The 72,089-nt window shown below is 44.2% G+C and overlaps 1 long non-coding RNA gene across 1 annotated transcript; it reads left to right on the top strand.

The window, feature by feature from the left end:
- The first annotated feature begins 22,854 nt into the window (after nt 1–22,854).
- On the top strand, nt 22,855–36,395 carry LOC306912569. The gene is made up of 3 exons (XR_013788399.1): nt 22,855–23,012; nt 23,383–23,506; nt 36,108–36,395. It is a non-coding gene; the product is annotated as an uncharacterized lncRNA (long non-coding RNA).
- Nucleotides 36,396–72,089: the final 35,694 nt, after the last annotated feature.

The raw sequence follows: 72,089 nt of genomic DNA, 5'->3' as shown, positions 1-72,089 counted from the left end.
GTCCACAGAATGAGAGGTCTGCTCTGGTCATTAAGGTCCACAGAATGAGAGGTCTCCTCTGGTCATTAAGGTCCACAGAATGAGAGGTCTCCTCTGGTCATTAAGGTCCACAGAATGAGAGGTCTGCTCTGGTCATTAAGGTCCACAGAATGAGAGCTCTGCCCTTCCGGAAACGGCATGACATCACAGGTCCTGTCCAATTTTGGGCCTGTGGCTCCCCGGCTATATTATGTGTGTGTGTGTGTGTGTGTGTGTGTGTGTGTGTGTGTGTGTGTGTGTGTGTGTGTGTGTGTGTGTGTGTGTGTGTGTGTGTGTGTGTGTGTGTGTGTGTGTGTGTGTGTGTGTGTGTGTGTGTGTGTGTGTGTGTGTGTGTGTGTGTGTGTTCCAGCAGACAAGACAGCATCACCACTAGGGGTCAGTGTTGCCAGATATAAGCAACCACAGAAGTATAGGTCCACAAAACCAAGCCCTAAAGAAAGTGAGTAAATTATGCATTTATCTAGCGCTTTTACATTCACCCATTCACACACAGACACATTCACACACCGATGGAGGAGGAAACCATGCAAGGCGCCAATCGGGAGCAATTAGGCATGAGTCTTGCTCAGGGACACTTCGACACTAACTCTGGGGGAGCCCACAGGGATCGAACTGGGAACATTGTGGTTCCAATGCGGTCACCCTCATAGATATATATATATATAAACTCTAGATAGCTCACCCGCACTGTTGGCCAATGGAGAGCGACGTCGTTACGTGGCGGCCATCTTACCTCGGGCCACATAACATTGTGTCTATGGGGCATGTACTCTTAAATGACCATAACTTGCTCAATTTTCAACCGATTTTCAAACGGTTTGGTTTGTTATAAACGTCAGACGTCCGCATACTTATATGCTTTTATACGATGTTCATATACAAAAAAATGTAAGCAGATAATGAATCATAGCCACGTTGACAACGTTTGTAATAAACCAACCCGTTTGTAAATCCGTCAAGATTTGAGCGAGTTATGACTTTGAGCTGCCATTGAACATACTGTACTGTAGCCCCGAAGTAAGATGGCTGCCGGGTGAACGACGTCAGAAACTCCGCCTTGAGCCATCTAGAGTTTATATATATCTATGGTCACCCTACCCTGCCCTGAGCCACTGCGCTCCCCTTATGACTGTGTGGAGTCCAGAGAAAAGCCAGACTGTAGCTTCTGTTACGCAGCGGAGTGGAAATCACACTCATTTAGTGAGGAACGCCACAGTATGGCATTCTGAGGCTGATTAATGGTGACATGTTATTATGACAGACCGCCAGGGTATGTCTTCAAACACTTAAGTGCAGGTTAGGCAAGTGTGTGTGCGTGTGTGCGCGCGCGCGTGCGTGCGTGCGTGCGTGCGTGCGATTACGTACAGTATGTGCTTGTGACCGTGTCTAAGTTGAGCAGCCACAAAGCACATGCAGAGTGCAAAACTGTTGAGGCTGTATTTTTCTGTTTGTCTGTATTACTTCACCCCCTTCTTTATTTTGTAGGAAGGCTTTTTTTTGCAGTAGTTTTTCCTGTTTCCCTTTTATTGTTCCAGCTACTTGTCTTGTTTCGCTCCGCGCTTTGATTACTTAATTACGTTCTCCACCTGTGTCCTCTCAGTCCGTCAGTCCCTTAGCCAATCGATGTTTTAATTGTCCAATCGAGTTCCACCTGTGTCCAGTTAGTCCCGGAGTTAACCACCTTGTGTTTACTTCACTTCCAGTTTGGTATTATGTTGTCTTGTGTTTACTATTCACTGCCAGTTTGGTATTATGTTGTCTTTATGTGTTTACTATTCACTTCCAGTTTGGTATTATGTTGTCTTGTGTTCTTGTGTTTTCTGTTCACTGCACATTTTGTTATCATGTTGTGGTTTGTGAGTAAGGCCTCATTCACACCTAAAAGACACTTGTGTCCTGTGTCTTCTGTGTGTCATGGCCGCCTCAATGCAATTCCAACGGGAGTCACATGGTTTGAAGACACAACCGTGTTGCATGGGGGGAGGGCAGAAGACAAGGTTGTGTCATGAAACCATGTGACTCCCATTGGAAATGCATTGACACAAAGAGGACACAGGACACAAGTGTGTCTTAGGTGTGAATGAGGCCTTAGTCAATGTTTGTGCTGGATTCCCTGTATTCATATAGTGAGTTTATTTCCTAGTTTGTTCATCTCTTCTTATCTGGCAGATCCATCCATCCAAATTACCCCTCATCTCTCTCCTCTGTACACAACAGACCATCTCAACCTCGCCTCGCTCTTGTTTTATCCCCCAAACCTTCTAGCCTGGGCATAATATCCTCTAATGTCAATGCTAATCTTTTCACAGATTGTCACTCCTAATGAGAATTGTAGCGTCCTTCATTTCTGTATCTTTGTTTTCCCCTTCATACTATTATTTACTTTTTTTGAGGGGCACTAGCCCGGCCGCCCAATTAAAGATCACGTCATATGGCAGCATTGTTTATGACGTAAATCCTTTGCCAGCCAAGTCTATGTAAACCGTTCGGGACCAACGGTTGTCCAGAACCGCTCCAAAAAATTCCTCTGGATAGGGCCCCTGCCCTGCAGGCTCCATATATGGAGATGGTCTGTTCTGACATCAGAGCTACAAGCTCGTAGCGCACCACTCGGTGGCGCGCTATGAGCTTGTAGATCTGCTATTTTTCAATAGCTAAAGTATAACATAATGCTTAGTTAAAACACCAAAAGGGGTTCCCGTTCAGAACCCCAGGACCAACTAGTCAAACTTCAAGCATGTCTTAAAGACATGATGAACATGATGGATGACCCGTAATTACCTACTCCTCAACTCTGACAAAACGGAAGTTATCGTTATTGGCCCTAAGCCCCTAAGAGACAAACTATCCGACGAGAACTTTTCCCTAGATGGCATTACCTTGGCCTCCAAGGCCACTGTAAAGAATCTGGGAGTTACCTTTGATCAAGATATGTCCTTCAAATCTCACATCAAACAAATCTCAAAGACTGCATTTTTTCACCTGCGTAATATTGCAAAGGTTAGGCAAATCCTGTCCAAAAATGACGCAGAACAACTTGTCCACGCATTTGTTACCTCAAGGCTGGACTACTGCAACTCGCTATTGTCAGGCTGCCCAAGTAAGTCTCTGAAAAGCCTACAGCTAGTTCAAAATGCTGCGGCGCGTGTGCTGACAGGTACCAGAAGAAGAGACCATATCACTCCTTCACTGGCCTCTCTACACTGGCTCCCGGTTAAATACAGAATAGAGTTCAAAATTCTTCTCCTCACCTACAAAGCTCTCAATGGTCAGGCACCACAATATCTCAAAGAACTCATCGATCCCTACAAACCAAATAGAACACCAGTGCGTTTACATGCAAAAATGCTTACTGTCCCAAAAATATCAAAAGTTACAATAGGAGGCAGGGCGTTTAGGTCCCAGGCACCACAGCTGTGGAACCTTCTCCCGGCTTCGGTCCGTGGGGCTGACACGCTCTGCACATTCAAAACTAGGTTAAAAACCTTTTTTCTCTACGACAAAGCCTATAGCTAGACTTGTCTCCAGTACTCGCTCACCCGATAGTCATAAGGGTGAGAACTGAGTAAGGGGAACCTCCCACCAAACGCCGCACCTGTGTTGTGTGTCTGCTAAATACCATAACTGTACATTGTTTGTGTGGGTTTGTCTCCCATCAGTGCTTGCAATATACACTGTATAGGCTCCAGTAAGGCCTGCCACTAACCCAACATCCGGGGAATCCCTCCCCGGAGTCTCTTTTCGTCCTCCACTTCACAGTTCCGTGGACCTCTAATATTAACTCCCAACTGACTGCTGAGTGTGACCGTGGACCAGGCCACTTCATGGAGCCCACCAGAAGTGTCTCCCAGCAGTGCTTGTAATATACACTGTATAGGCTCCAGTAAGGCCTGCCACTAACCCAACATCCGGGGAATCCCTCCCCGGAGTCTCTTTTCGTCCTCCACTTCGCACCTCTAATATTAACCCCCAACTGACTGCCGAGTGTGACCGTGGACCAGGCCACTTCATGGAGCCCACCAGAAGTGTGACCGTGGACCCGGCCTCACAGTGCACGACCTGGACCAGATGTGGACCAGGCCCCTCCATGGAGCCCACCCTGTCTATCTCTCTTCTATTCTTTCTTCCTATTCCCCCGTCCTATAACCCGTCGGTTGGTTTCCCTAGGACGTGTACACACGTCATTGCAACCCGTCGGTTGGTTTTCCTAGGACGTGTGGGCACGTCATTGCAACCCGTCAGTTGGTTTCCCTAGGACGTGTACACACGTCATTGCAACCCGTCAGTTGGTTTCCCTAGGACGTGTACACACGTCATAGCAACCCCGTCGGTTGGTTTCCCTAGGACGTGTACACAGGTCATTGCAACCCGTCGGTTGGTTTCCCTAGGACGTGTACACACTTCATAGCAACCCGTCGGTTGGTTTCCCTAGGACGTGTACACACGTCATTGCAACCCGTCGGTTGGTTTCCCTAGGACGTGTGGGCACGTCGGACGGACGGAACCTGTTAACCCATTTTGGGCGGGAACCCCTTTTGGTGTTTTAAAGCATTATGTTTTACTTTAGCTATTGAAAAATAGCAGATCTACAAGCTCATAGCGCGGCACCTAGTGCCGCGCTACGAGCTTGTAGGTCTGCTATTTTTGAAACACCGTGAAAATGCGACACAAATCTTGAATATAGTCTTTCAGAGCGAACGCTTTTTTTTTTTTTTAAATATATTCTTTTGCGGCTTACGCCTTTTATTGGTTTTTGAAGGGACAGACAGTAGGTTGACAGGAAACGGGAGAGAGATGGGGGAAGACATGCAGTAAAGGCCGTGTCGGGCTCGGGAGTCGAACCCGCGGCACACTGCGACTGGATTACCAGTCGGGTGCCCAGACGGTTACGCCACCGCCTGGGCCTGAGCGAACGTTTTTTAACTCAAATCTTTGCTTCTGCATGGGAGATCCCTGGAACTACATATTTTCAGATGGGGCTCGGTGATTTTTGGGGTCCTTGACATGGAATATTGAGCACCACTGATACAGAAACATGAGGTATTTCAGAAGACTGTCCTAATTTAGAAGACAATTTTTTAATTTCGATGTCAGGCCTAAATGGACAAATAGAACAAAATGAACAAATAGAAAGAAGAAGGAGACGGAACAAAAAGGCTGCATGTGAACCTGACGCCCTCCTAACTCAACCAGCTCTGGCTCTTTGAGGAATGTAGTACCGCATCCTGTGATAATAAACTGTAGTTCACCTGAGAGGGAGGCAGTGTATATAGGAGAGTCAGACGGCTGGGGAGCTGGCAGGGATTGATCGGAAAAGTTTCCGAAACCGCCTACAAACTTGAGAGAGAGAGAGAGAGAGAGAGAGAGAGACCGTGAATGCAACTCTCAACAGGGACCCACGTGGTGGTCCTGCACTCAAGACGGCTGGGGAGTTGGCAGGGGGGATCAATTCAAGAAAGTTTCCGAAAACCGACGTACAACTTTGAAAAGACAGAGTGAACGTGAATGCAAAGCTATTGTTATAGGGCCCCATGTGGTCCTGTGAAGGAAGCGTGGGTCATGATGACAGCTAAACGGAGCTAGGTGGGGAGAGGGTATGGATGGACTGGTATTGACCGACACTGCTAGGAAACAAGACGAGGTTACAATCCATTATTACCCGTGGGTCTGTCTGAGGCTGTTGCTAGCAACAGAGCAGCTGCAGGATTGATTGATTGATTGATCGATTGATCGATTGATTGATTGATTGATTGATTGATTGATTGTGTTTATAAAGTTCACTGGAGCCAACAAACCACCAGGAAACAGGGATTTCAATTATCCAGTTTTATTTGCAGGATAATGAATAAAGGTTCACATGATGGTTCTATAAATAAACAAGGAAAAATGAGCGAGTTATAATATATTTCTATATAAACATTATTAAATTATAAAGTATGGCCTTTAGATCATATTATACATTTCATATTGCATATTATTCAAATAATAATTAGCCACATATCTAGTATAGGTTCATAATATAAATCAAAATATCAATACAATTCTTAAAGATAGTCCATCATTGGAGGTGACTTACATTGAAACTATAGTTCAAAAGACGCATAGGCATTAGGCAAACATCGGCATCATGCACACAGCAAACAGGGGTGGCTGTGTCATGTGGTTGGGGATAAAGGGACAAGTGAGCATCCAGGCAAAGAGATTCTATATAAAGAGGCGACACACCCCCCCCCACCGCCCACCCCTTTTTTTTCCCTCACTGTATATGTTTCTTTTCCCTTTTTCCCTCCTTTATGATGAATTCCTGTTCTGTCTATATAGAAGTGTCTATTTGTACGTCTATTTGTACGTCTCTAAATGTTTTTGATGATTTGAACATGGTGGACCCTATTGGAAACAAGTGTAATGCTTAATTGGGTCGTCCACTCACAGTTAACAGCCTTTGTATTGAGTTTGTGCTTGAAATGTACTGTAATTCTGCAAACTGTTAATAAATTCTTCAATCAATCAATCAATCACTCCTCAAATACTTGGAATCACCACTAGATGGCGCAGCGGTAGTGCTTTGACGTCATCACACCAAGATGGCGGCACCTTGCCGCTCCCGCCATCTAGTGGTAATTCAGACTGTAGTGTCATAGAAATTTAGACTGCAAACATATAATAATACCCCTTTATTGCACTCTGATGTTATCTTATCTGTGACACCCCTGTGGTGCTGGTTGGTTACTTTGTTACTGCACCAAATTCCTTTGGGCTATGTTGGGGGATGTCTCTTGTGGGAGTGGAGACTATAAAGGCTGTGGCCTTATGTTTACTCAGAGAGTCAGACTGGGGTCTTCCGATGCATTGAATTGGTCATGTAAGTTCCTGACTCCTTACTCGAGTAAAATCCTAATACTTCCAAACTATGAATCCTTGTGTTGCCTCATTATTATGTCTTCCTGAGCATGTGTCCCACAGATTGCCATAACATTTTGGAGGTTTCCTACCGAGATGGTGTGCGGTATGCTGGACTTGGCGGTCGTCGGCTTGGTGAGTAAGTTCATTCTTTCGGGCTGGGCCGACGACGCGCGCAAGTGAGGTGTCTGTTTGGATGTTCAGAAAATGAGGTATTGCTTTTATTCGGGGTTTTAAGGTATTAGTGATGAAATTTGGTTGTGATCACGATAGGCATTTTTTGATGGCCTATTTAAAAGAGGGAAACGGAAGTTTTGCCTTTCATGTGCATGCCATGAGAGACGGAGGAACAGTGTTTGGTTGGTTGAATGACTCAAGATGGTTAGACAAGGAGGTCTGACAAATGGTACCAGTGTACGTTGGAAAAAAAAGAATAGTCTATTCAATAAATCACTCATTACGTTGCCTGCTGTCTAAAAAGGGGGACTAGATCCTGCCTTAGGGTATCCTTGTTGTTTTATGAAGCAACAAAAATTGGCTAGCCAGAGTGTGTGTGTGTGTATTGTCCTAAGTGTATGTCCAGAGTGTTAAATGTATGGCCAAAAAGGGAGACAAGTTGTCTTGCCTAAACTTCGTAGCTACTGAGAAGGGGGGTTGATCCTCGCCTTATACTAGGGTACCTTTGCTAACAGAAGCATAAAACAATTGTGAAGCGCTATGTATGGATATATCATTTGAAAATGAATGTGAATGGTCTGTCACGAAAACTGATTGAGTGTAGAATGGAGTGTTCTGCCTGTATGTGAGTGTGTGAGAGAGAGGCAGACAGTGTGAGACAGAAAAGAAGTGTGAGAGGAAATTGTGAAAAAGGGATGTTAAATAGTTAACAGCCTAGAATGAAAATGAAGATATGAGAATTGATATAGAGATATATTAAGGTAAAGTAATACGTTTTAAATCATATGATGTCATATGATTCTCGAGACGAGAAAATGGAAATAGTTCCAAATAGGGATAAAAATAAGGAAGTGAATACAGTATGTGTATGGAGTACATATGTCTCAATGTATACTGTTTGAAAGCGTGAGTGTACACATGTGTATGAGTGAAAATGCTCAAACTTGTGAAGAACATTTTTAGGGCCTGGAGAAGATATTTAGGTGCATTATGTACAGTTTCTGTGTCGAAATGTGGGCTAGAGTAGTTAACAGGTGAAATGGTAGTCAAAATAGTTTAATCTATTACCTCACTCAGTTATCCTGAGTGTGGGGCTAAAGTAGCCTTGATGAAAGAGTAGCATCGATGACTGGTTTACTAGTTATCACTTCATTTTGATCAAGTGACTGTCTAATATAGACTTATTTATCCTTAACATGGCATGATAGCTAGCCCCTGAGGGCTATTACGGTTCCTTTTAAGGGGAGTTGTCGTGAAATTTAAAATTGTTTTATGTAGAAAGAATTTAATCTAAATTCCCCAGGCAGGCCATGCCCTGATTGATATTAAAAGTTAGTTTAAGTGTTTAAAATTAAGTGGCTCTTTAGTTCCTAGAGAAGTGAGCCTTGCTAAGCCATGCACCATACAGTATAGGAGGCTATCGCCTGTTTTCTGTAATATACGCAGCTTGATGTATAAGTATGCCCCTGGATATTCATGTTGTAAATCGCTCTGAATTAAGAGCGTCTGCTCAATAGTAAATTGGACAGTGTGACAGTTAGTGGAGTGAGATTGAGATAAAGATTACTTGAGACTGAAAGAAAGTTTTTTTAAAATGACAGATCTACTGCGTGCGCGCAAACCTAGTTATTATAAGCATGTTGTTTAAAATATAGTCTGATTAGTAGTGAGAAGGTAGGAATAGTGTTGATTAAAGAGCCCTAAGCTAGCTAAAACCAGCTGTGTTTGTTAAACTATTCTTAACCCTTGGTTATCAGTTTAGCCGGGGGGTGGGTCAAGCTGTTTTGTGAGATAATTACCCCCCTGTTGTAATGAGTTTTATTACAGGCAGGAGAGGAGAAAAGTGAACCACAGCATGTGGCAGGATTTAAGAAAGAAAAGACAGGAAAGCCCATTCGGCTTGAGATAGATAGACATTGACCAAGCCATTAGTAAATTGTAAATTAGGTATTTGGTTTTTAATAAGGGAACATCTGTAAGTATGTGTTCCCTAATGAGAATGTAAAGGGTTACTTCCCAAGATAGTTACGTTTTGTAACTGTCATTTGTAAAGGTCTACAGATTATCAGCTCCAAGCAACCATTTGTTGAGTTTGCACCCCTGTGGTTTATTGAAGGAGATTGACTTGGCTAAGCCCACGGCCAACACCTAGAAGGCAAAAGTTAGTTTTGTGGTATCTGAGCCAGAGACCTGATCATGTACTGTACTGTATGTCTTAAAGTGCATGACAAGTGCACAAAAAAGATATCTGCCTGATACAAGTGATTGCATTTATCGAGGATAACATGTTAGCCTTTAAGAACCTTCTTTAGGCCTAACACAGGCTAACAAGCAGTCACTGTTTGGCAAATAGGAATAGTGTGACGATGTTCGATTTGGTGACATCTTTTGCGAGGATCTGAGAACCCGGTTTGTGTTTGGGTTGTAATCTACAGTATGTCTTTAAGTGTAATATACAGATTTGTAATTTTAGGCCTATGACTTAAAGTATATACAGATTTGTAATTTTGAAAGTCCAAATAAGGCATAAAATAAAATGAGTATGCCCACATGCTGATAGCTTGTGACGGTGATTGATTTGATGACATTATTTGAAGGACAGGAACCCAAAAGTTAAATATGGAATAGAATATAGCAGCTATAATTGCAAACTTTAGTGTACAGTGGATTGCAATATTATGCAAAAATAAATGTACGGGCCAATGTACGGCTGTCGACAACACCTCATCCTGTTCCGTTGGAAAGAGGGTACCACATGGACGGGTCCAAACTACTGGTTTTGTTTTTTCCAGTATGAGGGGGCAACTCTGTGTCAGGGTTGAGAAGAGAACGAACTGAACATTGGACATTGGTCACTAGCATTGGACATTGATGCACTGACATTGCAAACAGTGATGGGGGATCACTGGACAATGATACGATCGGAATCTGAAGGAAACAAAGATTCTTGAATCGGAATCCCGACATGAAGGAGTACGCGTTGGTGACAACTGAATGCGAAAAAAGCTGTGCTATTTTTGTGGCTGATTGTGTTTCTCTCTGCAGTATGGTGGAGGGGTGAGGTGAAGCTGACAGGTGTACATTGGGATCGAATGATAGTGAGTAGCTACAGAGTTGCATTTGTTCCACTTATGGCTGCTATAAAACAAAAATAGGTTGTATTTACTAAAATATAGTAGTGATAAATACTGTGATCTCACTGACAACTGGCAAACTCTTAAAAGCAGAGTTTGACTTTTTGTGTCCCATGCAGGCCGTAAAATTATCTTATCAGTAAACAAAGGGATTTCCAGCTGTTTCAGGGCACTTATCTAAGTTCCTGTGACATATGGTCAATAGCAGAGATAATAAAACCCCCTTCTGGAGATAGACGTTTAAGTGCTGCCAAGAGGCTTCATTCGGCTAAAATTCAGACCAAGGTATAGTGAAAGTACAAGTTAATTTAGTTAATTAGTGGTGCCGGAGTTATGAGTAGTTTTAGCAAAAAGGTCTATTGATTACATGGCTGTTATTGATGTATTGGCTGTATGAGTTAAATTTAAGACATACTGTACTGATGTAACCTGTTTACATGATCAGATTGTGATCAAGCTTTAGGAGTAGCCTATTGTCAAGGAATTTGGGTTGACCTGGTTGAACTTTCCAAGAAGCCCCAGGGCAGCTGTGTTTCTTATCTCTATGATGGTAGGCCAGCTGTGTTTTGATTAGCCTGGGGAGGGTGATGCTATTTGCTGGCCTAGTGCTATTTGAATGTTTATGACTTTGCAACATGGGCAAGGCACAAAAAAAAAAAAAACCCTTGTCCTTCTGTACACAGAAGTTTAGTGCAGAGCAAAGAGGAGATCTCATTAGCCGTATGGCTGAATGTAAAGGCATACTATGATCAGCTGCTCAGGGCAGATACTACAATACTAAATAAATTAGTGGAGTTCAATAGTATAGTACTAGATAAGTGAGATAGATCATTGAATCACTTCAGCATGTGTGTGCAGTAATTACGCTCACTCAAATAAGAAGGACAGTTAAGATAGAATAATTCTTAAAGAATGTCCTGTAGTCATGAAGGTCATGATCAAGGTAAAATCTTAGAAGTTGAAACGGTGTAAAATCAGTCAATCTCTACGTTATGTTGGTTAGAGAATTAAATTAGGATGCAAGACTTGCAAGTTCAGTATATTGCAGGCATAGTTTTGTTAAATAACAATTGATTTGAGCAGTATTTGTAATGATGCATGACAGTTTGGTTGACGCTATATTGTGCTATACTCTTGTCTTCAAGACCGGTTTAAAGTACAGCGGAAAGTATTTTCGCATCTCACCAATAGTGCGAACATATCAGTAGAAGGATACATTAATAAGTAGGCTACAGTAGTAAGAGCAGGTATGAGCTGAATAAGGATTTGGGCAGGAAGAGAAGAACCCATTGACAAAATAGGTCATATTGTGATCTATTTTTTGGACACCCCAAGGTGGAGTATCATATGAGAAATAGAAGTATATGGTGTATATGAAATAGGACAAGGTATGTGTTTCACTGTAAACATTATTCATATACGTGTGATAAAAGGGGTTTGTTTCGAGGGACGCCTTGAAACAAACAAAAGTATGTAAGAGTGTACTAAGATTGTTATGTTTCCTGTATGAATATTCTGATCCAAGTTTTCTTAGGTTCATGTGGAGGCGATCCAGATGGATGTGACATGAGATTGATTTCTCTCATATGTTTGTGGCATGGTGTTACTAACGAAATTGACTAAAGTGCATGTGTTGAAATTGTGCATGTACGCCGAATGTTATCTTGCTGTATTTGCAGGAAAAAGTATCAAAATCTGTGAGTATTACGTGGGTAAGTTATGCAACAACTTGATGTTTCCTGGTGGAATAATTGAGCATAGGAGGATGTTCTAAATCATGTTCTGTTGCAGTTATGCGATTAGTTCTGAACAACGGTATTGTTTGATGATGCCATACTAAAGAGACATATAAGAATGTGTTCAGAGATAAGATATCTACGCAATAGATAGTTGCACAAACACACATATGCTTACTGAGAGTTAGAGTTGTACGGTGGAGCTGAGCATAGCCTGGTTGAGTCAGAAAGGGCATTGAGAAGTGGTGGACTAGCAGTAAATAAAATTCGATAATACATGTTTATTGCTGCTGTAGCTACGTAGTATTGAGTCCACCATCAACATTGAAATTAGTAGTAATGTGACTGTATCTGAGCTGGAGATGACATAGCGAAGGAAATGTGATCCAGGTAGAGTAGGGTTTTTCAATGGTGTTGTAGTTTTTTTCTTTCAGCTCCATAATAATGAGAAGAGTCGTGTTGGAATAACATGACGAATGATGAAGTGGATCTGATGACATGGCTAAGTATCGTTTGGGGATGATATGGAATATGTATTATGAGAAGTTGTCAATTAAGTCAACTAACTAAGGTCCACTTAGATGCGGAGTCGGGTTGAATGAATGATAGTATGTATAGACTAGTTTATGAATGAATAGTTAATTCCGTGTTTAAAAGACAGTTGTGTTACATGATAACTGAGAAGGTGTAGGCTGAAGCCAAAGCTTGCTTGTTATGCCTACTCTTGTACCTGTAGTTTTTGGAAATCCTAGTATGAATACGGTTGGTTAATACATGTTAAATTCCAGATCCAGCTTAGGCATTGCCAAGATGGACCAATAGAAGAGTTGTTTTTCTGTGACTGCTCCTGCGGACCAGAACCCATGGTTATGCCCGGCTCCGTTTAGATTGGTTAATGACATATATTTTGTTTGTAAATTGTTGGGTTACTCACACTGGTTTTATTTTATTTTTCAGATATATGATGATGTACGCTGATGTCCCTATGGGGGATCAAGTGCTGTTAGCACTCTGGACTCTGAATCCTGCGATCATGTGCTCGGGAGCCGTTTCTGAATGATGTTGCATCACCTGTGCGGTGACAATTTCTGGTCTTTTGGAAGGCTGTGACGTGTGCAGTTCTGTCAAATGGCCGATCTGCAGGCTCACGACATGTCTGGAGCTTGTGGATGTAATGCACATTGGTGCTTTGAGCTCTGTGAAAGAGCTACTTCCGGTTTGGATTGCTCTGTGCGGTGTGGACCACATGGCACCTGCAGTACACTGTCTGTGATGTGTGCAAGTGGACAGTTCTGAACGGACGCTTTCTGGTGCTGAGATGTTTTTTGGTCTGAGGGCTACGACGTTTTGCTGTATGTTTAATTTGGCTTTGCCTTGTTTTGTTTGTTTTGTTTGAAACTATTGTACCACTGTGTATCGTAGGCCTTGTGTGCGGTCGCTCTATGATGAGGGCCATGTAGGAATTTTCCCTGTTTGTCTAACCCATTGGGTTCCAGGTTTTTTGCCTACATCTGCGATGTACTGATAAGTGGTGTTTAGGGGTTTTTAAATGTTTAAAAGTGGGGTAATGTCATAGAAATTTAGACTGCAAACATATAATAATACCCCTTTATTGCACTCTGATGTTATCTTATCTGTGACACCCCTGTGGTGCTGGTTGGTTACTTTGTTACTGCACCAAATTCCTTTGGGCTATGTTGGGGGATGTCTCTTGTGGGAGTGGAGACTATAAAGGCTGTGGCCTTATGTTTACTCAGAGAGTCAGACTGGGGTCTTCCGATGCATTGAATTGGTCATGTAAGTTCCTGACTCCTTACTCGAGTAAAATCCTAATACTTCCAAACTATGAATCCTTGTGTTGCCTCATTATTATGTCTTCCTGAGCATGTGTCCCACAGATTGCCATAACAGTAGTCAGAACGCTACTTATCCAGTGATAACTGGATCATATAGTTATATATGGCTCTGCTTATATAACTATATGCTCTGCTGTCTGCTCTAAATGAATCAAAAATAATTGAGCAAAGTGAGCACATGATCACTTATAGCTGTTTAGGCTGGCCTGGCTTGATCACCCAGATAATGCTACACAGTGAAAATCACCATTGCTGTTACATATTATCATAGACTGCATACAGTATCATGTTGGTCATGACCCATTGGAAAGCACTTTGGCTTAACTGTTGTTTTTAAATGTGCCACATGAATAAAGATGACTTGATGTTCTGACTGTCTGGGGAGAAAGGTTTCATGTAGGCTATATCAAACAATAATGCTTTATAATGGTTGTAGTTATATCTTTTCCTTTCCATTGCACTAAAATCTGAATTCAATTTTGGACGCACGTTTACACGCATAGGCCACGCCCATGCACGTTCACGCACATAGGCCTACTTATATTCTGAATGAATATGTTACTAAAGTAATATCAGCTTTGATCCATTCATAAATATGATAAATTATGAGTAAATAATTAAGTAGCATGCATATTTATAATACCTTTTCGCTGTTCAACACAGACCAGTCCTGTAGAAGGATAATATTAGAAGTAGAATAGAATGAAAAGGACTTTTTAATGTTTTTTAGAGCAACCGGAAGTTGCGTCATCACACCAATATGGCGGAGGCACTGGGCGCTGGTTGTTACTATGGGACTTAATGGGAGTGTCGCCTCTTTATATAGAATCTCTTTGATCCAGGCCAGCTTTATTGGGAAGAAGTGAGAGGGAGGCAGTGAGGGAGGCAGTGAGGCACTGCCACAGGTACTTCCTAAACCACTGTGGAGTCTCCTTGTGGAGCGGAGGGGAAATTAACCTTGCAGTTTGTGACAGCCTGATTGATTGATTTTTCTTTTTTAAATGTCATGTTTCCAAGGAAACCCAACCCATATGGACTTACAGCGGCGGCGGTGGCTCAGGGGTAGAGTGGCTGGATGGTAACCGCAAGGTCGCCAGTTCGAACCCTGTGGGCTCCCCCAGAGTTAGTGTCGAAGTGTCCTTGAGCAAGACTCTGAACCCCTAATTGCTCCCGATGTGCAGGTTGGTGCCTTGCATTGTTTCCTTTGTCATCGGTGTATGAATGTGTGTATGAATGTGTGAATGCACAATCTATGTAAAGGTGTGTGAATGTAATGCACTATATAAATGCACCATTTACAGGACACTTTTACTTACATTAGAATGATAGACATTGACAATGAACCGACATGACAGTTCACAAACAATGGATCAAATGAATAACCAACTAAAACACCTAAGCTTCTTACATAGCAGATTACATCATTATAATTATACCACATTATAAATACACCATTGGGCCTGTAACAGGAGACCGGACATGGCTACATTATACCGTCTCTGTCCGGTCGATTAACAATAGTCTAGATGACTACAAAACAATGACTACAACATGACGTAGCGATATCATCCACTCCCGACCGGATCGTAAACCCGAAAAGGAATGCTGCCCAGGCTATCTATTATTTTATTTCTCATTCTACACAACCTCTATGCTACTCTATCTGATAACTATTGACTAGAGAGCCCTTAATGGCCCGTAATGGATTGTATAATGAACTTAATGATGATGAAACATCCTTATCTTTCAGGAAACAAAGGGGAAACAAAGGACCTGCGTTCCACTTATTATCCTCTCTCGTTGCCAAGCAGCTCCGGTGGGTCCGTGACCCACACAATGGGACAGCGAACAACCCCGTAGTCTGAGAAGCACAGGTGTAATCAACTGAAAGCAATCATGTTCCGTCATTATTATAGATGCCCCCCCTGCTCTCTACCGTCTATTGTGCTGTGCTGCTGTTAACCCATTTAAGCCTGATTTAAAAAATGTCTTCAAATCATCGACAGTTTTCTGAAAAACCCTATGTTTCTATGTCAGTGGTGCTCAAACTATATCATGTCAAGGACCCCAGAAATTATCTGTATTTGGCCACTGACCCCCCATCTGTAAATATGAAGTTCCAGGGACCTCTCAGAAGCTAATATTTGAGTTCAAAACGTTCGCTCCGAAAGAATATTATATTCAAAGATTTGCGCCACATTTTCACGATTTTTCAAAAATAGCAGACCTACAAGCTCGTAGCACGCCACTCGGTGCCGCGCTATGAGCTTGTAGATCTGCTATTGTTCAATAGCTAAAGTATAACATAATGCTTTAAAACACCAAATGGGGTTCCCGCCCCAAAATGGGTTAACACAATCTATGCCAGATTCGAGATTTCTCGTATATAGAGCTTAAACCTGGCATGTGCCAAGACGAGAATTCTCGGCTTGTATTGATTTATATTCATCCAGAATGAATACTGTTATATTTACCGCGTTTTACCTTACACATCGCAAACCCTTGCTTCCTATGGTGTGACGTCATCGGAATTCCAAAACTCATGCACATACATTTTTTCTCAGAATTGAGGCTCAGATTGAGGATTGAGGACGATGATAGGAGCTCAATAAAAAAAATATTGCGACGTCCCGGTTAGCATATTAATTAGCGCTTCTGACGCTAGCGAAGGTGATTGGCGATGGCTCGAAAATGGCCGATTTGTACTTCCGGGTCACGGGGCCGGTTCACGGGGTCTTCTTCGCGGCCTTCTTCGTGCATTCTGTTGGCACCGCTGCCTCAGCAACGCAGTCAACGGTGGCATGTGATCGGTTAACACATTTTGACCTGAGAACAGATTCTATAAAATGTCTTCAAAATCTAAAAACTTTTCTGAAAGTTGGTCAGTGGTTCTCAAACTATGTCAAGTCAAGGACCCCAAAAATGATATGTAATTCGTCGACCCCCCATCTGAAAATATGTTGTTCCAGGGACCGCCCCAGAAGCAAAGATTTGAGTTAAAAACGTTCGCTCTGAAAGAATATAAATTCAAAGATGTGCACCACATTTTCACAATAAATACATTAAAAAAATAACAGATCTACAAGGTCGTAGCGCGGCACTCGGTGCCGCGCTACGACCTTGTAGATCTGTTATGTTTGTATAGATCTGCTATTTTCCAATAGCTTAAAGTATAACATAATCCCTAGAAACACCGAAAGAGGATTCCCGTCCCGAATGGCTTAACAGCAGTGAAAACAACACAGCGGCCCAGACCCAGAGCCTCGTCAACACACGGGCCACGCAGGATAAGACAAAAGAGAGAGCTTGTTGTTGTTCTGCTCCCTCATTGTGTCCTGCCTTATCTGCTCGTCTCGTCTCATGTGCCGTGCAAGGCAGGGAGGGAGGCCCGGGTCTATACGAGATAAAAACCATGTCTCCTCTCCTACACGCAGAGGCGAGGGGAAGAAAATGAGCTTGTTTGTGTTGAACACTTGCCAATAACACTCTGTCTGTGTGTCTGTGCACCTTCAGATGATTGAATATCATTGAGGATGCTATTTGTTTTCCTCCACACTGCTTCGGTAAATTAACCCATTTTGGGCGGGAACCCCTTTTGGTGTTTTAAATATTATGTTATAATTCAGCTATTGAAAAATAGCAGATCTACAAGCTCATAGCGCGCCACCGAGTGGCGCGCTACGAGCTTGTAGGTCTGCTATTTTTGAAAAATCAGTCAAAATGTGGCGCAAATCTTTGAATATATATTTTTTTCAGAGCCAACGTTTTTAACTCAAATCTTTGCTTCTGTGGGGTTCCTGGAACAACATATTTTCAGATGGGGGGTCGGCGGCCAATTACATGTCATTTTTGGGGTCCTTGACATGAAATATGGAGAACCACTGATATAGAAACATGGGTATTTCAGAAAACTGTCAGGATTTAGAAGACGTACATTTCTAAGTCAGGCCTAAATGCGTTAAACCCTCGCTGTTTACCAACGATGGTTTAATTAAAAGTGATGTTGGAGCATCACAGCTAGATTTGTATTTAATCTCTCAATTAATGTAAGCTTATATATACCCTAGTCAGCTCTTTTAAAATGTGAATGTGCATGTTTAAAAAATGCTTCTTTCTTTCTTTCTTTCTTTCTTTCTTTCTTTCTTTCTTTCTTTCTTTCTTTCTTTCTTTCTTTCTTTAAGGTATATTCAGTGATTTCACTTAATTCAAATATCACTTATTTTTTCTTATTTTTTGGATAACCCTCCCTACTATAGAGCGTCGCAGTCCCGCCTCCTACCCTGGACCAGGAAATGAAATCCAATGCATTATTCTCATAGACATTTCTTAAAGTATTTATTTAAAGACGGTTACGCCGCGGACAAAGCCAACTCGAGTCGTGACAACTCATGACAACACAAACAATATTTTGGACCAAACAAATAATTACAAAGAAGAAAAACAACAAAAAAAAAGTGTTGTAACCTGCCGTTTCTTTCTTCTTTGTAATTATTTGTTTGGTCCAAAATATTGTTTGTGTTGTCATGAGTTGTCACGACTCGAGTTGGCTTTGTCCGCGGCGTAACCGTCTTTAAATAAATACTTTAAGAAATGTCTATGAGAATAATGCATTGGATTTCATTTCCTGGTCCAGGGTAGGAGGCGGGACTGCGACGCTCTATAAAGTGTGCTGACCATATAAGGAGTTCCTCCCTGTCCCCAGTGAGCCCCTGGGGTCAAAAAACCCTAGTTTCGGTTTGGGCTTTGGGTGGCAAAGCCTTCATCATCCAATCAGGATGAGAGGGGCCTTCCTCCAATCATGATCGAGTGTGGCTGGCATTGGTGCACATGCTGTTGGTCTGTTGTACTTCCCCCACTGTAGAGCGTGTGCATGTGCACATCTTGTTACCGGGTGGACCAGGTATTTTTCCAAATCACCCAAATCACTGAATGCTCCTATAGACCCTTACAGATCAATTTAGTTTCATTTTACGCTCCGAAGAGTTAAATTATTAAACATCTGCATTATCTTATCCAATGAAAACTAAATATTCTAAGTTTTGGGTCTGAGAGGCTATATCTCATGACATGGTGGTCCGTGGCTCAAATGCAGAGTCAAAGATAAAGTGCCCCTCGGGGCACAGGTCTCCACCAGGGCAGGTCAGGTTGTGGCCTCCTGGTGGCGCTATAATAGGACAGGTCTCCACCAGGGCAGGTCAGGTTGTGGCCTCCTGGTGGCGCTATAATAGGACAGGTCTCCACCAGGGCAGGTCAGGTTGTGGCCTCCTGGTGGCACTATAATAGGACAGGTCTCCACCAGGGCAGGTCAGGTTGTGGCCTCCTGGTGGCGTTATAATAGGACAGGTCTCCACCAGGGCAGGTCAGGTTGTGGCCTCCTGGTGGCGCTATAATAGGACAGGTCTCCACCAGGGCAGGTCAGGTTGTGGCCTCCTGGTGGCGCTATAATAGGACAGGTCTCCACCAGGGCAGGTCAGGTTGTGGCCTCCTGGTGGCGTTATAAAAGGACAGGTCTCCACCAGGGCAGGTCAGGTTGTGGCCTCCTGGTGGCGCTATAATAGGACAGGTCTCCACCAGGGCAGGTCAGGTTGTGGCCTCCTGGTGGCGCTATAATAGGACAGGTCTCCACCAGGGCAGGTCAGGTTGTGGCCTCCTGGTGGCGCTATAACAGGACAGGTCTCCACCAGGCCAGGTCAGGTTGTGGCCTCCTGGTGGCGCTATAATAGGACAGGTCTCCACCAGGGCAGGTCAGGTTGTGGCCTCCTGGTGGCGCTATAATAGGACAGGTCTCCACCAGGGCAGGTCAGGTTGTGGCCTCCTGGTGGCGCTATAATAGGACAGGTCTCCACCAGGGCAGGTCAGGTTGTGGCCTCCTGGTGGCGCTATAATAGGACAGGTCTCCACCAGGGCAGGTCAGGTTGTGGCCTCCTGGTGGCGCTATAATAGGACAGGTCTCCACCAGGGCAGGTCAGGTTGTGGCCTCCTGGTGGCGCTATAATAGGACAGGTCTCCACCAGGGCAGTGTGTATAGGCCAATGTGAAAAGGGTGCCATTTCTTCTTATGCCTTGGATGGAAATTGAATGATTTCAAAAAAAATGTTTTGCAAAAATCCACCTGTACTGTCGGTGGCGCTATAACAGGCCAATGTGAAAAGGGTGGGATATATTCCTCAGCCTAGTAGGAAAGTCCATGAAAGATTTCACGTAAATTGCATGCTGCGTTCATGATTTGAGGCTTTTTGTTCAAAACGGGCCAATCCTGCCAACTTTGAAAGCCAATGTTAGCCAATTAGGATGGAATATGAAATATTCGTATATATAATATACGAAATATACTAAATTTGGCATTGACCGGGTTAACGGTGCCGGAGATTAGCTGTACACAGACGGACGGACACGCACGCACGCACGCACGCACGCACGCACGCACGCACGCACGCACGCACGCACGCACGCACGCACGCACACACACACACGGACGGAGTGTAAAACATACTCTCTTCCCATCCCTTCCGCCTGGCAATAATGGAAAAGGGTTGAAAACCACTGTCCTATTATAGACCCTGAAGCCTGCTCCAAAGAACTCCTTGTTTGTGTTGAACACTTGGCTGATACTCTGCACCCTAATCTCATGCACTCTCAACGCACAATAATGAATTGCATTTTTATAGCGCTTTTCCAAGTGCTCAAGGCGGCGGCGCTTTACAATGGTTAATTCATTCATACATTGGGAGGTGAAGCGGCGAACAGTCGACGCCAGCGTCCTCACTTCCCACATTCACACACCAACGGTGGCGAGCTCACACCGACCGACTCATCGGAGGCAATGTAGGGTTCAGTGTCTTGCCCAAGGACACTTCGACATGTGGACAGGAGGAGCCGGGATTCGAACCTCCGACCCAGGGATCATTGGACCACCTGCTCTACCTCCTGAGCCACAGCCGCCCAAGTCATGAACAGTATAGCAGCTTCTATATGCTTGTGCACATTATTTTTTTTATCATGTACATAATTAATGTTTGGAACTTTGGATGGATATGTTGTGTGTATTTAAATGTGCCTTCATCCCCCCCTCCCCCCACCCTTCTTTGTTTTATTTTGTCTTTTTCTGGGAAACAATAACAAAATAATTTCACTGACAATGTGTACTAGAAGAGGCCCTATTGATCGGCTTATGTTTACTTATTGCCCCACAGCCACTGACCACCTGTCATCCTGGACAAAAACATGTTGTTGCAAAAGTCAGCAGAACTGGAGATATCTTATCTTCAGTATACCGTTACATAAGGCCTTTGAAGGCTGGCACTGGGAACATGTGGCGCACATACAGTACACACACACACGCACCCGCTTTTCTGCGTGCACTCCCAGAACCGCAATCAGCCGACTCAGAACTTTGTTGATAAATGGTTCAGCTAAGGTCTCCCCGTCTAGCTGTACCCCTCTGAATACACATTCAGCGCATTTCGGGGGAGTCAGAGACCACGGGAAATGACATCCCCACAGATGCAAAACCTCCAAGGCCGACACCAAAGATTAGATTCAAACTCAAAAGGGATGTAGTGAATGCTTCAAATGTGACAATGAAGATGATTCTGGTTGTTCGAGGTGAGATTTGAAAAGCCATACCAAGTATATAAGGCAATAGTACAATATGAGTAGTAGTAGTGGTGTATACTGTATCCTTGGGGCATCAGGAAGCCGTGCTGGTAGGTTGCAGTGAAATGTAACTTTGGGTGAACACTATATTCATGATTCATTGTGAGGTACGCTGAAGTGTGACAGCCTGACAGAGTTATTGAGACGCGAAGCATCCAAGCACAGATAGAAGCCTTTTCCTCTTCTCTTTTATCCATATACTGTATGTGAAAATATAACTCTCTCCAGGGCTAAATGAGATTGTATATGGAGAGGAAAGGATCATATTTTATTCCGTGAGGTTTATGCCGGTATATTCTAGACATATCTTAGACATAATTCCTGACTAAAATAATCACACACACACAGTTGTGTAAAGTAAGGAAGTAGGCTACATTTACTTTTTAGCATTTACAATTTACAATACCGTGTGTGTGTGTGTGTGTGTGTGTGTGTGTGTGTGTGTGTGTGTGTGTGTGTGTGTGTGTGTGTGTGTGTGTGTGTGTGTGTGTGTGTGTGTGTGTGTGTGTGTGTGTGTGTGTGTGTGTGTGTGTGTGTGTGTGAATGGGTGAATATGCATAATCTATGTGAAGTGGCTTTGGATAGAAAGCACTAAATAAATGCACCATTTACTAGTACTACTTACTAATTAGTTACTTTCAATATCCTTACAAAACACACTGACCACTTCAGCCCTAATAGCCGATCTACAAGCTCGCAACTGTAGATCTGCTACTTGTGGGTCTCAGGGTTACTACGTAAACATTAGTTTTCTAATTTATGGAATGTATTTTCTTTGATGCAAAATTACTGTGGAAAAAAATATAATCATTGAATTTTGTTTTTAATTCATGAACATTTCTCCTTTTTTTGGGAATGTTTCTTTTGATTATCTTTTGAAATATTAGTAGCCTACTACAGGGGTTCTCAACGTTTATGGCCGGGTACCCCCGGAAATGCTTTGGCAATGTCTCGGGACCCCCGCCCCCTCCCGACCCCCAATATAAATTGACTGCTACAATAACCTTAAACCATTTTGGGCGGGAACCCCTTTTGATGTTTTAAGCATTGTTATAATTTAGCTGTTGAAAAATAGCAGATCTACAAGCTCATAGCGCGCCACCGAGTGGCGCGCTACGAGCTTGTAGGTCTGCTATTTTTGAAAAATCGTGAAAATAAAATTTAAAAATAAATTTGGCGACCCCCCGAGGGGTCGCGACCCACGGGTTGAGAACCCCAGGCCTACTAGAAGGAAACACGTTATTGCCACACGCTCCCTAAGGAGACCTTTAAATCCACCTGTTTCCCCGGCCCCTGCCCCTATAGCCTACCTGCTTCAGACAGACAGACAGTTTGACACAGCTCTGTTATGTTTGGAAGAAAACCAGTGAAATCAAACTATTAACGTAGGATTCAACCACATGGAAGTTGAGTGCAGTTGTCACCCAGTGTGTTATCAGGGAGTGAAAGCTGCAAAAAAAAAGACAATGTGTGACTGACAGTTGAAAAGAGAACCTAATTAGCTTCATGACCAGGTGAGTTAGCCATGCTACTGTTAGCATTAACATTCAGCTTTATTGCATTGTAGGCCGCAATAGAGCTGAATTGTGTGAATACATGTTTATTGAGCTGTGTTGCAGAAGGCCTAGTAAAGCACATAATGTGTGGTTTAAAAATATAGCCGCAATTTGCAACTCTAGATTCATCCCATTATAAAAAAACATCTAGAGTTGCAAATTGCGGCTATAGTTTAAATAAGCAAGCTTTAGAACCTATTTACTATTGAATCTCTAAATTAATTTAGGCATACACAAATACCTATAGTCACAGTTCTAGGTGTAGCTCTTTTATAATGTAAAACTCTTTCTTTTTCTGTCTGTCTGTCTGTCTGTCTGTCTGTGGCAGGGACATGGAGGACTCATCGGAACTAGAGAGAGGGAGAGGCTCTGTCTCTCTATCCATGACGGCTTCCACAGTTTGACCCTGGACTTAACTTCCACAACTGATGAAGTCAAGTAGAACACAGAAGGTTGGAACCTTTTTTATATTCTGCTGCTGCTGCTTGTGTTGTATGCTGTGTGTATACTAATGTGATTCCAGCTGTCAATGTTTGGGACAGTGTGGCGATGACAAATGTTCAGTGACTGCATGGTTCCGGCTCTGGATTTGAAGGTTTACGCGACTATAGAGAGCTTGTGTATTGCGTGGCGTTGTGTCTGACTGACAGACAATAAGGGCCTTTCTCGGCCCCACCCTTCTCACATTGTTTATATTGTGTTTAGTTTCCAAGATGGCCGCAGCACCAGGAGGGGGTGGGGCGGAGGGGAGCGGGCGGGGTCGACATATGCCCTTACTGAGCTGCATTAAAAACACTTGCCTTGTGTCTGACACCTGACTTGTGTCTGAACACAGCTTTGATGGATGTGTTCTGCTCCCCTCCCCTCCCCCTCTCCCCTCCCCTCTCAGCCCCCCCTCTCCCCTCCCCTCTCAGCCCCCCCTCTCCCCTCCCCTTCCCTCTCCCCTCCCATCCCCTCCCCTCCTCCCCTTGACGTACTGTAACACTACTGTACTGTAACAGTACTGTACTGTTACAGCCATCATTTAAAAATAGTCCATTTAGAAACGGAAGACTGATGTGGGTCTACTGTGCGTCTGTTGTGTTGTGGCTTGTTCGGCACAATTAATTAAAACAGAAAAACATTGTGATCTAGATTCAGACACCTGTGCGATCTAATTTCTTTAAATTTGAGAAAGAATTGTGCAGCACTAGTTGGCTGTCCAATTCATTTTAGAGAGAGACTTTAGGTCAAGAGAGGTTTAGGTCAAGCACTTTGATGTTGTCTGTAGTAGCTGCCACAGTTTGAAAGTATTAATGTTCAGCAACTACAGACTAAATACCATACATATTTATATATAATGAATGTAGTAATGTTCAGCAACTACAGACTAAAGAGCATACATATTTATATATAATGAATGTAGTAATGTTCAGCAACTACAGACTAAAGGCCATACATATTTATATATAATGAATGTAGTAATGTTCAGCAACTACAGACTAAAGGCCATACAGTACATATTTTCATGAGAAAATGAGAATCGTGATCTCAGTTCTTGTGGAGGAAAAATTGATATTCACATTTTGAGCAAGATCGTGTGGCAGTTGTGGCTCTTGGTTCATCACTGGCCTTCAGGTGGCAACACCTATTTTCATGGTGGGTGCGTGCGTGCGTGCGTGCGTGCGTGCGTGCGTGCGTGCGTGCGTGCGTCTATCTTTGCTCTCCCAGTGCAACGGCTTTGAGCAGCAGGATAATTTATTACTGCACAAATGAGACGCACACACGCGCACACACAAACTAATGGTGTCTACAGCCATTGTCTGGCAGACAGGAGTAGACTTTAGCGAGAAACACAAACCGATACATAATATTACTGTGTGTGCGCACGCACGCACACGAATGGCACACACATGCACACATCTGTTCTATTCTCCGCTGTGTCCATACCTGAGCGCCAGACCATTGTTAGCAGGCCTCTGGCTTCATGACTAAAGCCTCATCACGGATTAGTTTAGCCTTTTAGCCGTCTGGCCAGGATTTGGATGAATGTAGGGCAGAAATCCAGCGGTTTTGATGAATGTGGGGCCGGTAGCCAGAGGTAAGAAATATGATTAACCCGTTTAGACCTGAGGACCATTCTACAAATTCCTTCTAAATCCTGACAGTTTTCTGAAAAATCCAGTCGTTCTAAAACATTTTCATGTCAAGGACCCCCAAAAACATATGTATTTGGCCGCCGAGCCCCATCTGTAAATATGTAATTTCAGGGACCCTCCCCCCCAGAAGCAAAGATTTGAGTTAAAAACGTTCGCTCTGAAAGAATATATATTCAAAGATTTGCGCCACATTTTCACACATTTTCTAAAATAGCAGACCTACAAGCCTACGAGCTTGTAGATCTGCTATTTTTCAATAGCTAAAGTACAACATGATGCTTGAAACACCAAAAGGGGTTCCCGCCCAGAATGGGTTAACCCCCCCCCCCCCCCCACCCACCCCCCGCTCACTCAGATCAGCCAACACAGGGAAGCTGGCAGAACTTTCACAAAAAAACATCCGGGCGACAAACACTCCACATCCCAGACTCGTCTCCCTTCTGGCTCCGAAACTGTGGAACGAACTCCCCGTTGCAAGTAGAACTGCAGACTCACTCCCAATCTTAACAATTTGCAATTCTGGCATTTAGAAGACGCTCTTAATCCAGAGCGATTTAGAGTAAGAAGAACAAAAAAACATGCATGGTAATACAACAAATACAAAAAACATAGTGAAAAGTATTATTCCATGCCATTTATCCTGCTTGTACTTCACTGCTTCCTGTGTTCCGACTTCCTAGTAGCTCCCTGTTCAGTGTTTATCTTGTGCGTGCGTGCGTGCGTGCGTGCGTGCGTGCGTGCGTGCGTGCGTGCGTGCGTGCGTGCGTGCGTTCGCAATGCAAGATCTGTATAAACTAGACACATAATAACTACTCGTTATGGATAAAGGTGACAGTATTGTCTCCGTATAAAATGATAAAGGCATTATACGATACTTGTTTTGCCCTTCTTTTAGCCAGTCTTACAATCTGTGTGGCACGTACACACGCACACACGCACGCACACACACACGCACGCACGCACACACGCACGCACGCACGCACGCACGCACACACACACGTCTAATGGACATGCCCTCTGAGCTGCCAAATATCAAAGCAATTGTTGCATAATTATACCCAACACACGCAGAGAAGAGATGCCATGTCGTTGGCATTTCATTTTTCTACAACTCAAGCAAGCATCCATGGACATGTCGGAACACACACACACACACACACACACACACACACACACACACACACACACACACACACACACACACACACACACACACACACGCCCTGTCTGTCAGCATGAAGCATAATTAAGCATTATTTCGTGGCGGTCGGTGCAGAAACCTCATGGGTCTATTTCCGTCCATGCTAAACCCCTTATCCCTAAACCACACCCCTTATCCCTAAACCACACCCCTTATCCCTAAACCACACCCCTTATCCCTAAACCACACCCCTTATCCCTAAACCACACCCCTTATCCCTAAACTAAACCCCTTATCCCTAAACCACACCCCTTATCCCTAAACCACACCCCTTATCCCTAAACTAAACCCCTTATCCCTAAACTAAACCCCTTATCCCTAAACTAAACCCCTTATCCCTAAACCACACCCCTTATCCCTAAACCACACCCCTTATCCCTAAACCACACCCCTTATCCCTAAACTAAACCCCTTATCCCTAAACTAAACCCCTTATCCCTAAACTAAACCCCTTATCCCTAAACTAAACCCCTTATCCCTAAACTAAACCCCTTATCCCTAAACTAAACCCCTTATCCCTAAACTAAACCCCTTATCCCTAAACTAAACCCCTTATCCCTAAACTAAACCCCTTATCCCTAAACTAAACCCCTTATCCCTAAACTAAACCCCTTATCCCTAAACTAAACCCCTTATCCCTAAACTAAACCCCTTATCCCTAAACTAAACCCCTTATCCCTAAACTAAACCCCTTATCCCTAAACTAAACCCCTTATCCCTAAACTAAACCCCTTATCCCTAAACTAAACCCCTTATCCCTAAACTAAACCCCTTATCCCTAAACTAAACCCCTTATCCCTAAACTAAACCCCTTATCCCTAAACTAAACCCCTTATCCCTAAACTAAACCCCTTATCCCTAAACTAAACCCCTTATCCCTAAACTAAACCCCTTATCCCTAAACTAAACCCCTTATCCCTAAACTAAACCCCTTATCCCTAAACTAAACCCCTTATCCCTAAACTAAACCCCTTATCCCTAAACTAAACCCCTTATCCCTAAACTAAACCCCTTATCCCTAAACTTATCCCTAAACTAAACCCCTTATCCCTAAACTAAACCCCTTATCCCTAAACTAAACCCCTTATCCCTAAACTAAACCCCTTATCCCTAAACTAAACCCCTTATCCCTAAACTAAACCCCTTATCCCTAAACTAAACCCCTTATCCCTAAACTAAACCCCTTATCCCTAAACTAAACCCCTTATCCCTAAACTAAACCCCTTATCCCTAAACTAAACCCCTTATCCCTAAACTAAACCCCTTATCCCTAAACTAAACCCCTTATCCCTAAACTAAACCCCTTATCCCTAAACTAAACCCCTTATCCCTAAACTAAACCCCTTATCCCTAAACTAAACCCCTTATCCCTAAACTAAACCCCTTATCCCTAAACTAAACCCCTTATCCCTAAACTAAACCCCTTATCCCTAAACTAAACCCCTTATCCCTAAACTAAACCCCTTATCCCTAAACTAAACCCCTTATCCCTAAACTAAACCCCTTATCCCTAAACTAAACCCCTTATCCCTAAACTAAACCCCTTATCCCTAAACTAAACCCCTTATCCCTAAACTAAACCCCTTATCCCTAAACTAAACCCCTTATCCCTAAACTAAACCCCTTATCCCTAAACTAAACCCCTTATCCCTAAACTAAACCCCTTATCCCTAAACTAAACCCCTTATCCCTAAACTAAACCCCTTATCCCTAAACTAAACCCCTTATCCCTAAACTAAACCCCTTATCCCTAAACTAAACCCCTTATCCCTAAACTAAACCCCTTATCCCTAAACTAAACCCCTTATCCCTAAACTAAACCCCTTATCCCTAAACTAAACCCCTTATCCCTAAACTAAACCCCTTATCCCTAAACTAAACCCCTTATCCCTAAACTAAACCCCTTATCCCTAAACTAAACCCCTTATCCCTAAACTAAACCCCTTATCCCTAAACTAAACCCCTTATCCCTAAACTAAACCCCTTATCCCTAAACTAAACCCCTTATCCCTAAACTAAACCCCTTATCCCTAAACTAAACCCCTTATCCCTAAACTAAACCCCTTATCCCTAAACTAAACCCCTTATCCCTAAACTAAACCCCTTATCCCTAAACTAAACCCCTTATCCCTAAACTAAACCCCTTATCCCTAAACTAAACCCCTTATCCCTAAACTAAACCCCTTTATCCCTAAACTAAACCCCTTATCCCTAAACTAAACCCCTTATCCCTAAACTAAACCCCTTATCCCTAAACTAAACCCTTTATCCCTAAACTAAACCCCTTATCCCTAAACTAAACCCCTTATCCCTAAACTAAACCCCTTATCCCTAAACTAAACCCCTTATCCCTAAACTAAACCCCTTATCCCTAAACTAAACCCCTTATCCCTAAACTAAACCCCTTATCCCTAAACTAAACCCCTTATCCCTAAACTAAACTAAACCCCTTATCCCTAAACTAAACTAAACCCCTTATCCCTAAACTAAACCCCTTATCCCTAAACTAAACCCCTTATCCCTAAACTAAACCCCTTATCCCTAAACTAAACCCCTTATCCCTAAACTAAACCCCTTATCCCTAACTAAACCCCTTATCCCTAACTAAACCCCTTATCCCTAAACTAAACCCCTTATCCCTAAACTAAACCCCTTATCCCTAAACTAAACCCCTTATCCCTAAACTAAACCCCTTATCCCTAAACTAAACCCCTTATCCCTAAACTAAACCCCTTATCCCTAAACTAAACCCCTTATCCCTAAACTAAACCCCTTATCCCTAAACTAAACCCCTTATCCCTAAACTAAACCCCTTATCCCTAAACTAAACCCCTTATCCCTAACTAAACCCCTTATCCCTAACTAAACCCCTTATCCCTAACTAAACCCCTTATCCCTAAACTAAACCCCTTATCCCTAAACTAAACCCCTTATCCCTAAACTAAACCCCTTATCCCTAAACTAAACCCCTTATCCCTAAACTAAACCCCTTATCCCTAAACTAAACCCCTTATCCCTAAACTAAACCCCTTATCCCTAAACTAAACCCCTTATCCCTAAACTAAACCCCTTATCCCTAAACTAAACCCCTTGTCCCTAAACTAAACCCCTTGTCCCTAAACTAAACCCCTTGTCCCTAAACTAAACCCCTTGTCCCTAAACTAAACCCCTTGTCCCTAAACTAAACCCCTTGTCCCTAAACTAAACCCCTTGTCCCTAAACTAAACCCCTTGTCCCTAAACTAAACCCCTTGTCCCTAAACTAAACCCCTTGTCCCTAAACTAAACCCCTTGTCCCTAAACTAAACCCCTTGTCCCTAAACTAAACCCCTTGTCCCTAAACTAAACCCCTTGTCCCTAAACTAAACCCCTTGTCCCTAAACTAAACCCCTTGTCCCTAAACTAAACCCCTTGTCCCTAAACTAAACCCCTTGTCCCTAAACTAAACCCCTTGTCCCTAAACTAAACCCCTTGTCCCTAAACTAAACCCCTTATCCCTAAACTAAACCCCTTATCCCTAAACTAAACCCCTTATCCCTAAACTAAACCCCTTATCCCTAACTAAACCCCTTATCCCTAACTAAACCCCTTATCCCTAACTAAACCCCTTATCCCTAAACTAAACCCCTTATCCCTAAACTAAACCCCTTATCCCTAAACTAAACCCCTTATCCCTAAACTAAACCCCTTATCCCTAAACTAAACCCCTTATCCCTAAACTAAACCCCTTATCCCTAAACTAAACCCCTTATCCCTAAACTAAACCCCTTATCCCTAAACTAAACCCCTTATCCCTAAACTAAACCCCTTATCCCTAAACTAAACCCCTTATCCCTAAACTAAACCCCTTATCCCTAAACTAAACCCCTTATCCCTAAACTAAACCCCTTGTCCCTAAACTAAACCCCTTGTCCCTAAACTAAACCCCTTGTCCCTAAACTAAACCCCTTGTCCCTAAACTAAACCCCTTGTCCCTAAACTAAACCCCTTGTCCCTAAACTAAACCCCTTGTCCCTAAACTAAACCCCTTGTCCCTAAACTAAACCCCTTGTCCCTAAACTAAACCCCTTGTCCCTAAACTAAACCCCTTGTCCCTAAACTAAACCCCTTGTCCCTAAACTAAACCCCTTGTCCCTAAACTAAACCCCTTGTCCCTAAACTAAACCCCTTGTCCCTAAACTAAACCCCTTGTCCCTAAACTAAACCCCTTGTCCCTAAACTAAACCCCTTGTCCCTAAACTAAACCCCTTGTCCCTAAACTAAACCCCTTGTCCCTAAACTAAACCCCTTATCCCTAAACTAAACCCCTTATCCCTAAACTAAACCCCTTATCCCTAAACTAAACCCCTTGCCTTTAAAAAAAAAGGCAATTCCTTGCCTGTGAGCTTGTAGATTGGCCATTTTAACTATTCATTTTTTTTTCTTAAAGTGTAAAAAATACAGGCAAAGAAGTTACGGTATAAGGGGTTTATCTTGCAGGACGGAAATGTTGCCCTTTGTGTTTTCCCTACTTGATCACTCTACAGCTATAGGGTCACACAAAAGCAGATCTACAAGCTCAAAACACATTGCGAGCTTGTAGATCTGCCACCTTTGCTGCTTTTTTAACGTGAATCCTGATGAGTAACGGTTGGTTTTGGACGTTATGAGGTTTCCACCCGACAGACGCTTCACACGACGTGTCACGGCTGTCGTTCCCAATTCCGCTGCTCAGCATCTTAACCCATTTTGACCTGGGAACGATTCTACAAAATGTCTTCTAAATCATGACGGTGTTCAGAAAAACCTGTGTTTCTTTATCAGTGGTGATCAAACTAAAGGACCCCAGAAATTATATGAAATTGACCGCCAACCCCCATTTCAAAATATTTTGTTCCAGGGACCTCCCCAGAAGCAAAGATTTGAGTAAAAAAGAAAGAATATAATATTGAAAGATTTGCACTATTTTCACGATTTAAAAAAAATAGCAGACCTACAAGCTACGAGCTTGTAGATCTGTTATTTTTCAATAGCTAAAATGCTTAAAACACCAAAAGGGGTTCCCGCCCAAAATGGGTTAATAAAGCAAACGAGCACTGAATCGTCTGATCAAAGAAGAGTGCGTGCGTGCGTGCGTGCGTGCGTGCGTGCGTGCGTGCGTGCGTGCGTGCGTGCGTGCGTGCGTGTGTGCGTGCGTGCGTATTGCCGAGGAGTCAGGGAATCTGAAAACGAGCTAGTCACGCATACATCTGGGCCAAAGAAGAGAGAGAGAAAAAAATGCAAGTATAAAATGCATCATCTTTGCACAAATAGCTTATAAGTGTTCGTGCCAACAATCATCTACAGTATTTTGAATACTTGTGGAACATCATGTTCACAGATTAAACGGAGCTTTGGATCCATGCATGATGTCTGCAGAGAAAATAAAGAAAGACAAATATGGGTGGCTGGGTGCTTGGAGCCTGAAGGAATGCTTCCAGTGTTGCCATGTCTGCTTGGAGCCTGAAGGAATGCTTCCAGTGTTGCCATGTCTGCTTATTACAAGCAGTGTGTGTGTTGGCAGACACTTTAAAACGAGTAATTCACTGTCTGGATGTCATCTTGAATTAAAAACGGAGTAGTTCTGTAATCAAAACCACCTGTGTTTGGAGGACGACGCAGCAATGGGAATCAAACGGGGGGGGGAATTGAATCAAGATTCATTAACATGCATGTGAGCCTCGACACGTCATCACGACACGCAGCACGTTTTCATTCAAGGGAAGTCATTCAGATTAGATTGTTAGATTAGACTTCGCCTGATGTGCTGGTTGGTGCCTTGCATGGTTTCCTCCGGCATCGGTGTGTGAATGTGTGAACGCAATGCACAATCTATGTAAAGGTGTATGAATGTGTGTGTGAATGGGTGAACGCAATGCACAATCTATGTAAAGGTGTGTGAATGGGTGAACGCAATGCACAATCTATGTAAAGGTGTATGAGTTTGTGTGTGAATGGGTGAACGCAATGCACAATCTATGTAAAGGTGTGTGAATGGGTGAATGTAATGCACAATCTATGTAAAGGTGTATGAGTTTGTGTGTGAATGGGTGAACGTAATGCACAATCTATGTAAAGGTGTGTGAATGGGTGAACGTAATGCACAATCTATGTAAAGGTGTATGAGTTTGTGTGTGAATGGGTGAACGCAATGCACAATCTATGTAAAGGTGTATGAGTTTGTGTATGAATGGGTGAACGTAATGCACAATCTATGTAAAGGTGTATGAGTGTGAGTGTGTGTGTGTGAATGGGTGAATGTAATGCACAATCTCTGTAAAGGTGTGTGAATGTGTGTGTGAATGGGTGAACGTAATGTACAATCTATGTAAAGGTGTATGAGTGTGTGAGTGTGTGTGTGAATGGGTGAATGTAATGCACAATCTCTGTAAAGGTGTGTGAATGTGTGTGTGAATGGGTGAACGTAATGTACAATCTATGTAAAGGTGTGTGAATGTGTGTGTGAATGGGTGAATGTAATGCACAATCTGTGTAAAGGTGTGTGAATGTGTGTGTGAATGGGTGAATGTAATGCACAATCTATGTAAAGCGCCTTGGATAAAGGCACTATATAAATGCACCATTTACCGTTTACCAGCGGGCTGGTGCCAAGGAACGTAATGAAATGAAGGGACGTGAGTCACGTGACTGGAGGCTCATGTCCATATAAGTCTACTTCCGCCCTCGGTGCGATACACGTCGCTGCAATTCATTGGCGCGACGTGTAAATGAGGCGTCTACCTTTTTACTGTATGGTCGTAGCTGTGGGCAGGTGGTAATGAACATAGATATATATAAACACTAGATGGCTCAAGGCGGAGTTTCTGACGTCGTTCACCCGGCAGCCATCTTACTTCGGGGCTACAGTACAGTATGTTCAATGGCAGCTCAAACAGAAACAGTCATAACTCGCTCAAATCTTGACGGATTTACAAACGGGTTGGTTTATTACAAACGTTGTCAACGTGGCTATGATTCAGGACACTTATCTGCTTAATTTATTTTTTTATATGAACGTCGTATAAAAGCATATAAGTATGCGGACGTCTCTGACGTTTATAACAAACCAAACCGTTTGAAAATCGGTTGAAAATTGAGCAAGTTATGGTCATTTAAGAGTACATGCCCCATAGACACAATGTTATGTGTCCCGAGGTAAGATGGCCGACACGTAACGACGTCACTCTCCATTGGCCAACAGCGCGGGTGAGCTATCTAGAGTTTATATATATCTATGGTAATGAAGACCAAACACTGCGCAAAAAGCATGTGTATATTACAGCAAACTCCCGATAAACTTTCCAACAAACTCCGGTTAACTCATATTGTACCATCACACCTGTATATTACCATATATTACTGTATATGTCTGCTACACTTGAGGTTAACGGGCAAATCTAGTGCCCATAATTGCCCGTTAACTCCTCTTGTCACGCAGTGAGAGTTCATTTGGATCAGCGGGTCGGCCCAAACTATAGTGTGACAAAACAACAGAAGCGGAAGCTATTATGGACACTCAAAAAGACTGCAATGAATTATGGGAACACGCATGACACCGCACGCACGCCACGCACGCGTGCACACACACACACACACACACACACACACACACACACACACACACACACACACACACACACACACACACACACACACACACACACACACACACACACACACACAGCGCCACCTTTGCTGCTTTTTAACGTGAATCCTGATGAGCAGAGGAACGGTTTTGTACACGTGATGTATGTCACGGCTGTCGTTCCCAATAATACCGCTGTTCAGCATCCTAATGAAGCAAACGAGCACTGCATCGTGTGATCAAAGAAGAGTGTGCATGCGTGCGTGCGTGCGCGCGCGCGCGTGCGTGCGTGCGTGCGTGCGCGCGCTGCCGAGGAGACAGGGAACCTGAAACGAGCCAGTCATGCATACGTCTGGGCAAAGAAGAGAACAAAACAAATGAATAAAGGCATCGTTTCACAAATAGCTCATACTGTAAGTGTTGGTGCCAACAATCATCTACAGTAATTCTTACTGATGAAACAGATCGTTGATGTCTGAAGAGAACGTTGGAAAATCCAAATACGGTACAGTCTTAGTCCCCGATTATAATACGACCCCGTGGTTTAGGATATTTCCAAAACAATCAGAATAAAATAGAACGGCGCACATCCTCCGGTCTTGGTGCTGAGCCAAGCGGTTAAACTAACAGATATCATGAAGAAAAGCCAAGGCTCGCAACTCACTTTTGTAATATAATGCTCCAAGCATTTATACACAATGCTGTCCTGCCTGCTGTCAATGTGAATAAATACTTGGAGCATTATATTACAAAAGTGAGTTGCGAGCCTTTGCAAAACAAAACATAGTCTTTATATACAGCACAATAGGGGGTAGTTGTTGTTTATTTTTTGTTAGGATAAGCCCTTTGAGATGCATCGTCTCATTTTAGAGAGTCCTCTCCTCATAACATGCCAACTGTGCAGGAACAGAAAGCCTGCAGTTTATATTAGCTTGGATTCCTCATCGATTATGTCACACCGGTAGACATATATATATTTTTTTTATTCGTTAAAAAAAATGGCAGATCTACAAGCTCACAAATATGTTACAAGCGCCACGACTATTTTCACTTTCTTGTCACCCCCTTTTCTTCTCGTCCCCAGAGATGCTACGTCTCTGCTCTGAGGCGTCTACTCTACGCCAACACTGTTGACAGCTCAACAATGCATTCTGCCTGTTGGCACGCTGAGTGCTGCTAATCCCAACACATCCGATAGTAGATAAGAGCTACTGTGGCTGTCCCTACAGGCTGGCCTGCCGCCGGGCTGTCTGTCTCATCTCCAGTCACTCTATTCTAGAGCGTCGCAGACTCACAGTCCCGCCCCCCCCCCTGCGAGGGCACCGGGAGATCATTTCCCATTAATTTCCCCATAGACGTTTCAAAAAGTATTTATGTAAAACCATTTAGACCTGAGGACGATTCTACAAAATGTCTTCTAAATCTTAAAGTTTTCTGAAAAACCCATGTTTCTAATGTCAGTGGTTCTCAAACTGTCATGTCAGTGGACCCCCAGAATTATATGGATTTGGCCGCCGACCCCCATCTGGAAATATGTTGTTCCAGGGAGCCCCCGCAGAAGCACATGTATTTGAGTTCAAAACGTTCGCTCTGAAAGAATATATATTCAAAGATTTACGCCACATTTTCAAGATTTTTCAAAAATAGCAGATCTACAAGCTCATAGTGCGGCACTCAGTGCTACGTACCCCCATTTAATGGCATTTCTATCTCTGGGACCCCCAATTTATATTGTAAAATCAATGTTAATTTAACTCGGAGTGTACAAATGGAACCAAATGGACCCGTTCCATTTGTACACTCTCAGAGTTACAGACCCATAAGGGTCCATTTGGTTCCAAACTATCATTTAGCTGCATGGGGACCCCCTGGACCTCCCTCAAGGACTCCTGGGGGTCCACTTTGGGAACCACTGCTCGACCCTGAGCCATCCCACCCTATAGCAAAATGAGCAGTGAAACCAAATGAAATAAATCCTGAAGAGCAGAACAGTTTTTGTACATATTGAAGTTTCCACCCGACAGAGCAGAGGCGGTTGTCAGTGAGTCAAACCTTATTGCCGGAGAGAACACATCGTATTGATGGACTAATGCATTTATTGTTTTGTTTTAGTTGTGTTGAAAAGAGGACCTCCTATTGAAGAAAAACTTGCGCCGAAGGACACCGCGGCACACGCTGTGAGCGATCGATCCAAGACCGCATTCATCTCTCCGACTGAATCTCGGGGAAAAAGAATGCTATTGATGCGAGAGACGCAACACAGACAAGATGTACTGCAGTCAAAAGAAACTTGTTTATTGATTATTTTGGTCCTTGGCAAAAGGACCCCTGCTAGAGAGAAACATGTGATGTTAACCTGTTTAGGCCTGACGTCGAAATTTAAAAAAAATGTCTTCTAAATCCTGACCGTTTTCTGAAATACCTTATGTGCTCAATATTTCATGTCAAGGACCCCACAAATTATATGTAATTGGCCTCCGACGTCGACCCCCATCTGAAAATACGTTGTTCCAGGTACCCCTCAGAAGTTAAAAACGTTCACCCTGAAAAAATATATATTCCAAATTTGCGCCACATTCTCACGATTTTTCAAAAATAGCAGACCTACAAGCTCATAGCGCGGCACTCGGTGCCGTGCTATGAGCTTGTAGGTCTGCTATTTTTCAATAGCTAAAGTATAACATATTGTTTTTAAAACAACAAAAGGGGTTCCCGTCCAGAATGGGTTGACCTATTTAGGAAGGGAAGGGAATGCATCTGTGTGACTTTAGCGTTTGACCACATGAACTATTAATGTAAACTTTAGCTGTTGGAAAAATAGCAGATCTACAAGCTCATAGCTCGGCTAGGAGCTTGTGGATCTATGCTATTTTTTGAAAAATCTTTAAAATGTGTGCAAGGTCTTTGAATATAATTATCTTCTTTCACAACACACGTTTATAACTCAAAACTACGGCCAAATCCATATAATTCCTGGGGGTCCTTGACATGAAAACGTTTGAGAACCACTGACATAGAAACATCTACACGTTTTTCAGAAAACTGTTTAGTTCTAAAACTATTTAGAATTCATTTGTAGAATCTTATCTCGGGTCTAAATGGGTTAAATATATTAACCCATTTCGGGAGGGAACCCCTTTTGGTGTTTTAAGCATTATATTGTACTTTAGCTGTTGGAAAATAGCAGATCTACAAGCTCATAGCGCGGCACCGAGTGCCGCGCTATGAGCTTGTAGGTCTGCTATTTTTGAAAAATCGTGAAAATGTGGCACAAATGTTTGAATATATTCTTTCAGAGCGAACGTTTTTTTTTAACTCAAAAATCTTTGCCTCTGGGGGGGGTCACTGGAACAACATATGTTCAGATGGGGCTCGGTGGGCAATTACAAATATTTTTGGGGGTCCTTGACATGAAAACGAGATGGGTTTTTTCAGAAAACTGTCAAGATTTAGAAGACATTTGTAGAATTGTCCTCAGGTCGAAGGAAGGAAGGAAGGAAGGAAGGAAGGAAGGAAGGAAGGAAGGAAGGAAGGAAGGAAGGAAGGAAGGAAGGAAGGAAGGAAGGAAGGAAGGAAGGTGTTTCACTCGCCGTCTTTGCCTCTATGCTGACAGAACGTTCAACGTCTGAACCTTTAACGTCTGATGTTGTGACAGAAGGTACATCACAACACATTCGCCACTAAATGAGACATTATGCACATATTGATTATGATCTGAAGCTGTCTGTCCGTTTTCAATTCAAATGTCTTATCGTAAGATTGCTGCTGCGTGCATGGCAGGCACGTGTTTTTGTCATTACTGTCCAAAGATCTAACAAGATAAGGAAGATACACATCAAATGGAATGAGCTGTCCTCTCTATGGGAGACGGAAGTTAGTTATCGGCTCTGTCCAGCGGAAACCTCACTCGTCCCAAAACAGTGTTACGTTTCAGGATTCATGTGCAATAACTAACTACAACTAAAAATACATCGCATGGATGCACCTGGAACGTATCCTCAGTGATGTATCCCAAGGTCATCACCTGGGACGTATCCTCAGTGATGTATTCCAAGGTCATCACCTGGGACGTATCCTCAGTGATGTATCCTGAGGTCATCACCTGGGACGTATCCTCAGTGATGTATCCTGAGGTCATCACCTGGGACGTATCCTCAGTGATGTATCCTGAGGTCATCACCTGGGACGTATCCTCAGTGATGTATCCTGAGGTCATCACCTGGGACGTGTCCTCAGTGATGTATCCTGAGGTCATCACCTGGGACGTGTCCTCAGTGATGTATCCTGAGGTCATCACCTGGGACGTGTCCTCATTGATGTATCCTGAGGTCATCACCTGGGACGTATCCTCAGTGATGTATCCCGAGGTCATCACCTGGGACGTATCCTCAGTGATGTATCCCGAGGTCATCACCTGGGACGTATCCTCAGTGGTGTATCCTGAGGTCATGGATGCACCTGGGACGTATCCTCAGTGATGTATCCCAAGGTCATCACCTGGGACGTATCCTCAGTGATGTATCCCAAGGTCATCACCTGGGACGTGTCCTCAGTGATGTATCCAAAGGTCATCACCTGGGACGTATCCTCATTGATGTATCCAAAGGTCATCACCTGGGACGTATCCTCAGTGATGTATCCTGAGGTCAACGGGGTTTCGGGTCTACCAACATCATACCCCTCACTCAGGTGACCCAGCCGGGGTTGATCAAATCCTGACTTACTTCCCAGTAGTGACTCTCGATCAGTCCATCAGGGAATGAGCAAGGCCACACAATCCGTTGCTCCGGAACTACTCTGCCGGGACTGGGAGAACCAAATTCCTGCGCGTGGAAGGACTAGGCTCTGTGGGTTGACTCCTGTCCGGGCCCCTCCTACGTCTCACCAGGTCCACTCCTGCCCTCACCAGGCCCAGGACCTGTGCGTTGCACCAGACTCCCAGCACCAGGACCTGTGCGTTGCACCAGACTCCCAGCACCAGGACCTGTGCGTTGCACCAGACTCCCAGCACCAGGACCTGTGTGTTGCACCAGACTCCCAGCACCAGGACCTGTGCGTTGCACCAGACTCCCAGCACCAGGACCTGTGCGTTGCACCAGACTCCCAGCACCAGGCACTTCATTCAGGAGTGGTGGATTATAATGGCCCTCCTAAAAAGCCTCACAAGGTTTGTTGGGCCAAAAGTATAGCAGTATAACTAGTATAGCTTGTAGATCTGATGCTTTGGTGTGACGCTGCGGTGCAGTGGTTCTCAACCAGTGGTCCAGGGACCACCAGTGGTCCTTGAGGGGGGGTTCCAGGTGGTCCCCATAGGAGTCGCTAACCAAATGGACCCTTTTAGATATTTAACTCTTGAGTGCGTAAAATGAAACCAAATGGACCCGTACGGGTCTCATTTTACACGCTCAAGAGTTACATTATTGTTAAACATCTGCATTACTTAATTCACAAGAAGTCTACACAATTAGAGAATGTATTAAAGAATTGTTATTTTGATCAACGGCATCAAAATGTTGTAATAGTTTTGTGTCTGAGAGGCTAAATCTCTTCAAATGGTGGTCCGTGGCTCAAATGCCGAATACAATGATGGGCCTTGATATGAAAAGCTCTGCTGTAGTGTGATCAAGCACGACGCTAATTAAGTTACGAAAAGCAGCACAAAGAGTTGGAATATGGAGATAAGATGTTTTCCGCCCGAACATCAACGATAAGAATGTTGGCATGTTGTATTGCTGCATATCATTAAGTATCCAAGAAACAAATAAAAGCACGCACGCACGCACGCACGCACACACACACAGGTGTTATGAGCTGACACGCACAGTCAAACATTCTGCTGGATGCTGTCAGAATTAACTGCTGGCGATCCGCTCCAACAATACCTGTCTGTCGGATGCTCTGGTGTAAAAGCATGGGTGGGTTTTCAACTGGTGGTCCGCGGACCACAGGTGGTCCGCCGTGAAGCTATTACGGTATTGTGGTATTGCCTGACCATGCATTTAGTATACTTAGGAAAGTGGGGGCACTTCTCTAGCATGTAATGATCCTTGTGGTTTTTTAAACGTGACCCACACGTCCAAGACAATCGGCTGAGTCGGCTGTTCAATGTTCATTGCAACAAGGAGGTCAATATGTGATTCGTTTTGCTGTCTTTTTGTTGTCATTGCATCGCTTTGATTACGTTAATGGACTTCTGGTCCACTGGAGGACGGTTTCTGAACTGCCCACAGCCCTCCTACAGTATGAGACACAGACCGAGTAGAAAAGAATTGCGCCATCTTTTTCATGATTATTAGTGAGGACCTATATGAAGATAGGTTGAAAAGTGGTGAAGTGGTCCTTTAAGTTAGAAATGTTGAGAAAATGTTTTTCTACCATTTGTCACTGATTTAAAAATGTTTGGTGGCAATCTTATTCGGAAACAAATTTCTGGCTTTATTTACAAACCATTTGTCATGTCTGCGTTTTGGACGAGATGTGGTGGTGCAGCATTGTGTGTAGGTTGGCGTGCTCTTTGGGGCACAATTTAACCCATTTAGAACGGGAATGCTCATGTGGCGCTTTAGCGTTTAAACCACTTAAACCATTATACTTGTAGCTGTTGTGGTCCCTGGAACAACATATTTTCAGATGGGGGGGTCGGCGGCCAATTTCATATAATTTCTGTGGGTCCTTGACATAGTGTGCGCACCACTGATATAGAAACATAGTTTTTTTTCCAGAAAACTTTAGAAGACATTATTTTGTAGAATCTGGTGTCAGTCCTAAATAGTTTAACCCATTTTGACCTGAGATCAGATTCTAAAAATGTCTTCTACATCCTGACAGTTTTCTGAAAAAGCTATGCTGTCAGTCGTTCTTCGATTTTTTTCAAAAATAGCAGACCTACAAGCTCGTAGCGCGCCACTCGGTGGCACGCTATGAGCTTGTAGATCTGCTATTTTTCAATAGCTAAAGCATAACATAATGCTAACACCAAAAGGGGTTCCCGCCCAAAATAGTTTAAAGACAAGCTAACTTGGTTGTCAGTGGCACTGCTGCCACTCGCACATGCTTTAGGAGTGGGCGGCGTCTGCTATGAAGACCTGCTAATAAAAAAAACATTGTGAGCTGTGAATCTCATTCACTCTTACGTAAAAAAGAGAAATAAAAATACCATGAGCGACGATGCTGTGTGAATTTTCAAACTATTTTCAGATGGTGTTCTATATTCATTTGCTTAATTAAAGGAGATTAAAGGAGCATTCAGTGATTTGGGTGATTTGGAAAACCACCCAGTCCAAGAAAATGTGCACATGCACACGCTCTACAGTGGGCAGAAGTGCAACAGGCATGTGGGCAACAGGCATGTGCACCAAGGTCCGCCCCCACTCGATCATGATTGGAGGAAGGCCCCTCCCATCCTGATTGGATGAAGGCTTTGTCACCCGCCACCAAATCTGAAACTAGGGGGGGGGGGGGTTACCCCAGGGGCTCACTGGAGACAGGGAGGAACTCCGTATATGGTCAGCAGTGCACACTCTATAGTAGGGAGGATTATCAAAAAAAATAAAAAAAATAAGTGATATTTCAATTAAGTGAAATCACTGAATATACCTTTAAACGTACGTTTCGAGATCCACTGCTGCAATGCATACGCTGCACACGGTTGTGTTAATATTTCCATACAGCAGGTCATCTAGGTGACATTATCCCATTTTGGGCGGGAACCCCTTTTGGTGTTAGCATTATGTTATGCTTTAGCTATTGAAAAATAGCAGATCTACAAGCTCATAGCGCGCCACCGAGTGGCGACTGACATAGAAACATAGCTTTTTCAGAAAACTGTCATTTTCAAACAGACATTTTTTAGAATCTGATCTCAGGTCAAAATGGGTTATTCCTACTATACTGCTTATACTGTAGCTTGGCGGTCCACACCATATCTGGCAGATACGGTGGCCGAACGGATTGCGGAGCGGTCTTGATACCGGAAGGTCGCCAGTTCGAATCAGCGGTCCGACACGTTAAAATTACCACCGCTGAAGTGCCCTTGAACAAGGCATTGAACCACTACGATGAAATGTTCTATGAGCCGGGCCTGGCTGGAAACAAGTTCTTGAGCTTAGCCCAGATACCCTGGGTAAATATAGTAATCATTTAATTTCAAATGTCTGTAGGTTTTATATTATAAAGCAGCAGCCTTCCTCCCTTCCTTCCTTCCTTCCTTCCTTCCTCCCTCCCTCCCTCCCTCCCTTCCTTCCTTCCTTCCTTCCTTCCTTCCTCCCTCCCTCCCTTCCTTCCTTCCTTCCTTCCTTCCTTCCTTCCTTCCTTCCTTCCTTCCCTCACTCCCTTCCTTCCTTCCTTCCTCCCTCCCTCCCTCCCTCCCTTCCTCCCTCACTTCCTTCCTCCCTCCCTCCCTCCCTCCCTCCCTCCTGATGTGTCTTTTCCTCAGGGTTCTGTGGAGATTTTACTAAGTTGCTTTTGGAATGAATATGGAGATCCAAGCAGGCACATAATCCTTATTTCCGTTTATTGGTCAGCCATCAGTTACAGACAGGTTACAGATATCATCGCTCCATCGTATTGAGGCCTTCCCAGGCAGAACGCCTAGTCCCCCCTTGTCTCTCTCTCTCTGTATCTCACTTACTCTCTCCTTACTGATTCCCTGCATCATGTCTTATACATTCTTAACATGTGGGTGTCGCCTTGTTCCTGTGTGTGTGTGTGTGTGTGTGTGTGTGTGTGTGTGTGTTGTTGACCCTCAAGGCTTAGTCAACAAGCTACCACAGAGTCAGCAATCAGTCACCACAGCAGGGGTCCTTTTGTAAAAGGACTCCTGAGTGATAAAAGTCACTGTCCTTACTATAGGACAGGAAGAACTCACAGCTGTTTGTAAGCTGACCATCCCAAGTGTCCCTAGGCTTAACTCTTCACTCATTGAGACTCAATGTGACCTCCTAAGCCAAAGTGTTGTGTACAATTATGACATATGTTGAGATGCATAAGCTATCAAAATATACATCAGACCCCCCTTCTGGGGAATTAAATATTCCCCAGACATAATTCATATTTTATAAATGACCAAAATTAATTTTCCAAAAAAATGTTCACTTTTTTCTTTTTTTCTCAAAAAATCCCAAAATGTTCAAATTCCCCAAACGGTCTCCCTTCGTAGGTAATTACCCTCTTCCCCCCTGGATAATGTGAAGGTAAAACACAGTCAGGTTGACACAAAACTCAAAACAAAATGAACAAAATCAATCTGTTAGACAATGACCCTATCAGTCCGAAGCTGTTTGTTGTCACACCCAGATAAAATAAATTCAAGTGAACTGTTCCTAGGCTAATTACTATACTATTTTTAATTTGTTATGGTTCCCACAATTCTTTTTTCGCCTACAGAATAAAAACGCTTGGGAAATCCTTCTTGATTCTCAGAGCTTGCACATAGCTCTCAGATCTGTAGGTTTGAAGCAGACTGTTGTCACCATACGCTTCAGCACACGTGAACTACAGCTTACTGCAGTCGACAGTAGAACTCCCTTCGAGCATTCACAAGGCTCGAGTGGACAGTAGATTCTCCTCGAGCAATCACAAGGCTCTAGTGTACAACTTCATGCTGAGCCATGTCAATCATGACAGCAGAAGCATTGAAACGCTCCTTTCCTCCATTGTAACATGAACTTTGGAACGGTCTCCCTTGGACCTCTCCTCTTGGAACGCTCCTCCTCTTTCCAGAGCAGAAGGAGCACCAGTTGGCGTGGGCCCGTGGGCCGTAGCCGCAGAATAGCGTTCAATCCGACAACTCCTGTAGCGAACACAGGTCTGTGAAAGTCACCTGCTATTGATTTCCGACGGTAGAAGCTGAGTTAGGAGCTCCTCTGTCGCTGTTCTCGTAGTGTTGTCACACCCCCCTGGACTCTCTGCCCTCGGGATGACCTCCTGTAGGCGCTGTCCACACCTATTAATAGGAAACATGCAGGCTCCCTCTACAGAAGTCTCTCACAAATATCCCCAATCCTTCGTTAGGATATTGTTGACACCACAAACTACTCAAGATGACCTCTCTGGCCTTGATCTCATTCTTTTGCTAATCTCCCTAGTTCTGGCATGGCAAAGGAATGTAATAACCATGGTGTTGAGAGATTACAATGAGACTATTAAATGAGAGTCATAAATAGTGTCGCTGAACTAACTAAATTCACTGATGTCACGTCACCAAACGTATTGATGGACAGGTGTTTTGAGCTGAGGGGCTGGCTTGCTTTAACCCTGAAAGGTTCAACCGTGGGTCTAGATCCCCCGGTTAAAACTTCCACTCCTGGAGATATGGGTCAAATCCCCCTCAGTATGCTACCAGCAAGTCTTGTGCTCAGAACACAGGGTGGCGAATTCCTGTGATCACCGTTATGTAGTAAGGCTGTCAGCCGTCGCCTCCATTACCCTACACACAAACAGACACTTTTGACTAAAACCAATACTTAAAATTCACACCATAATACACCCTTACAAATGTAGTCCTTAATTGCGATCTACTTGTTGACATCAGACTCCAAAAGCAGACTTTCTTCCCATCTTCTTCTCTAAATAGCACCCCCAATAAACAGCTCACAGCGGGTCAAACAGAGGTAGGAGGTAAAGACAGGACAGGACAGGAGGTCCACAGGAGGTCCCTAAAGCCCTCTCCCTGTTATCTGAAACTAAACAAGGTATTTATTTTAGGGTGAGAAGGAAATTGCTCTCTCCCCCCTCTTTCCCCTAAAGCACATTCCGTCAGAGCATGCTAAAATTGTCATTGCAATTCCCCACACGTAGCTCTGTATGTATTTACTCATTTAACTATCACTTTTAGAATGGCTCCTACTAGCAATATTTCACCGGACATAGCTTCATACATAAGTCTAGTATGAAGTACATTCAATCATTCATTCACTCACACATACATTATTCTCAATCAATTCTCGTGATTTCATTCACACTACAAACCCTCTCAGGCTTGTGTGACCTTCTCATTGAAACCCCTGGCTGGTGTCTACCCCAAACTCAAGCTTCATATGGCCTGGCAAACATACTGTACGTTTCTTCTGACACCTGTGACAGGTGTACCAAGCCATAAATCCACCACCAAAATAAAAAAGATCAACCGTAGACAAGTCTACCATTGCTATGCCTTTTTCAATGAGAAGTTCCCTTGCCTGTAGCCTACACTCTCATACAGAGTTGATTCAAAATACTACCACAGTGTAGTAGTATTATTTTCCAACCCTTCAAACATAACTCACCTAACTCACTCACTTCACACAGTCGAACAGAGAGGGGAGAGGGACCCCCCTCGTCTCACTCACTCATGCACTCAATCAGGCGGTGTCCCCTTTCACACACACATTTCAATAGAGAGGGGCGTGTCAAGTCAACTGTCAAAAGAAGAGCATGGCACTTCTCCTTTAGCTGTCCTTCTCATCCATGAGGTCCGGTCAACTTGACTTCCCTCAAAGTTTCCCATTGTGGTTTCTGATCACATTGTCCAGAAAAATGACCATATATCCCACATTTATGGCAAACACCTCTCATCCTCCAGCTTTCCGGGCTGTGACGTGTCTGTGGCTGTACTGCCCCCTGATAGGGTCGCACAGGTGGCTGACATCCCCATTGTACTCTCCATGGCAGAAGTGGTTGTGGAGGTTCCCACTGTTGTGGCAGCGGACGGTTCGGCAAAACAGCCGTGCAAAAATGCTGCAAGTGCGTCACATCGCCACACCTATAACAGCCTGTGTAATAACGTGATCCACTCGGCTTGGGATTATGTGGACGAAACTGTTCGGGCTGAGTCTTGTCAACCCTGGGTGCACTGGGTGGGTCAGGAGCCGCCTGGGGCTCAACCCCAGCTGTCACGACAGCCGCTTGTATGATCTGTTGTGCGCCCTCCAACTGGGTCTTGGTCAGCAGTCGAACCATTTCTGTGTGACTTTGTTCCTGCTCATCTGCCTCCTTGCGAGCAAGTCCAACGCAGTGTACAATGTGATCCGTGTACAGAGCAAGGGGCAATTTCGCCAGGCCAACCACTGTCTGCAGATTGGCCCTGACTTTCTCAGGAAGACCTTGTTCAATTTTTGAGTAGACAGTAGACCGTTCAAGATCATTACGCTCAGGGTCCTTTCCTGTGGCATCCATCCATTCCTGGCACACGCGGGCGACATATTTGCGTGGTGGTTCGGAGACCCCCAGCGGAGATATCGTAATCGTATCCGGATGCACGACAGTGGGGTACAAGACTCTCAGCGCACGCCATAGTGCTCCTCTGTGACTCAAGAAAAGGTCTGCGTCTCCAGCCGTCGTGCCTGCGTACAGTCGAAGTCCCGCACGGATAAGAATGTCATCTAGGCCGTCTATGTCAATCAGATTTGCCAGAAGTTGTTTTAAGTCACCCACAGTTAGCTCTGTCCCAGTCAAAAGGTCCTCAAACTTCAATATCCAGCGGTGCGCACCATCCCGCAAAAGGGGAAGTTGACGCACAATGTCAGTCATGTCGACGGACGCCCATGGCTTGTATTCCATATGTCTGCCCTTCCCCAGCATCGGGAGCATCCTGGGGCAGTTATCATCAATGTCAGGTGTGAGCCTCTTTGATCTGCATGGGCATTTGTTCAAGGCCCCCCTGGAGTCTTTCACACGTCTCCGGCTTGAACGTGTGCGAGTGCCGGAATGGCTCTCACAATCACTGCTGTCCTGTTCAAAATCCTCATCACTTTTGTTGACGTACTTCCTCTTACTCCCACTCTGCCTGTCGTGACTCGGTAACACACGTTTCTCCGTGCGTCCAGCAGCTCTGTCACGGCAGTGTTTGCTCTCCAGCTCTTTCAACGCATCAGAATGGTCATTGTACAATCGAACCAAGTCTTTTTCTTGAGCAGCCAATCCAGCCAAACGCTCCGCCAGGTACGTAGTAGCGGCTGAATCCTCAATATTCTCCCGAAAACTCTTCTCCGCCTCAGAAATCTGCCCATGAAGAACAGTGAGACTATCGCCAAGAGAGTTCAGCATCATGACAGCGTCCCCCCTCACTTCCTCCTGTGACAGGTTGCTGCCGCTCATGGCCGGATTGGGGCTTGCTGTCCTTCTGTAGATGTCATCACCTCCATGTAAACTGTGGCTGTGTGCAGCCTTGTCACTGAGATCACCGATCAACTGTTTCTCCCTCACTGAAAGTTCATTCAACTGCGTCTCAATCATACGCAGAAAATGTCTGTGTGCCCTCGTCGACACAGTCAATTCACTGATCAAGTCCCTTTTCAGGCGCCGGACCGATCCCAGCTCCTCTTTAATACAGTCTGCTTGTAGCCCAGGTTTTGACTGCTCAGATGTTCTTACGTCCCTGTTGTCCACCTCAGTCTGTGCTGAGTTGTTGCTGTGACCCTCAGTGTCAATGCACTGGTTGTCTGTGCTGTAATCAGCGGAAATCTTCTCATCGGGCAGTACTGACACAGGAGACAATGGTACGGACAATTTCCTGCTCATCTCCTCACTGTCAATATGACTCGTTCTCAGCTGTCGACCTATTTTTACTTGAATCTGATGCCATTTTTCTGAAATTCTGGGAATATTCTTAGATGAGAATTTGTTTTGCACAATGGGCACTGGAGTGGCAGCCATAACTACTAAATTGTAGATAATCTCACTCACTGTCATAAATTCTGGGTGATACACTCTGTACTCTGACTGCAGTCTCCTCTCACCTCACACAGACACGCATACTCATTTGCATACTAGCCCCAAAGAATGAGTAGATAGTCTACAAACTCATGTAAAAACATGTAATACTTTCTCTCTCACACCATCCACACAGGAAAATGTAACATAAAGAAATGAGAGACAAACTACACATAAAAATAAACATAGAAATGCCTCTATATATATTTTTGTTTAGACTAGCAGCTCACTGACTTAGGGAAGAGACCCCCCTTGATCATCTCACACCCACGTCACTCACTGTCCTCATTTACAGGTACATGTAAGCAACGGTTGCTGTAGTTTTGTCCCTAAGGTCAACTTACTTATACAGACTATATATATATTTTGACTAAAACTTTTAGGCTTAACAATCCAAATTAACCTATCTAATTTTACAAAGGATAAATGAAATATCCTAAATGTGATAATTTACAATGAGAAATGTATTCTCATACTAAACTCTAATTTAAGCTTGAACCCCAAATTAAAGCCAATTTAACCTGAATTAAATCCCCAATTTAATATCTATATTACTCCCCCCTCAGAAACATGTCCCACATGCTTCAGAAATACCTAAAAGAAAAAATAATACTATAGGCCAACCCAAATAATAACACCCAAGCCTAAAGCATAAAACCCTCCCCCGCTCTGTCGCAAAGACAAAGAAAGGCTTCCCCAGCATGCTCTAGCACACACATGCACAATCATACCATACAAGCTACACTACCATCTAACTCTCAAACTCTGTCAACTCCCTAACAGAAGCAGACTCCAAGAACCTAATTACTAACCTAACCAACAACCTGCCTAACACAGCGTTCAGATGTACACTATGGCCCTAACACGTACGCTTAACACAAGAATCACAAACCTATTCCATCATCCTAACTTCAGTCCTGGGTTCCATCCAAAGTCACGTTAAAAGCAACAAAAAATCCACAGATACGCAGGTCCGTCTCGCGTGGCGTAGAAAATCCCCAGACTTTTCCTCACCAACCACCCTCCAACGTCTGGCGCCATTTGTGATGTGTCTTTTCCTCAGGGTTCTGTGGAGATTTTACTAAGTTGCTTTTGGAATGAATATGGAGATCCAAGCAGGCACATAATCCTTATTTCCGTTTATTGGTCAGCCATCAGTTACAGACAGGTTACAGATATCATCGCTCCATCGTATTGAGGCCTTCCCAGGCAGAACGCCTAGTCCCCCCTTGTCTCTCTCTCTCTGTATCTCACTTACTCTCTCCTTACTGATTCCCTGCATCATGTCTTATACATTCTTAACATGTGGGTGTCGCCTTGTTCCTGTGTGTGTGTGTGTGTGTGTGTGTGTGTGTGTGTGTGTGTTGTTGACCCTCAAGGCTTAGTCAACAAGCTACCACAGAGTCAGCAATCAGTCACCACAGCAGGGGTCCTTTTGTAAAAGGACTCCTGAGTGATAAAAGTCACTGTCCTTACTATAGGACAGGAAGAACTCACAGCTGTTTGTAAGCTGACCATCCCAAGTGTCCCTAGGCTTAACTCTTCACTCATTGAGACTCAATGTGACCTCCTAAGCCAAAGTGTTGTGTACAATTATGACATATGTTGAGATGCATAAGCTATCAAAATATACATCACTCCCTCCCTCCCTCCCTCCCTCCCTTCCTTCCTTCCTTCCTCCCTCCCTCCCTCCCTCCCTCCCTTCCTTCCTTCCTTCCTTCCTTCCTTCCCCTCATGAATAAAGATCATTAGCGAACATTGACGAGCTGAGCCTGAGAAAGTTCTACCTGTGGAGCTGTGGAAGTCCTCTTAACCCATTTAGACCTGACACTAGATTCTACAAAATGTCTTCTAAATCCTGACAGTTTTCTGAAAGACCCTATGTTTCTATATGTCAGTAGTTCCCAGAATTATATGCAATTGGCCGCGGACCACAATCTCAAGTTATGTTGTTCCAGGAACCTCCCCAGAAGCAAAGATTTGAGTTAACAATGTTCGCTCTGAAAGAATATTTATTCCAAATTTGAGCCACATTTTCACGATTTTTCAAAAATGGCAGACCTACAAGCTCGTAGTGCGGCACTCGGTGCCGCGCTATGAGCTTGTAGATCTGCTATTTTTCAATAGCAAATGATAACATAATGCTTAAAACACCAAAAGGGGTTCCCGCCCAGAATAGGTTAACTGCAGGCGCTGAAGGGAGGAAAGAAAGAGGAAATAATACCTCACAAAAAAAATGTAACCACTTTCTTTCACACCCTGGGCCTGGTTTTGTTTTTTTGTCATCATAGGCAAAATTCTTTAATACTTTTCAAAGATAGTGAGGGTCAAACCTAACCTATACCAGACCGACCAGAATAAATGGCCTTGTGGTTAGAGTGTCCGCCATGAAACTGGGACGTCGGGGGTTCGATCTCCGGCCAGGGTCACATACCAAAGACTGTAAAAATGGGACCCAATGTCTATAAGTGGTTCCCAGAATTATATGCAATTGGCCGCGGACCACAATCTCAAGTTATGTTGTTCCAGGAACCTCCCCAGAAGCAAAGATTTGAGTTAACAATGTTCGCTCTGAAAGAATATTTATTCCAAATTTGCGCCACATTTTCACTATTTAAAAAAAATAGCAGACCTACAAGCTCGTAGTGCGGCACTCGGTGCCGCGCTATGAGCTTGTAGATCTGCTATTTTTCAATAGCAAATGATAACATAATGCTTAAAACACCAAAAGGGGTTCCTGCCCAGAATAGGTTAACTGCAGGCGCAGAAAGGAGGAATGAAAGAGGAAATAATACCTCACAAAAAAAATGTAACCACTTTCTTTCACACCCTGGGCCTGGTTTTGTTTTTTTGTCATCATAGGCAAAATTCTTTAATACTTTTCAAAGATAGTGAGGGTCAAACCTAACATATACCAGACCGACCAGAATAAATGGCCTTGTGGTTAGAGTGTCCGCCCTGAAACTGGGACGTCGGGGGTTCGATCCCCGGCCAGGGTCACATACCAAAGACTGTACAAATGGGACCCAATGCCTCCCTGCTTGGCACTGGTAACACAGTCTACCATCCATTGTCAATGGAAGCCAGCGACGTGAAGATGCAAAGATACAGTCTACCATTCATTGTCAATGGAAGCCAGCGACGTGAAGATGCAAAGCTACATATGGACAGATGGAGGAGGCGAGCTCCGTGAAGCACCAGGATGATCAGGTTCTCCCTGAAGAGCGTCCAGGTGATGGATGCCTGGGCCTGGAGACGTGCACACGCTGGTCCCCGTCGCCCCGACTCCTTCAACCTGGCCCTGAAGGACCCGTGAAGCTCAGAGGGGCCGGCCTCTGAGCTGACTCCCGGAAGACTCCCGGAAGAGGAGAGCGCCACCTTGAGGTTCCATCCATGCGCCACGGACACACAGCTGTGTTGGTTGAAGGTACAGTTTACATCTGGGGAGGCTATCCTCACTGCAATGTGCTTTATGCATTTGATGTTGACGCGGCGACGCCCACATATGGTTGAAACCCAGCAGGGTTTCTGGCACTGTTCCAGAGGAGAGGAGTTACCACTCAGCCTGTGTGTTGGAGAAGGTCATGTTTATCTATGGAGGATACCCCCAGCTGACTGGATACACTAATGACACGTACAAGTTGGACACCAGCACAATGGTCTGGTCTTTTATTAACACCAGCATTCCACCTCCTGCTTCATGGTGTCACTCTGCCACCATCATTGGGACAAGGATGTTTGTATTTGGGGCCGGCCAGGGGGGGATGGGCTACTACAGGGTTCCCCAATTAATTTTCCTCGAGGGCCATATTTTGACTAGGGTACCAGGCTGGGGGCCGAGTCCGCACGCGTGAGGTCGAGGTCTTGCCCTAAAAAATCATTTTCAGGGCAGGACCCCATTTGAAAAGGATGCCCAGTTTGACATGCATAGGCTACTGACCCCCATTTAATGCCATTTATATCTGGGACCCCCCCCCCAAAAAAAATGTTATTTTTTTTTTCATTCTTCCGCGGGCCGCAAGGGGGCGCTCCGCGGGCCGCAAATGGCCCGCGGGCCGCCTATTGGGGAACCCTGGGCTACTACAACACTATCGGAGTGTTTGACACAGAGACCAACGTCTGGTTCAGCACAACTTCTGCACAGCCTCTTCCAGAAGGATGCTATGTTCATTCAGCCTTTACCTACATTGGAGAGGTGTACGTATTTAGTGGCTGCAACAATTACCAGAACTTCAATGATGTGTGACCTTCTCTTGGAAGAAGGTTGAGCTCAAGGGGAAAGGGCCAGGTAAAATGTATCGTGTGTGCTGTTGCATTGTGGGAGAGATCATATCGTCCTCTTTGGAGGATACAAACACAGAGACAACACAACCACTGATGAGATGTACATCTTAGACTTGAGTCCTTCTCTTAAGACATTATGTAAACTAGCAGTTATTCAGTACGGTCTGGATCAGTCTGAACTCCCACACATCAAGTGGGAACTGGGAGCCACTACCAACTAAAAGAAGGAAAAACAGTAAACATTGCTTCCTGCTCTCGTACAGTGAGGACGCTTCGCTTCGCTGCTCTCGCCTATGCTTGCATTCTTCAACTGATATCCATGTTTTATTTTTCTTTGAGAAACTACAAGTGGATCCTGGATACTTTTAAACCGATGGGACTGTATTTTTCCTATAGATAGAAGCTTTTGCCATACTACAAAATACTTTTTTTTTTACCTCCATTGACTGGGTACGTGGCACATAGCTAAAGCTAAATAGCACTGGATACTTGGCAAATAGCCAGCACCGGGAAGGACTATCAAAAACTGCTTCAAAAGATTGCAGTGCTGGAAATGGAATTGCACCATTTAACACCCCCAACGCTCAGGATGAAGTTCTTTGTCTTTTCTATTAGTAACGCTCGACGCTCAAGACGAAGTTTATTGATATGAGAACGGATCGCATGGCTCCACAGCCTGGGAGCGCCTGTTGGGCAATCCTCGGTGTTACGTAAGAGTGAGACATCATCGAAAAACTCCCTCCCCTGTTTAGCTGATGAAAACGAAAATCTTAAAACGTTCATAACTCACGATCTAAATCATCCCGTCTAATTATGAAAAACGATCCTGTGTTAGACGGCGCTCCGCGGTCCAGTCGCTAGTCACGATAGATTTATTCTTACCTCCCGTGGTTGTCGATCGACTCTAGAGTGGTGTGGCTATTGTTAGCTGCTACACACACATACACAACAACATCCGGTCCGTCCGGAAAAGGGGTCCGTGTTTATAAATCGAATGGGCGCTATAATGTAATGAATTAAATAACACTGGGCAATTAAAGTGTTGAGTGAATTTGGAAGTAAAACAACATAAGACCGACTGGCCTGCGCTCCCAACCCGACTCAGATTATCCTCCTCCTCCACCCCCCTTCAACAGTGGAAAACTGTGAAAGGCAGATCTAAAAACATATACCTCCCCAAAAGGAGACTGTGCAGGTGGCTAACAGATTCAGCCCACTGCTCCAGATGGACTCTAGATGTCCATCAGATGACAGAGATAACGCCACACCGAGCAGGGTAAGAACCAAGAGCAACACAGAAAGTGAAAGGCGAGCTAATGGAGACCAAATTAATTAATTTCTGATTGTTGGTGATCAGGCTGTAAAATATGTTAAAAGCAACAAAAAGAGAAAAGCAAAAGTGCTATGCTTCCCCAAAGACACCGTCTCTGATTTGAATGACAGAATCTCTGATGTTGTCGCTGCACACCCTATGGTGAAAACACTGATACTGCACATCGGTAAATGGTAAATGGTAAATGGTGCATTTATATAGCGCCTTTATCCAAGGCGCTTTACATAGATTGTGCATTACATTCACCCATTCACACACACGTTCATACACCGATTGCGGCGGAAGCCATGCAAGGTACCAACCAGCACATCGGGAGAAATTTGGGGTTCAGTGTCTTGCCCAAGGACACTTCGACATGTAGCCAGGAGGAGCCGGGATTCGAACCGCCGACCCATGGATCATTGGACGACCTGCTCTCCCTCCTGAGCCACAGTCGCCCGAAACGGTACACGTCACACCGAAAAGCAAGAGTCAGAAATCCTGAAAAAGGATTTCAGAGCCCTATTCCACACCCTCAGCTCCCTAGATTTAGACGTGTGGATCAGCGGGCCATTGCCACCGATGAGAGGAAGTGAGCGTTTTAGCAGATTGTATGCACTCAGCAAATGGCTCTCAACTGCATGCACAGAAGAATCATTCAATTGTATTGACAACTTCAATTTCTTCTGGGACAGAAGACATCTTTTTTGTAGACGGAACGCACTTAACCCATATACTGCCTCCTGCTGGACGCAGAGCCAACCGCAGACTGCCGAGCCTATTTCAATGCAGCACACACTGGACTGACATCCTGTTTTGGGCGTCCATGTTTAATGCTATACATAAATAGTGTCAATGCTAGCGAGCTAAAATGAAGCCGCATCCTTGCTCTAGAAAGCGCCAATGTTTCCATCTAAACAAACCGGATAATCAGCAAAGACCTCCGAACATCGCTCATTTTTATCCCAACGATGGAGAGCTCCGTAGATTAGGAGGAACGTATGCCTCCCTGTCCCCATTGGGATGCTGGATGCACTTTGAAGCACACATGACAGTGCTTTTATTTGCTATTGTACTCGAGGGAAATGTTTAACACAGGCCTTTACTTGTAGAGTATGTTTATATTGTGGGTATATTGCTATACTTTTACTTAAACCATTTAGACCTGAGGACGATTCTACAAATGTCTTCTAAATCCTGACAGTTTTCTGAAAAACCCTATGTTTCGTTCAACGTTTTTCATGTCAAGGACCAAAAATATATGTATGTGGCCGCCGACCCCCATCCGCAAATATATGAGTTAAAAACGTTCGCTCTGAAAGACTATATATTCAAAGAATAGCGCCACATTTTCGCGATTAAAAAAAATAAATAGCAGAGCTACAAGCTCGTAGCGTGGCACTCGGTGCCGCGCTATGAGCTTGTAGATCTGCTATTTTTCAATAGCTAAAGTACAACATGATGCTTAAAACACCAAAAGGGGTTCCCGCCGAAAACGGGTTAGGTAAAAGTGATCTGAGTACTTGTTGTGGTTCCCTCACTGGGGAGGGTTTGGAGGGAAAGGCCCAATATTGCACTGAACACAGTATCGCCTCCATGAAGCCTGCAAGATGAATCATCTGCAACAGTACCACAGAGACTTAATGAAATGACTGCTGCTGCAGCAGCTCGTATGTAAACACACACGCGCACACACACACATGCACACACACACGCACGGACACACGCACGGACACACGCACGCACACGCGAGCACACAGACACGCACACAGACACACACATGCACAGACACGTGCACACACACACACGCACACCCCTTTATATCGTTTATCTTCCATCTTCCGCTGTTGCTCTCTCTGGTGGTCGCCAGAAAGATGCGGGAACATGACGCACGCACGCACGCACCACCCACATTGCTTATGGCATTATGGAGCAGATTGCATCCATCGAGGCTGTGAAACAGACACACAGGGGAAAGCCAATATCATCCGCCTTTTGGCTCACACACTACACACACACACACACACACACACACTACACACACACGCACACGCACATGCGCATACACACACACACACACACACACATACACACGCACACACACACACACACACACACACACACACACTACACACACACACACACTACACACACGCACACGCGCATACACACACACGTCATATACTGTGTCAGCATGTAAGCTTTCCTGTGTAGATAGTTATGCGAGCACACATGCATTCTGTATCGTGTGTGTGTGTGTGTGTGTGTGTGTGTGTGTGTGGGGGGGGGGGGGTGGTACTTAAGTACATTTACTTAAGTACAATTGTGAGGTATTTGTACTTTACTGGAGTATCTCCTACTCCACTACATCTTGCATCCACATATTGTACTCCACTACAATTATTTGAAAACTTTAGTTACTTTTAAAAAACATACACTAACCACTCCAGCCCCAAATCGCTACCATAAAAATCAAAACCAAAAACTCCTGGCGATTCAGGTCTGGTGACTCTGCCTTCGGCTGCGTCAGTCTCGATCGAAAATCTGATCATTGCAGGTGATTGTCCATCAGCCCCGTCACTGGACAGCATCAAACAGCTGATTGGCCATTAGCCCCGTCACTCGACAGCGTCAAACAGCTGATTGGCCATCAGCCCCGTCACTGGACAGCGTCAAACAGCTGATTGGCCATCAGCCCCCTCACTGGACAGCGTCAAACAGCTGATTGGCCATCAGCCCCGTCACCCGACAGCGTCAAACAGCTGATTGGTCATCAGCCCCGTCACTCGACAGCATCAAACAGCTGATTGGTCATCAGCCCCGTCACTCGACAGCGTCAAACAGATGATTGGACATCAGCCCCGTCACTGGACAGCATCAAACAGCTGATTGGCCATCAGCCCCGTCACTCGACAGCGTCAAACAACAAACATGGCTGCCTCCACTGCGGTGACTCACGACCGTATCAATCTGGCTGTTAAATCAACCTATGATAAATAGTTTAATTTGTTTGGTTAGCAAACGGGTTAGCCATAGCCACATGATTGACAATGTCGTCATCTTCTTTCCTACTATTCTGATTGGTTGGTATGAACCAATCACCGAAGACGGCCGCTTTGACAACGCCCATCCCAGAAACAGCTGCCCTGGGGAGGGTTTTCAGTCTGAATAATGAAGTGAAACGAAATGAAAATGTGTCGGGCTACTCTAACCCTTTACATTTTGGCCATTCTACAAGCGTACGGGCTTGTAGATCGGCTATTTTCAAAAGAGAGAACTTTAAATGGGACATTCTGCTGCATAATTACTTTTGGTACTTTAAGAACATTGTGAAGCCAATACTTTTGAAGTACAGAGTATTTCTTTATTGCAGTATTGATACTTTTAGTCAAAACAAAACAAAAATTCAGTATACTTTCTCCACATATTCTGGTGTGTGTGCGCGTGCGTGCGTGCGTGCGTGCGTGCGTGCGTGCGTGCGTGCGTGCGTGCGTGCGTGCGTGCGTGCGTACACACACGCGTGCGTGCCACAGCAAATGTATCAAGTCTCTACATGTGTGTGTATACGTACGTACGTTTGTAATCCACGTAACTAGTGAACCGTTTGCTGAGAGGGAGATATAGAGGGAGAGAGGGGGAGAGAGAGGGGGAGGGAAAGGGAGAGATAGAGGGAGGGAGGGGGAGAGAGAGAGGGGGAGGGAAAGGGAGAGATGGAGGGGGAGAGAGAGGGGGAGGGAAAGGGAGAGATAGAGGGAGGGAGGGGGAGAGAGAGGGGGAGGGAAAGGGAGAGATAGAGGGAGGGAGGGGGAGAGAGAGGGGGAGAGAGAGGGGGAGGGAAAGGGAGAGATAGAGGGAGGGAGGGGGAGAGAGAGGGGGAGAGAGAGGGGGAGGGAAAGGGAGAGATAGAGGGAGGGAGGAAGAGGAAGAAGGAGAGAGAGAGATAGAGGGAGAGAGATAATTGAATAGGGAAAAGCGTTGGAGACTGGAGAGAGAGGGAAGGGAATAATAGATGAGGTGTGTGCGTGTGTGTGTAAGTTTGCGCACGTGTGTGTGCGTGGGGGGGGGGGCATGAGAGAGGGGGGGGGGGTACAGGAACAAAACCGAGAGGAGGGGGAGAGCAATGTCCGTCCGCGACACACAGCTATACATAACGTAGAACCTGGAAGGAATACATGGAGTGCTTTATGCCTGCAGCCTCACTGCAGCACAGCAGCTGCGGGGCCGTATTTTTAGATTGGCAATTCCCCTCATATCTGATCTCTGTGGGATGACAGGAACATTGGGCCCAACACCCTGTGAGTCTGGGGAGTCATTACTTTGTCGCACACCCTGTGAAAGCCTGGGGAGTCATTACTGTGTGGCACCTGTGATGTAGTGGAGTCGAAGTAAAAGTATTGGACTGTGCAATTACTCAAGTAAAATAAAAGATATCTCAAAATTGTACTTAGTTAGAATAGGTACTACACATTTACACCACTGTAGACAACTTTACCAAACTGAACACATTCAGGAAACAAAAACTTAACTTTTAGCACAATCTAATTGTAATTAAGTATTTGATGCAGGAAATCCAAATCATATTAATGCCATAATGTAGTCCTACGTCTGCATACTTCCCATTACAAACTGCTTGCCTACAGCCACTTAGCCGGCTCCGCTCCGCCAGCACAGCTGTTTTTTTTAGATTGTGATTACATTAATTTGAGAACGGCTCGGTGTGCTGTACTGTGCTGTTATGCCCATTGGAGTACGGGTATAATGGAGAGCTTATTTCAACCAGTCGGATTGCTTGGTCGGAACTACCTGTTGTATAATTAAGCAATATTTCACGAGAGGGGGTGGGGGGGGGGGTGGTTTAACCTCATTAATGCACGCCTGCAATTCTGCAGGAAGTCCTGAATATCCGAAAGGCAGCGCAGAAGTAGTCTTGCGTAGCCAGACAACTATTCCACAATCTCCGAATGCTATATAGAGTCTGGAACTACAGCCCCATGAGCTGAGTAAGGAATGCTATATAGTCTGGAACTTTAGCCCCATGAGCTGAGTAAGGAATGCTATATAGAGTCTGGAACTATAGCCCCATGAGCTGAGTAAGGAATGCTATATAGAGTCTGGAACTATAGCCCCATGAGCTGAGTGAGGAATGCTATATAGAGTCTGGAACTACAGCCCCATGAGCTGAGTAAGGAATGCTATATAGAGTCTGGAACTATATCCCCATGAGCTGAGTAAGGAATGCTATATATAGTCTGGAACTATAGCCCCCATGAGCTGAGTAACATAATGCTATATAGAGTCTGGAACTATAGCCCCCATGAGCTGAGTAAGGAATGCGATATAGAGTCTGGAACTATAGTCCCATGAGCTGAGTAAGGAATGCTATATAGAGTCTGGAACTATAGCCCCCATGAGCTGAGTAAGGAATTCTATATAGAGTCTGGAACTATAGTCCCCATGAGCTGAGTAAGGAATGCTATATAGAGTCTGGAACTATAGCCCCCATGAGCTGAGTAAGGAATTCTATATAGAGTCTGGAACTATAGCCCCCATGAGCTGAGTAAGGAATGCTATATAGAGTCTGGAACTACAGCCCCATGAGCTGAGTAAGGAATGCTATATAGAGTCTGGAACTATAGCCCCCATGAGCTGATTAAGGAATGCTATATAGAGTCTGGAACTATAGCCCCCATGAGCTGAGTAAGGAATGCTATATAGAGTCTGGAACTACAGCCCCCATGAGCTGAGTAAGGAATGCTATATAGAGTCTGGAACTATAGCCCCATGAGCTGAGTAAGGAATGCTATATAGAGTCTGGAACTATAGCCCCCATGAGCTGAGTAAGGAATGCTATATAGAGTCTGGAACTATAGCCCCATGAGCTATGAACTATAGCCCCATGAGCTATGAACTATAGCCCCATGAGCTGAGTAAGGAATGCTATATAGAGTCTGGAACTATAGCCCCATGAGCTGAGTAAGGAATGCTATATAGAGTCTGGAACTATAGCCCCCATGAGCTGAGTAAGGAATGCTATATAGAGTCTGGAACTATAGCCCCCATGAGCTGAGTAAGGAATGCTATATAGAGTCTGGAAATATAGCCCCCATGAGCTGAGTAAGGAATGCTATATAGAGTCTGGAACTACATCCCCCATGAGCTGAGTAAGGAATGCTATATAGAGTCTGGAACTATAGCCCCCATGCGCTGAGTAAGGAATGCTATATAGAGTCTGGGACTATAGCCCCCATGAGCTGAGTAACGGAAGCTGCAATGCGTTCACGAAAATATATTTTAAAATATCTTTACATTTTTGTGTTGTATTTTCTTTTCTGCTAAGCAACAAGCTATATATATATATATATATATATATGCTTAGATGATTTATATTTACATTAGGATAAATTTGCGCGACTGTTTAGACGAAACGGAAGTGGGGAGGACGCTCCACTTCCGCTTTATCGCTTACGCATGACAGCTGCTCTTCCGTTGCTCCAGACTGTATGATGGAAGCATTTGGAAATTGCGAGAGTCAACAGTCTGGTAACGCGAGACTAGCGCAGAAGTGCAGATCAGACTGCTTGGTCAGAAGTACCTGTTGTAGTGTCATCAACATATAATGTAGTGCCATCAACATATAATGTAGTGCCATCAACATATAATGTAGTGCCATCAACATATAATGTAGTGCCATCAACATATAATGTAGTGCCATCAACATATAATGTAGTGCCATCAACATATAATGTAGTGCCATCAACATATAATGTAGTGCCATCAACATATAATGTAGTGCCATCAACATATAATGTAGTGCCATCAACATATAATGTAGTGCCATCAACATATAATGTAGTGCCATCAACATATAATGTAGTGCCATCAACATATAATGTAGTGCCATCAACATATAATGTAGTGCCATCAACATATAATGTAGTGCCATCAACATATAATGTAGTGCCATCAACATATAATGTAGTGCCATCAACATATAATGTAGTGCCATCAACATATAATGTAGTGTCATCAACATATAATGTAGTGCCATCAACATATAATGTAGTGCCATCAACATAATGCACGGGCGGCAGTGGCTCAGCGGTAGAGTGGCCAGTAGAGCAGCCGGATGGGAACCGTGAGCTTCCCGGTTCAATCTTGGCTCAACCCACAATTAGTCTCAAAGTGTCCTTGAGCAAGACTTCTGAACCCCTAATTGAGTCCCGGTGTGCAGTTGCGTGCCTTGCATGGTTACCCCTGCCATCGGTGTATGAGTGTGTGGATGGGTGAATGTAATGCACAATCTATGTATAGGTGTGTGGATGGGTGAATGTAATGCACAATCTATGTATAGGTGTGTGGATGGGTGAATGTAATGCACAATCTATGTCAAGGTGTGTGGATGGGTGAATGTAATGCACAATCTATGTATAGGTGTGTGGATGGGTGAATGTAATGCACAATCTATGTAAAGGTGTGTGGATGGGTGAATGTAATGCACAATCTATGTAAAGGTGTGTGGATAAAAGTGCTCTATACATGCACCATTTACCAACGCATGCACTATAAGTTAGTCTCTGCACCATCTACCTCCCACATTGCGCTTTGTGAAGGTCACGCTAGCTAGGCATCCAAGTGGCACACAGTAAAATAAATAAATAAAAATAAAACCCATGTGGTTATACATTCATAGCCTCTCAGACGTAAATGAACCCTGGGGATATTTGACTGTATCCACTCCTGCTGACTCAGCGTTGTTGGAGCTGCATACCAATAGGCAGAGGACTGGCTCTGATGTGCAACAACAGCCATATTGGAAGTAAATGGGCTTCATGCGTACAGAATAACTCTTCCTATACTTCCCTACCTCCTTCACAGATGTTACTGATGGTACAAAGACCCACAGAACTCGGAGAGTGTACACATGGAAGCAAATGGACCCTTTATACGGGTCCATTTGGTTCCAGTTGTACACTGACAGAGTTACACACCCGTACGGGGCCCATTTGGAACCCACTCGAGGACACTTTGAGACCCACAGTGTTTCCAGTGAGCAAAACATGCACAATAGCAGCACCCTGACTCTGTTTGACCAGAATGGGACAGAGCCTTCATTAGTATCATTAACACTGACTCTGTTTGACCAGAATGGAACAGAGCCTTCATTAGTATCATTAACACTGACTCTGTTTGACCAGAATGGAACAGAGCCTTCATTAGTATCATTAACACTGACCTCTGTTTGACCAGAATGGGACAGAGCCTTCATTAGTATCATTAACACTGACTCTGTTTGACCAGAATGGAACAGAGCCTTCATTAGTATCATTAACACTGACTCTGTTTGACCAGAATGGAACAGAGCCTTCATTAGTATCATTAACACTGACTCTGTTTGACCAGAATGGAACAGAGCCTTCATTAGCATCATTAACACTGACTCTGTTTGACCAGAATGGAACAGAGCCTTCATTAGTATCATTAACACTGACTCTGTTTGACCAGAATGGAACAGAGCCTTCATTAGTATCATTAACACTGACTCTGTTTGACCAGAATGGAACAGAGCCTTCATTAGCATCATTAACCCTGACTCTGTTTGACCAGAATGGAACAGAGCCTTCATTAGTATCATTAACACTGACTCTGTTTGACCAGAATGGAACAGAGCCTTCATTAGCATCATTAACACTGACTCTGTTTGACCAGAATGGAACAGAGCCTTCATTAGTATCATAAACACTGACTCTGTTTGACCAGAATGGAACAGAGCCTTCATTAGTATCATTAACACTGACCTCTGTTTGACCAGAATGGAACAGAGCCTTCATTAGTATCATTAACACTGACTCTGTTTGACCAGAATGGAACAGAGCCTTCATTAGCGTCATTAACACTGACTCTGTTTGACCAGAATGGAACAGAGCCTTCATTAGTATCATTAACACTGACTCTGTTTGACCAGAATGGAACAGAGCCTTCATTAGTATCATTAACACTGACTCTGTTTGATCAGATTGGAACAGAGCCTTCATTAGTATCATTAACACTGACTCTGTTTGACCAGAATGGAACAGAGCCTTCATTAGCAGCATTAACACTGACTCTGTTTGACCAGAATGGAACAGAGCCTTCATTAGTATCATTAACACTGACTCTGTTTGACCAGAATGGAACAGAGCCTTCATTAGCAGCATTAACACTGACTCTGTTTGACCAGAATGGAACAGAGCCTTCATTAGTATCATTAACACTGACTCTGTTGGACCAGAATGGAACAGAGCCTTCATTAGTATCATTAACACTGACTCTGTTGGACCAGAATGGAACAGAGCCTTCATTAGCAGCATTAACACTGACTCTGTTTGACCAGAATGGAACAGAGCCTTCATTAGCATCATTAACACTGACCTCTGTTTGACCAGAATGGAACAGATCCTTCATTAGTATCATTAACACTGACCTCTGTTTGACCAGAATGGAACAGAGCCTTCATTAGTATCATTAACACTGACTCTGTTTGACCAGAATGGAACAGAGCCTTCATTAGCATCATTACCACTGACCTCTGTTTGACCAGAATGGAACAGAGCCTTCATTAGTATCATTAACACTGACTCTGTTTGACCAGAATGGAACAGAGCCTCCATTAGCATCATTAACACTGACTCTGTTTGACCAGAATGGAACAGAGCCTCCATTAGCATCATTAACACTGACTCTGTTTGACCAGAATGGAACAGAGCCTTCATTAGCATCATTAACACTGACTCTGTTTGACCAGAATGGAACAGAGCCTTCATTAGTATCATTAACACTGACTCTGTTTGACCAGAATGGAACAGAGCCTCCATTAGCATCATTAACACTGACTCTGTTTGACCAGAATGGAACAGAGCCTTCATTAGCATCATTAACACTGACCTCAAGCCTTCATTAGCATCATTAACACTGACTCTGTTTGACCAGAATGGAACAGAACCTTCATTAGCATCATTAACACTGACTCTGTTTGACCAGAATGGAACAGAGCCTTCATTAGCATCATTAACACTGACTCTGTTAGACCAGAATGGAACAGAGCCTTCATTAGTATCATTAACACTGACCTCTGTTTGACCAGAATGGAACAGAGCCTCCATTAGTATCATTAACACTGACCTCTGTTTGACCAGAATGGAACAGAGCCTCCATTAGTATCATTAACACTGACTCTGTTTGACCAGAATGGAACAGAGCCTCCATTAGCATCATTAACACTGACTCTGTTTGACCAGAATGGAACAGAGCCTCCATTAGCATCATTAACACTGACTCTGTTAGACCAGAATGGAACAGAGCCTTCATTAGCATCATTAACACTGACTCTGTTTGACCAGAATGGAACAGAACCTTCATTAGCATCATTAACACTGACTCTGTTTGACCAGAATGGAACAGAGCCTTCATTAGCATCATTAACACTGACTCTGTTAGACCAGAATGGAACAGAGCCTCCATTAGTATCATTAACACTGACCTCTGTTTGACCAGAATGGAACAGAGCCTCCATTAGTATCATTAACACTGACTCTGTTTGACCAGAATGGAACAGAGCCTCCATTAGCATCATTAACACTGACTCTGTTTGACCAGAATGGAACAGAGCCTCCATTAGCATCATTAACACTGACTCTGTTAGACCAGAATGGAACAGAGCCTTCATTAGCATCATTAACACTGACTCTGTTTGACCAGAATGGAACAGAGCCTTCATTAGCATCATTAACACTGACTCTGTTTGACCAGAATGGAACAGAGCCTCCATTAGCATCATTAACACTGACTCTGTTTGACCAGAATGGAACAGAGCCTCCATTAGCATCATTAACACTGACTCTGTTTGACCAGAATGGAACAGAACCTTCATTAGCATCATTAACACTGACTCTGTTTGACCAGAATGGAACAGAGCCTTCATTAGCATCATTAACACTGACTCTGTTTGACCAGAATGGAACAGAGCCTTCATTAGCATCATTAACACTGACTCTGTTTGACCAGAATGGAACAGAGCCTTCATTAGTATCATTAACACTGAATCTGTTTGACCAGAATGTAACGGAGCCTTCATTAGCATCATTAACACTGACCTCAAGCCTTCATTAGCATCATTAACACTGACTCTGTTTGACCAGAATGGAACAGAGCCTTCATTAGTATCATTTATGTAAAAGTATAATTAATGTATCACCAATTCAACTCATTGCAAGTAACTCAATGACTTGCATTGGTATGGTTTACCTTTGTCCCAACCCAACCCTTTGGTGTGTTTTGGGCTAAACAAAAAAGGCTTGTTTCACGGAGACAAATTGAGGAGAAAATCTACTTTATTATTGACCTTTCTCCGTTCCCGGCAGCAGCGCTCTCATGGGATCTAGCACCAGTAAACAGGACGTTTGTGACATTTGCCGTCAGCCTCAACCTTAACCAATACTGGGCGGGAACCCCTTTTGGTGTTTTAAGCATTATGTTATACTTTAACCTTTGAAAAATAGCAGATCTACAAGTTCATAGCGCGGCACCGAGTGCCGCGCTATGAACTTGTAGGTCTGCTATTTTTGAGAAATCGTGAAAATGTGGCGCAAATCTTTGAATATATGTTCTTTCAGAGCGAACGTTTTAACTCAAATCTTTGCTTCTGGGGAGGTTCCTGGAACAACATACTTTGAGATGGGGGTCGGCGGCCAGTTACATACTGTATAATGTCTGGGGTCCTTGACATGAAAATGTTTGAGAACCACTGACATAGAAACATAGGGTTTTAACCCTGTGAGAACCACTGACATAGAAACATAGGGTTTTAACCCTGTGAGAACCACTGACATAGAAACATAGGGTTTTAACCCTGTGAGAACCACTGACATAGAAACATAGGGTTTTAACCCTGTGAGAACCACTGACATAGAAACATAGGGTTTTAACCCTGTGAGAACCACTGACATAGAAACATAGGGTTTTAACCCTGTGAGAACCACTGACATAGAAACATAGGGTTTTAACCCTGTGAGAACCACTGACATAGAAACATAGGGTTTTTCAGAAAACTGTCAGGATTTAGAAGACATTTGTAGAATCGTCCTCGGGTCTAAATGGGTTAACAGCTAATAACACAGCTGAAGGTAATAAGATGAGTGGGTCCGTGTTTCCTTTATAGTTGGGTCGTTTAGGGCAGTTCCGTGACCGCGGAGAGCCTAAGGTCCGTTTCTCAATGGATTTGTCATCTAGGAAGTTTATTAAACACATTGAGCTCCGCATGTAAATCACAAAAATGCGGGGGGGAAATTCATGAGAGCCCCAAATCCAGGCCACAATCAAAACCTGTAAACACCCTCCGCGCCATTGCCGACGATTAAAGTCAATTGAAGCTTAATTTTGATAGTGACGCTTAACGCCATTGCCGACGGCCTTCGGCAATTGAGCTTTTATAGCGCGTTCGATTGCTTGAGCCAAAATGCTACTCACGTTAGCCGGTTAGCTAGCTGTGTTGTTAGCGCAGGACTGGATCGCCCATCTTAGATCATCGTCGCCATAATAATCCATTCTATCCATTTCTTTCAATCGCCTGTAACTCCTATTCCTTGTCCCAGATGGCATTTTGGGTCAAAACAGCGTTTCTTTGACGGCACAGAGCTGACAATCTAGAGCTCTCCGGAGCTCCGGCCTGGATTCACATTGTAAACAAGGCCCATCCAGCTGTGTGAAAGCTCAAATTAAAAGAATGCTGGCGTGAATTAGATCCTAATTTTTCAATAAATGATAGCGGTCTAAGTGTTAATGCTGCTATAAGCAATAATATGTCAAAATGTTAATGACCTTTTTTTTTTCAGACAGCCAGCAATGGGGGGGTTCATGTGTTTGGTCCGACAGAGCATTGGTCCGAACGACAACCTACCTCAAACCCTCACCCTAACCCTAACCTCCCCCGGGGCAGCACACCTAAACCTAACCCCAACCCTCTCCCGACCCCCAGCGCACCTCGGACCAATGCTCCTTCAAACCAATGCTCCGTCGGACCATAGTATGCCTCCCAGCAATGGGTAGAACGCTCCCAAAAATATTTAGTCTCGGTGACACATCTAGGGGCCGCAAACTGCATTCAAAGATCTTCCTAGAAGCTTTGTCGATTGGTCGATTTGCCTGTCCACTTCCTGATTGGTTCGACCAATGACAAAGCTTCTAGGAACATCTTTGAATGCAGATTGCGGCCCCTATAGATGTGTCACAGAGACTACATTTTTTTTAATACAAAAAATAAAATATAAACATAGGTCATTCAAATGTTTACATTATTGCTTGTTATAGCAGCTTTAAGTCACAATTTAAGGCAAAATTACCTAAAATTCATTCTGCTTTCAGTAGCATGTGACGTGTCAAACTAGGGGGTTTTCATGAATCTGAATCCATTCCAGGCAGTAGTTTTGCACAAAAAACACTCCTTGGGCTAAAAACGGCCATGGCCACTTGCCCAAATGTGCTCAAATGTGCTGACCTCATCACATTTGTGATGACGTGCCTTAACAGCTTTTCGATGGTGGCCATATGGATTTGAGGCTCTCATGAATTTTCCCCGCATTTTTGCGAGGTACATGGGGGCTCAATTTGTTTAATAAACCCTCCTAGATGACACATCCATTGAGAAACGGGCCTCTGCTCTCTCCGCGGTCACAGAACTGCCGTAAACGACCCAACTATTAGGTGTTTTCACCTAGCAGGGAGTTAACTGTCCAGAAGCTGTCCACGCTTGGCTGGCACACAGCGATGCCTAAAACAAACAACGCAGGCCTACATGTACAATCAGCGTCACCACCTTAACCCATTTTGGACTGAGGCCGATTCTAAATCCTGATAGTTTTCTTGAAAAAGCTGTTTCTATGTCAGTGGTTCTCAAACTATTTCATGTCAAGGACCCCTAGAATTATGTATTTGGCCGCTGACCCACATCTGAAAATATGTGTTTCCAGGGACCTCCCAGAAGCAAAGATTTGAGTTAAAAACGTTCGCTCTGAAAGAATATATATTCAAAGATTTGCGCCACATTTTCACGATTTTACAAAAATAGCAGACCTACAAGTTCATAGCGCGGCACTCGGTGCCGCGCTATGAACTTGTAGATCTGCTATTTTCCAATAGCTAAAGCATAACGTAATGCTTAAAACACCAAAAGGGGTTCCCGACCAGAATGGATTAAGCTGTGTTCAGGCTTCAGAATGACTGCTGGGAATAGGGTCGCAATGTCAGGCATCGGACGCAGTGTCCAAACACATATTAGAATAATAATAACAAACTGTCGATCTGCGAGATCATATTACGCACTGCGTTCTCGTAGATGGGTGACAGCATCGTATAGGACAATGTATAACATCATGCAAGAGGTAAGTATACGGAGGACAAAGGAGGGTAGCGGTTTTGGATTTTATCAGACGATTTATGTATGATTCATTCTTGATGACTATTTTTTGACAATTATTTTAAATGTATTTGATGTATTACCATGTTTTGTTCTTCCTTACTCTGTGCAGGAGGATGCTAAACGCATACCAGTCTTAGTAGTGGTGCCAGCTCACGGGAGAAACACCGTGCCAACCCAAAGATAAGTCTTAAAAAGACAAAGGAGTGGCCGCACACACACTGATAGCCAATGGGCCAATTATTTATTAAGATGCAGATTAGAAACCAACATTTCGGCAGATGCAACTGCCTTCTTCAGATTGTTCTTGCTTACTGTAGTCACTGTAGATTAAGAGCGTCTGCTAAATGCCTAAATTGTACGTGGATTTAGACCGTCATCAGTCCTTATGAAGATGTTCATTGTTCGTCGTTGTTGTTGTTGTCAGCCATTGTCCGACCTCGCGCTTGGCGTGTTCTCTGACTATACTAACTCTAAACCTAACTCTAACCTCAGTCTTAACCGACCGTAAGTAAACATAAAGCAAACGTTGTTTTTGCTTCGGCGGCAGTAGTTTAACTTCCGCATTTCCCTATAGTCGCCTAGTAGTCGCCTACTCTCGCGATATGCAGCTAGGACATGCTATATGCAGCTAGGACATGCCCACATGGTCTGATAAGAAGCATATATTGGTTTATCGTTTGATATCATCCGAAGTGTGTGGGTGGGGGTGTGGGGGGGGGCGGGGTGGTTGGGGGGGGGAGGGGTGGGAGGGGCTGGCGTGGATGAGGCCCTAGGGACAAAGATATGAACATATAAAAAGAAGATGAGTGTGGCAGATGGCGAGAGAGAGACTGACAATGGCCATAAAGTCTGTTTTGTTGGATAGTTATGAGGCGCCAGCACCCTTTTAGCACAAGTGGTTCCCAGAGTAGGGTCCGGGGACCCCCAGGGGTCCTTGAGGCAGTTCCAGGGGGTCCCTGCTAGAGAATCGCTGCTAGTCCCCGTCATACCTTTTTCACGTGGGGGTCCGCGGGCTAATTAGTGTCAATGTGGGGGTCCTTGACATGACAACGTTTGGGAAACACTGCTTTAGCAAACCCCCAAAACACTCTCAAAAGAACTGTCGTGGAAAAAGTAGCCTAGTTGAAACTACATATTGGGAAAATATCACGGGCACTGCAATGTTGATTTTTCGGGGGCAACCCCACCCCACCCCACCTACCGCCTCCCCCTCCCCCCACCCCCCGCCTCGGGGCTCCACACATTTGCGTGGTCTGCGTAGTGCAAATAGCCGCCCCTCTGTGGGTGTCTTAATGTCCTTGAGTCAAGCAGGGTGTTAGTTAACTGTATACAGAAGCTGTCCACACAGTAATGCCTAAAACAAACACGCCTCCCAATGTACAACCTAGAAGAGAGAGAAATAAATGAGCTGTAAAGTTTAAGGTTTGTGCAGGTGGTTATTATTATTATTACAGCACAAACAAAGGGCCGCCGCGTTGGAACGCCTCGAGGCAAATCCATTCCGTCTCGTGTTCTCCAACAGGTCTACTGTAGCCTCATAGCAACCTCTGCTGTAACTAGGACGGCACCGTATTGATCAAACCAGACGAGAGTGGAATAACACAGACCTCTCCCTGTCCAATCTGTAGTTATCGACATCGGCGAGGTATATGCTTTATGAACAAAGCTGCACAAACAAATTGCAATGTGGTGTGTGTGTGTATGTATAGCGTTCGGCGGTGAGGCTATACAGCACCACAATCGGACCGCAGCCGATCTTAATTACATTCATGTTTGAGGTTTACTTTTCTGATACTTTCATATACTTCCACGGCACTACTACGTACGTACGTACGTACATCTCAGTGTATTAATACATGTTATACAACAGGTAATTTCGAGGAAGCAATCTGATTGGTTGAAACGGCCTTCTAAGCCGTGCTTCAGACCAGCATGATGGAACACCTACAGTAATTAAATCCATTAAGGCGTCCTTATAGGCGAGAGCGACTGCAGGGCTGAGCCACTCTCCCGGAATAATGTCACTTCATTATGTCAGCACTGTCATAGAAGTATCATTTTAAATGGTCTCATATAAGCAGGGGGGGGGGGGGGGGGGGGGGGGCACGTTGTTATTTTTGGCTAGTACTCAAAGGAGCACCTGTACGTATCCTGCTTTCACACGGGCAGATGCAAAAGATACAAAGATGCACAGTGTATTTGTAGTCGTTAAGCAGCAGGAGGATCCCACTAGCAGCAGGTGTCCGTTTATCACTAGCACAACCACAAACGTCCAACACATATACAATGAATTACTCACCTATAATGCTGCAGGTTCCATGTTTAATTCCAACGTGTGTAACCTACATTGTTTAAGTGACAGATCATGCATGGTTTTCACATTGTAAATAGCCTATGTTCGCTTGACAGACTTCCTGTGCAGAAACTGCCTCATCAAAATAAGAGCCACTTGTAATGATTAGTCAACACTAGTTTTATTTCTAAGTCTACTTACAGGATGTGCCCTGTATTCACACCTCAAAACAACCTGTTCATGCTACTAACACTGCCCTGTATTCACACCTCAAAACAACCTGTTCATGCTACTAACACTGCCCTGTATTCACACCTCAAAACAACCTGTTCATGCTACTAACACTGCCCTGTATTCACACCTCAAAACAACCTGTTCATGCTACTAACACTGCCCTGTATTCACACCTCAAAACAACCTGTTCATGCTACTAACACTGCCCTGTATTCACACCTCAAAACAACCTGTTCGTGCTACTAACACTGCCCTGTATTCACACCTCAAAACAACCTGTTCATGCTACTAACACTGCCCTGTATTCACACCTCAAAACAACCTGTTCATGCTACTAACACTGCCCTGTATTCACACCTCAAAACAACCTGTTCGTGCTACTAACACTGCCCTGTATTCACACCTCAAAACAACCTGTTCATGCTACTAACACTGCCCTGTATTCACACCTCAAAACAACCTGTTCATGCTACTAACACTGACCTGTATTCACACCTCAAAACAACCTGTTCGTGCTACTAACACTGCCCTGTATTCACACCTCAAAACAACCTGTTCATGCTACTAACACTGCCCTGTATTCACACCTCAAAACAACCTGTTCATGCTACTAACACTGCCCTGTATTCACACCTCAAAACAACCTGTTCATGCTACTAACACTGCCCTGTATTCACACCTCAAAACAACCTGTTCATGCTACTAACACTGCCCTGTATTCACACCTCAAAACAACCTGTTCATGCTACTAACACTGCCTGTACTATACTACTGTTTATGTCTGACCTCTACACAAGTCCCTGTAGTGTATTCACAATGCATTTGTCTAAAAAGAGTTGGGGGGGGGGGGGGGGGGGGGGGGGGGGGGGATGGGGGAGTGGGTTGGAGAGGATGAGCAAGCTAACACAAAGACATGGCCAAAGCATTTCCGGGGGTCCCCAGCCAAAAACGTTGAGAACCCCTGCCATATTGGACTGTTCTGTGTTGGACTTGAACCGGCCAACAACTTGGCTTTTAACCCGAGCCAAATCCATCCAAACGGACTGAGTGAGTAATTGTGGACAGTCAATACCGTAATTGTTCTCTCTGTGATTAATTGAGCAGCTGCTGTTAATGGCGGTGCTGAGTAGACCTGCTCGCGCAGCACACAGACACGGCTGACTGTGGTCGCTTTTTTTCCTTTGAAATAAAGCTCAAAGCGGGCAGGTGTTGTTGTGAGCACGCGCTGAACTTTGGAACTGCTCGGTATTGACGGCATGTATTGTTCTGTGTGTGTGTGTGTGTGTGTGTGTGTGTGTGTGTGTGTGTGTGTGTGTGTGTGTGTGTGTGTGTGTGTGTGTGTGTGTGTGTGTGTGTGTGTGTGTGTGTGTGTGTGTGTGTGTGTGTGTGTGTGTGTGTGTGTGTGTGTGTGTGTGTGTGTGTGTGTGTGTGTGTGTGTGTGTGTGTGTGTGTGTGTGTGTGTGTGTGTGTGTGTGTGTGTGTGTGTGTGTGTGTCATGCCGTACGTTTATTTGTGTTTTTGAGAGGTGCAACCACTCCCTTACGGACTTATGTGTGTGGCTGGCTGGGTAGCTGGCTGGGTGGGTATGAGCATGAAAACAGCATGGTTTTGTTTCACCACCTGTGCGCAACCTAACACACACGCACATATTAACTGTATATATGATGATTTGGGGTGTGCCAGTACAGTACAGTAGAGGGTACAGTAGAGGGACCGGCCCAAGGTAACTTTGTAATTTCTCAACCGTTTCGGAACCGGGCCGGCACCCTGGTTGCGTTCCTGTGGGTCTGGAAACCCCCCCCCCGGGGACCCCCCACACACGGAGTTGCACCA

The sequence above is a fragment of the Electrona antarctica genome (genome assembly GCF_951216825.1).
Source record: "Electrona antarctica genome assembly, chromosome: 19".
NCBI classification, from domain to species: domain Eukaryota; kingdom Metazoa; phylum Chordata; class Actinopteri; order Myctophiformes; family Myctophidae; genus Electrona; species Electrona antarctica.
Note: the sequence above shows the minus strand (reverse complement) of the source record. Positions and strands in the feature narration are given on the sequence as shown.